This window comes from Gallinula chloropus (assembly GCF_964237585.1).
Source record: "Gallinula chloropus genome assembly, chromosome: 30".
Classification (NCBI taxonomy): domain Eukaryota; kingdom Metazoa; phylum Chordata; class Aves; order Gruiformes; family Rallidae; genus Gallinula; species Gallinula chloropus.
This window is the reverse complement of record NC_140115.1, coordinates 2526677-2598020: the sequence shown is the minus strand read 5'-3', so window position 1 is coordinate 2598020 and position 71344 is coordinate 2526677. Positions and strand designations below refer to the sequence as shown.

Below are 71344 nucleotides of genomic sequence, written 5' to 3'. Positions count from 1 at the left end.
ACAGCAGTGCAGGCAGGGACATCATGGGGTGAGAGCATGGTTGGGAAGGGGATAATGTGCCTTCAGGGACACAGGCACAGGTGAGGGGAACTGTAAGATGGACTGTGGTACAGATGGCCAAGGGTGCTGAACAGGCTGAAAGGGCCAGATAGAAACAAGGTCTTTGTCCCTTTGGCTGTGGCTGATGTCCCTGACACAGAGGCCTCAGAGGAGAAACATTGTCCTCGTAGCCGTGGAGCATGGTTACCTCCTTGCACCCATGCCAGGGGAGGACACCATGTATTAAACCCCTGTCCTTCCATGGGGTCACACTCCCCACATCCAAAGGAAGAGCCGTTAGGCACAGGTGGGGGTCAGGATCTCCCTGCCCAGGGGCTGGGGCTCAGCACTTGGCATTGCTGCTTCATCAGACAAACCCAGTGTGTCCTCAGCATCAGAGCTGCCTGTGCTTTGCCTGGGTTTGTCCTCATGGCCTCCAGTTGTCTGCTCTAACGAGCCCACAGGGAGGCTTTGTCAGGAATGGCTCCCAGTGGGGCCTGTTAGTGCTTCAAGGTACTTTCGGCATTCCTCCTGACTTGAACTTCTTAGAGAAGTTTCTTCATTCTCCTCTTGGTATCTTGAGGTCTGTGGACTCTGAAGAAAAGACACCATGGGGCTCATTAACATCCAGAAATCCCTTAAAACCATGGCACTTCAACACATTTTAATTAAAAAAATAAGACTTATATGACTAATTGGAGAGGTTTTATTTGAGTGATGAAAATTTCAAAGGAGTTTCACAATGGAGGTTTTTTTCATAGAAAAAATACTTTCCGTCATATCTCAGTTCATGGAAGAAAGTTCAGCAGCATGCTGCAATGGGGGCTGGTCCAGAGGTCTCCTGAGGAGATCTGGACAAGCAGGAAAAGCCGTCTCTGAAGGTCCAACCCTGTCTGGAGAACCTTGCTCTCCCCCAAGCCCAGCAGTTCCCTCACTGGCCTCCTGGGACTCCCAACACTTTTCCTGGCAGCATCTCTGCTCACAGGCACAGACAGATTTCTCTGACAACAAACAGCAGTTCAACATGACACAGTTTAATACCCATGAAATCTCTCTCCTCAGCTGCCTGCTACGGCCAAGCAGCGTGTGAAGGGGGTCAGCTTTCAGAGGAGATTCTCTCCCAGAACAGTTTGAATCAGATACATAGAAAGGTCACTGATCAACACACCGACCTTCTGACAGAACAGTTCATTAGACTTCTGAGAGATGGGATGTTTCCAGCTCTCTGAAGCTCAAAGCAGATACCAGAGAGCTGAACGGCATCTGAACGACTCAAGAGCAAGAGGAGGTGAAAACCTGTGAGCAAAGTGAAGTGCAGACATCCAGCCAATCTGCTGAAAAGATACCCTTCATCATGGCCATATCATCAGGATAGGTGGAAACACATGAATGATGAGAGATGAAAGAGACAGACTGGTGGTAATGCAGGTACAGGGTAAGGTGAGTGTATCTTCCGCTGCCAGCGGTACCAATCCTGGGTATTTCTGTTCTGACATGGAGGGAAATTATTGTCATTTCCAAATAAGTAGTTGAGAGATTCATCTGATGAAAATGTGCTTGCAAATATATTTATAAATATATGGGGAAAAAAATAAGAAGGAACAGCATGTCATTACACAGTGTCTGTGTCCCACAAGACCAGGTGATACTTCATTATGAATGGGATGAATTTGGCCCAATAATATCATATCTTACATGAACCAGGAAGAAAAAAAACCCCACAAAATTAAAAACCCTAATAAATATAGACTAAGTATAACAGGAGATACATGGCCAGAATTATGAAGAAGAAGATGAGTAGTATGTTATTGCTGCTTAGAATGATCCAGTCATCAGTTTCCACATGGCATCCTTGAGCTCCTGGTTCCTCATGCTGTAGATGAGGGGGTTCACTGCTGGTGGAAACACTGAGTAAAGAAATGCCACTACCAGGTCCAGAAATAGGGAGGAGATGGAGGGGGACTTCAGGTCAGAAAACATGCCAGTGCTGAGGAACAAGGAGACCACAGCCAGGTGAGGGAGGCAGGTGGAAAAGGCTTTGTGCTGTCCCTGCTCTGAGGGGATCCTCAGCACAGCCCTGAAGATCTGCACATAGGACACCACAATGAACACAAAACACCCAAAAGCTAAACAGACATTGAACACAATGACTCCAGTTTCCCTTAGGTAGGCATTTGAGCAGGAGAGCTTGAGGATCTGGGGGATTTCACAGAAGAACTGGTCAACAGCATTGCCCTTGCAGAGGGGCAGTGAAAATGTGTTGGCTGTGTGCAGCACAGCATTGAGAAACCCACTGCCATAGGCAGCTGCTGCCATGTGGACACAAGCTCTGCTGCCCAGGAGGTTCCCATAGTGCAGGGGATGGCAGATGGCAACGTAGCGGTCATAGGCCATGACAGTGAGAAGACAGAACTCTGTGGCAATCAAAAACACAAAGAAAAAAATTGAGCCACACATCCTGTGTAGGAAATGGCCAGGGATTTGGGAACAGTGGTGGAGATGCTGCCAATGTCAGTAAGAGAGAGGTTGAGGAGGAAGAAGTACATGGGGGTGTGGAGGTGGTGGTCACAGGCTATGGTGATGATGATGAGGCCATTGCCCAGGAGAGCAGCCAGGTAGATGCCCAGGAAGAGGCAGAAGTACAGGAGCCTCAGCTCCCGTGTGTCTGCAAAGGGCAGGAGGAGGAACTGGCTGATGGAGCTGCTGTTGGACATCTGGTGCTGTGAACTGTGAAGAACTATCAGAGGAGGAAAAGGCACAGTGAGAAGTTAGGGAACTCTTCTTTGAGGAAAACCTCTTCCAATTCACATTGACTCTGTATTCAGGAAGAACATTGACTCTCTGGATTCAGGAAGATATTGGGCAGGTCCCTTTCGGGAGGTCTGCTTTGTGCTGGCTTGAGCGTGCCACTGCTGGGAGGAGGGTTGGCTGTGGCTCTCAAGAACTCAGTCCTGCCTGGCAGCGGTCAGTAAACAGTAGGATGGTGTGATCTCAGACTAAATCCCCTGTGGATAGGAAGGAGCTTTTCAGAACTGTCACTCCAGTTTCACCCAAGGACAGAGGAGAGCTTTGGAGATTTGGTTTTCTTCTGATTGTAACTAAGAAGTGTTTCTTGTGTCAGAACTGCAGTGCCAGTGAAACCTTCCCCTGAGTGCAGAGTGGGGAGAGCTGCTCTGTCCATCAGCCCTGGTCTCAACTGCCCTGTCTGTGCTGGATGCTCTGTGATCACACCCTGGTGTTCCTATAGAATATCGGTGTCTGCACTGTGGGGGATATCAGGGAGGTACCAAATCCCCACTGCCAGGGCATTTCTTGGAGCATCTCCTTCTTTCTCCCTCCCTGACAACATCTCGGCTGCCTGGAGCTGTCCCTACAGCTGCTTCTCTTGGCCCATGTCACCTCCTGCTCTGTACCCACAGACCTCATCCAACCTGTCCTACAGCTCAGCATCAGGGCACTGCCCCAGGCAACCTCTGTGTGTTCTGGGATCTGGAAATCCTCTGATGTGGACTTTCTAGAGAGGAGAAATAAGTTCTAATATACCACATCCAGCACAGCCCACTGGAGAGGTAAAGTCAAAGCAAAGCCTGTCCCAGGCAGGAAAATTCTTCCTTGATGTTATTTTTGGAATTCCCTTTGGAATTTCTCAAGGATCAGCTGGAGCTGGGAGCAAAGTTGACCTATGTAGCACTTTATTGCAGTAGAAGGACGTTAGGGTGCTCTTCCCTTGGTCACTCCTTCAACCCAGAGGTCCTTGTCTGTCCCTGTGGAAAGCTCACCAGTCAGCAGCAGAGTCCCTTCCCCAGCACACAACCCCCGGGGTGAAGGGACCCTGCTCATAAGGACAGCCCTGGGCACCCCTGGGTGCACACGCTGCTTCACACCTCTGCAGCCATGCCCAGGAGAAGACAGCTGTCCTGCCCTGTCCCTCTGATGGGGCAGAAGGGCATCCCTTCCAGGCAGCACTTTCTGGTCCAACAGAGAACCTGTCCTCCTGACAGACCCCACACACTGTCCCTTGTTCCAGCTTTAGGAGATCCCTCCAGGAACAGAACCTGCATTGCCCTGCACCCACAGACATACCAGGCAGAGTGCTGTGGAGATTTCTCCTCCAGTGAGCTCTCAGCATCCATCAGCTCTCTCAGCCTCACAGGTCTCCCCTTGGTGCCTACAGGCAGTGTCCCCAGCCCTGTGTGCTTGGCAGAGGAGCTGCTCCTGGACAGAGCTGTCTCTTGTCAGGGCTGCTGGGTTCCAGTGAGCTCCCTCCATCCCAGGAGCCCAGCCCAGCTCACAGCAGAGGAGCAGGCAAATACGTCACATACTCCATTCCCCAGTGTCCTGTGAGGTGTCCCTGGAGATCCAAGGAAACTAATTGGAAAGACACTAAGTCTTTACTGACTTTCTCTCCCCTGGGTGGGTAGAAATCCTTGTGTCCAGCAGAATCATTTCTCCTGATCAAACCAGAGCTGGGCAGTACAATCACCTTTCCTTGTTCTCGTGTAAGACACGATCCCCAGGTAGCAACTCTTTCCCCCTCTTGGAGTCACTGCAGACCCCTCATCCTCGCTTTGCAGCCCTGGGGCTGGAAGGGGATGCAGCTCTGACCTATGGCTGCCACAAACCCACCTGTGCTGGGATTCCTCTTGTCACAGTTCTGGTGGCACAAATAGCCTCCTTCTGGTCCCAGCTCCCATGGGAATTACTGAGGGTGGAGGCAAGTTGTCATTAACTCTTCTCCATGAGAGTGAGCCTCATCAGATGGAAACAGGGTGTCACCCCGATTTGCTGTACCCATAACTGAAGACCAGGAATGACTCTTTGGGAGCCCATGCCAGAGGCTTCTGCTCCTCATGCACACCTGGGAGTTTGAGAGACAGATGAATATTTTAGTTTTCCTTTTCATAAATCTCTCAGTTAGGGGTCTTGTGTGGAGAGGCTGAGAGACCCAGGGTTCTTTAGCCTGGGGAAGGGGAGGCTGAGGGAAGCCCTCTTGTGCTACAGAGAAAGAACCTAAGAAAGGAAGTCAAGGTGAAACTGCAGCTTTGAAGGTCAGAGTGGACGTGAGGATAAAGAAATGTCATTCTGAGGGCAGTGCTGTGGTGTAAAATGTCACTTTGAGGAAGTGTGGATGAGCTGGTGGGTTTGTGTTTGTGGGAACAGCTGGCAAGGATGGAGACACAGCAGTGCAGGCAGGGACATCATGGGGTGAGAGCATGGTTGGGAAGGGGATAATGTGCCTTCAGGGACACAGGCACAGGTGAGGGGAACTGTAAGATGGACTGTGGTACAGATGGCCAAGGGTGCTGAACAGGCTGAAAGGGCCAGATAGAAACAAGGTCTTTGTCCCTTTGGCTGTGGCTGATGTCCCTGACACAGAGGCCTCAGAGGAGAAACATTGTCCTCGTAGCCATGGAGCATGGTTACCTCCTTGCACCCATGCCAGGGGAGGACACCATGTATTAAACCCCTGTCCTTCCATGGGGTCACACTCCCCACATCCAAAGGAAGAGCCGTTAGGCACAGGTGGGGGTCAGGATCTCCCTGCCCAGGGGCTGGGGCTCAGCACTTGGCATTTCTGCTTCATCAGACCAAGCCAGGGTGTCCCCAGCATCAGAGCTGCCTGTGCTTTGCCTGTGTTTGTCCTTATGGCCTCCAGTTGAGAGGTGTAAGATGTTCATGAGGAGGCTTTGTCAGGAATGGCTCCCAGTAGGGCCCATGAATACTTCAAGGTGCTTTGGGCATTAGGTCTGACTTTGACATTTTGAGAGGTTTCTTCAGTGTCCTCTTAGTATCTGAGGTCTTTGGACTCAGAAGAAAAGACACCATGGGGCTCATGAAAATACAGAAAGCCTTAAAAAACATATCTCTTCAAGTGCTTTTCATAAAAAATCCAGACTTTACAAATAATCGGATTATAGTGAGGTATTTAATTATGAACAGTTCAAAGGAATATTACAATGGAGGATACTTTCCCTTCACGGGTATTTTCTGTCATGGCTCATTTGATAGAGGAGGTGACAGCAGCATTCTGTGATGGGTATCAGTCTCCTAAGGAGATCTGGACTGGCAGGAAAAGCAGACTCTTGAGACCCAACCCTGCATGGAAAACCTTGCTCTTCCCCAAGCCCAGCAGTTCCCGCTCTGGCCTCCTGGGACTCCCAACACGTTTCCTCACAACATCTGTGCTCACAGGCAGGGACAGATTTCTCTGACAACAAACAGCAGTTCAACATGATCCAGTTGAAATCTCTCTCCTCAGCTGCCTGCTACAGCCAAGCAGCATGTGAAGGGGGTCAGCTTTAAGAGGAGATTCTCTACCAGGACAGTTTTATTCAGATACATAGAAAGGTCACTTAGCAACACCCTGATCATCTGATAGAACAATTCATTGGACTTCTGAAAGACGAGATGTTTTCCAACTCTCTGGAGCTCAAAGTATAAACCAGAGAGCTGAGCAGCATCTGAATGACCAAAGAGCATGCGGAGGTAGAAACCTGTTAAAAACTGCTGAAATTCATCTGATCTGCAGAAAAGATGTCCTTAGGAATGGCTCTATGATCAGGAGATGTGGAAACACCTGAATGCTGGAAATGAATGAGACAGACTGGCATTAATGCAGGTGGAGGAGAAGGTGAATATTTCTTCTGCTTCGATGTCTGAGTCAAACAACATCACGAGATCCTACATTAGGAATGGGATGAACATGGGCGATGTTATTAAAGCGTAGACAAACTGAGAGTAAAAAAACCCCAACAACTAATAAACCCACTAGATACAGATTGATCCTAACATGAGTAACCAAGGCCAGCAATGTGCAGAAGACGAGCTGCTTAGAAACATCCAGTCCTCAGTTTCCACATGGCATCCTTGAGCTCCTGGTTCCTCATGCTGTAGATGAGGGGGTTCACTGCTGGTGGAAACACTGAGTAAAGACATGCCAATACCAGGTCCAGAAATCGGGAGGAGATGGAGGGGGGCTTCAGGTTGCCAAAGACGGATGTGCTGAGAAACAGGGAGACCACGGCCAGGTGAGGGAGGCAGGTGGAAAAGGCTTTGTGACGTCCCTGCTGAGAGGGGATCCTCAGCACAGCCCTGAAGATCTGCACATAGGACAACACAATGAACACAAAACATCCAAAACTGAGACAGACACTGACCACAATGAGTCCAGTTTCCCTGAGGTAGGCATCTGAGCAGGAGAGCTTGAGGATCTGGGGGATTTCACAGAAGAACTGGTCAACAGCATTGCCATGGCAGAGGGGCAGTGAAAATGTGTTGGCTGTGTGCAGCACAGCATTGAGAAACCCACTGGCCCAGGCAGCTGCTGCCATGTGGACACAAGCTCTGCTGCCCAGGAGGGTTCCATAGTGCAGGGGGTGGCAGATGGCAACGTAGCGGTCATAGGCCATGACAGTGAGAATATAGTACTCTGTGAAGATCAAAAATAGGAAGAAAAAGATTTGAGCCACACATCCTGTGTAGGAAATGGCCCTGGTGTCCCACAAGGAGTTGGCCATGGATTTGGGAACAGTGGTAGAGATGCAGCCAAGATCAGTAACAGAGAGGTTGAGGAGGAAGAAGTACATGGGGGTGTGGAGGTGGTGGTCACAGGCTATGGTGATGATGATGAGGCCATTGCCCAGGAGAGCAGCCAGGTAGATGCCCAGGAAGAGGCAGAAGTGCAGGAGCTGCAGCTCCCATGTGTCTGCAAAGGCCAGGAGGAGGAACTGGCTGATAGAGCTGCTGCTGTTGGACATCTGCTGTTAAGTGTGGAGACCTGTCCAAGGAGGAAAAGGCACAGTGAGAAGTTAGCAACTCTTCCTTGAGAAAAAACTCTTCCAATTCTTTAAAGAACACCCTTCGATTTTTTTTCTGGATTCAAGAAGAATTTTGGAAGGTCCCTTTTGGGAGGTCTGCTTTGTGCTGGCTTAAGCGTGCCACTGCTGGGAGGAGGGTTACTGTGAGGTCAGGAGAACTCAGTCCTGCCTTGCAGCAGTGAGTAAACAGAAGGATGGCCACATGTCAGACTAAATCCCCTTTGGATAGGAAGGAACTGAGGGGTGTTTATCCTGTCAGGACTCCCTGACATTGCTGCTGCAGTGCCAGTGAAACCTTCCCCTGAGTGCAGAGTGGGGAGAGCTGCTCTGTCCATCAGCCCTACTCTCAGCTGCTCTGTCCTGGATGCTCTGTTCTCACACCCTGTTGAACAAACTGGACCCCACAGAGAGCTGAGGAATCCAGTCTCACAGGGCAGAGCTCCAAAGCCCTCCTGCAGTCTCATCCTACCCAAGGAGGATCTCAGCTCCCCACTCCCTGCCAGGGACACACAGGGCTCAGTGCAGCTGCCCACACACAGGTGATGAGTGGCATTGCCACGGCCTCTGTGCTGAGATGTCTCCTGCATGGGGCTCCTCTCTGGGGCACAAGAGTCCCTGGGAGAGCGGTGCCATTGTGGGAGGCAGCTGCAGCCCAGCAGGAGCTGCCTGGAAAACCTCAGTGCTAAAGATGATGGTCCTGAAGTTAAGGGTCAGCTCAGTGCCAACCCCACAAATGGATATGCCCAGAGCCCCAAGAAAATGTTGGACAAAGGCAGCAAGGGCAGGAAAGGAAACAGTGAGAAATGCTCCAGACGAGGCTGGATGGACAAGGAGAGACAGACAGGAACTCAGGGGTTTCTTCCCACTAGGGGTTGGGCTGCCAAGGAGAAGACTCAGCCTGAAACCCTGGAGTTCTGAGTGCAAAGTCTGTGCTGGGTGGCAGAAACCAGGGGTCACTGAGGGAAAGTGTCAGCACTGTGGAGAATGTGGAGGAGGTAGCAAATCCCCACTGTCAGGGCATTTCTGGGAGCAGCTCCTTCTCCCTCCCTGACAATGTCTCTGCTGCCTGGAGCTGTCCCTGCACCTGCTTCTCTTTGCCCATGTCACCTCCCGCTCTGTGCTCACAGACCTCATCCAACCTGCCCTGTGCTCAGCTCTGCTCTGCAGACCCCTCCTGGCATCAGGGCACTGCCCCAGGCAACCTCTGTGTGTGCAGGGCTCAGGAGATGATCTGACAAGTCCTAATGACAAATGAGTTTGCACTGCCTGCTGCAAAGTTATCAGGAAAAGCTCAGCTCCCACTTCCCATCCAGCAAATAGGAGCCAAAAATTCAAAGCAAAGTCTCTTTACCTGGAATGGAAAATGCATCCTTGGTGTTCTTGTAAAGTCCTTTGGAAGTTCCCAAGGATCAGCTGGATCTGGGAGCAAACCCTGCCTTCACAGCACACTTTGACAGCAGAAGGACCCTAAACTGTCCTTCCAAGGGTCTCACTTGCCACCCAAAGCTTCTTTCTGCAGCGATGCTGATGGAAGCCCAGCAGGCAGGCTGAGTGCTGACCCTGGCAGCAGCAGAGTCCCTGCCCCAGCACACAGACCCCGGGGTGCAGGGACCCTGCTCACAAGGACAGCCCTGATCACCCCTGGGTGCACACGCTACTTCACACCTCTGCAGCCATGCCCAGGAGAAGACAGCTGTCCTGTCCTGTCCCTCTGATGGGGCAGAAGGGCATCCCTTCCAGGCCGCACTTTCTGCTCCTAGAGAGAGCCTGTCCTCCTGACAGAGCCCACACACTGCCCCATGTCCCAGCTTTAGGAGATCCCTCCAGGAACAGAACCTGCATTGCCCTGCACCCACAGACATACCAGGCAGAGTGCTGTGGAGATTTCTCCTCCAGTGAGCTCTCAGCATCCATCAGCTCTCTCAGACTCCCAGGTCTCTCCTCAGTGCCTCCAGGCAGTGTCCCCAGCCCTGTGTGCTTGGCAGAGGAGCTGCTACTGGGCAGAGCTGTCTCTCTGCAGTGCTGCCGGGTTGCCATTAGCTTCCCTTGTTCCAGGAGCTTGTCCCAGTTAAGCAGTAGAAGACCAGTTCTTCTAGACTCCCTCCTGGTGCCTCAGGCCTCATGGGGATCATTCTGTGATCTCATCTCTGATGTTCCCTCCCTCAGCTGGGGAGAAATCCTTCTGTCCAGCAGAGTCTTTTCTCCTGATCAAACCAGAGCTGGGCAGGAGAATTAACTTTCCTTGTCTCCCCATGAGACAGGACCCCCAGGCCTGGGACAGGGAGGGGACTCCTTGCCCCTGTGAAAGGAAGGGGTTTAGGTGAGCATTTGGGCATTTCTCAGGGTTTCCCAGGAACAAAATCAGGAAAAACAAATCTACAAAGCTCTGCTTTGCAGTTGGGGGAATTGGAAACCACAATCTAGACAAGATTCTAGATATGAAAAAAGATAGACCTGCTGCTGCAAGGACAAACTGACACCTGGGAGGTCACATCAGAGCCCCATAATACCAGTGAAGAGATCCTGAAGTTCTCACTGCCTTGTTCTCCTTGCAGAGGGCTCCATGCAAAGGGGCAGAGAATGGCTAATGGCAGCTTCATTCCCCACTTCCTCCTCCTGCCCTTGGCAGACTCAGGGGAGCTGCAGCCGGTTTCTCAGTGCTGTACTGCTCACGGCCAGTATATGTTCCCTTCCCCTCTGCAAGGGCAATGCTGGTGACCAGTTCTTCTGTGAAATCCCCCAGATCCTCAGCCTCACCTGCTTAGATGCCTACCCCAGGGTGATTGTTTTTTTTGTATTTAGTACTTGTTTAAACTGGTGATGTTTTATGGAACAATGTGGGAGGTTTCAGGCCAGGAACCTCTTTAGACCCTTTCTCTTTTTGTTTGGGAGCTATTGCTGGACATTTTGCAGTTTCTAAGTTTGACCCTGGTAGAGTCGGAATTAGATGTCAGTCAAGTTTAGGACCATTCCTGTGGCTAGGAATGCCCTGATCCCAAGGGTAACCTGGTCAGCTGGTGGGCTACCCTGGGAGGTTTCAGGCCAGTAACATCTTTCAGCGCTTACACAGTTTGGAACTCTTGTGAGAGGTTTATCATTTTTGAAGCTGGATGCTGATATAACCTGAAAGTGACGTCAGGCACTGTCAGGACTGTTCCTGTGGAAAGGAAAAGCCTGAGCTTCAAGGTTACTTGTGCTGCTACTGTGCTACCTGCAGAAGTTTCAGGCCAGGAACATCTTTCAGATCTCACACCTTTTTTTGGGAGCTATTGCTGGACATTTAGCAGCGTTGAAGTAGAACGCAGGTAGAGTCAGAAAGTGATGTCAGGCACTGTTAAGACGGTTCCCTTAAATGAGTGCTCTGAGCCCCGTAGATATTGGGCCTGGGAGTGTGCTACTTTGGGAGGTATGAGGTCAGGAACATTGTTCAGCCTTTGTAGCTTTAGTTTGGGAGCTGTTGCTGGGCGTTTATCACTTTTGACAGTGGGTGCTGGTAAAGCTGGAAAATGACATCAGAGGCTGTTAAGACCGTTCCCTTTCAAAGACAGTCCTGGGCTCGAAGGTTACTGGAACTTCTAGTGGGCTACCTGGGGAGGTTTCAGGCCAGTAAGATCCTTCATCCCTCACAAATTTTGATTGGGTGCTATTGCTGAGTATTTAACATTTTGAAACTTGATGCTGATAGAGACAGAAAATGATGTCAGGCAGTGTTAGGACTGTTGCCTTGGCTAGGAATGCCCTGAGCCTCAAGGTTTGCTGCACTGCAAGTCTACTACCTGGGGAGGTTTCAGGCCAGAAACATCTTTCATCCCTCACACCTTTTTTCTGGGGGCTCGTACTTGACGTTTGGCATTTTTCAAGTTGGACACGGGTAGAGCCCAAAAATGACACCAGGCTCTCTGCAGACTATTCCCTCAGCTTTGGAAGTTCTGAGCCCCAAAGTTACTGGGGCTGATTCCCCTGCCAGAGGAAGTTTAGGGCTCCCCAGTTATTTCAGCTCTCAAACCTTTTGTTTGGGAGCTATTACTGGATGCTTAGCATTTTTGAATGTGGACACTGGTAGAGCCACAAAATTGTGGGAAAAGCAGACGATGATTCTGCAGCTGCGGAATTGCACAGTGGAGCAAGCGACCAAGATCTGATAGCCTTGGTCGGATGAAAGTTGTGGGAGGCCTGATAGCCTTGGTCGGACGAAGGATGCGAAGGCTGTGAAGGCTGTGGGAGACCCGAAGAACGGGACGTCTCAAAACATCATGAAGCGAGGAGCATTCCATTGTGGTGACGGTGTAACTACAGCTGCGGTGTGAAGATAACCTTTAACCCTGACGACATCAGTAACCCGTAAAAAGCCTTCTGACGGTTTTATATTATCCAATCAATTTAAAGCTCGCTAAGCTTGACGCACTTAGAAAATATATAAGCTGCTGTGTGTGTGCAATAAACCGAACACTTTGCTTACATTAAGCGGTGTCCCGTCTCTCAGTTGCGGCAAATGGTGACCCCGACGTGATTCGATCCAAAACGGACCGGACAATGTGATTCGATCCTAAGCGGACCGGAGGACGTGATTCGATCTGAAGTGGACCGGACGACTCGGCACTCCAAGGAACTGGAGAACTGCCTATCTGGCAGCCGGTCGCAACTCCCGCAGAACTACAGAGTACGCTGCTGAAAGGAAGCAGGAGCCGGCAAACAATCCCTCGGGGAAGAGAGGTGAGCTGCGGGTAATCCAGATGGGAGGGCAAGTTTCGACTCCCGTAGAAAGAGACGTGTATGAACTTATGAAAGCTTTATTAGCTAAACATGATAAGACTATTTCGGGTCATGATCTTAAATGCACCTTGAAGTGGGTCCAGGTTAAAATCCCCACTGTCACTGCATCAAATATTTTTACAACGGATATATGGGACTCCGTGGGTGTTAAACTTTGGGACGGAGCCACAAAGGGTGACCCCCAGGCACAAAAACTGCTCCCTTGGTGGAGAATTATATTTGAAACTTTAAAAGAGCAAGAGCGCTCTAATAGAGCGAATCAATCGCCTGGAAAAGACTCTGACGGGGACGATTCCCCTGTCGCTCCTTCAGCCCCACCAGAACTGCCTCCCTCCTCTGAAACCAACCGTTCATTAGTGCCAAAGCCATCCTCAAATAAAGGGGGATTAGTAAATTACCCTCCTGAAGACGACCCCTTTGATCCTGGTCCTTCGGACCCAGAGGATGAGCCTGATTTGTTCCCCCCTGACCCGCACAACGTATGGACCAAAATCAAACGGCAAGCGTTACGGGAAGGGGATTTGGAAATGGCACAAAAAATCGTAGCACCGGTTGTATATCAAGGGCGCGGGGCTCAGTGGGAACCTCTGTCTTTTTCTGTGATTAAGGAATTGCGTCGTACGGCTACGGAGCACGGTTTATCTTCTCCCTACTTTGTTACTATGCTATCGTCAGTTTTTGATACTTATACTATGACACCCCATGATCTCAAAGCTCTCGCACAATTACTGTGTACACCCACGCAATACACCTTGTGGGAATCTCAATGGAGACAGGGGTTACAGACCCTCCTGATTAGCTATGTAGGACATAATGATCCTAATATGGCTGCATTAACTTTGGAGCATTTAACGGGGACGGGGCAGTACGCTGACCCCGTAACCCAAGCCAGAGAGGTCCCAAGGGAAGCTCTGAGAGCTGTACGTGAAGAAGCAAAAAAGGCACTTTTAAAGACCCCCAATACTCAAAAACCACAAAAAGCCTTTACTGCTATAATACAGGAACCTCGCGAGTCTTATATGCAATTTATAGATAGACTGAGCATGGCGTTAGAGAAACAGATTGACAACATGGAAGTGAGAGAAATATTACTTTTAAAACTGGCTGTAGAGAATGCTAATGCGGACTGTAAACGAGTCTTACAGGCTTTACCAAACAGGAATCCTACTCTAATCGAAATGATTGAGGCATGCAATCGCATAGGGACGATGGATCATAAATTTGAGACTATGGCCGCTGCCTTTGCCGCTATGAGACCCTTCCTATTGAGAAATTGTGCGCTCTAAATGACCTAGTAGAGGAACAATTACAAAAGGGACATGGGGTACCCTCGGTCAGTCCCTGGAATTCTCCTGGTTTTGTTATCAAAAAATCAAATGGCAAGTGGCGCCTACTTCATGATCTTAGAAAAATTAATGATGCTATGGAAGATATGGGACCCCTCCAATCGGGGCTCCCCTCACCAACCATGTTACCTCGAGATTGGCATCTTACAGTGATTGATTTAAAAGATTGTTTCTTTAACATACCTTTGCACCCTCAGGATGCACCCAAATTTGCCTTTTCAATTCCAAGCGTCAATGTACAAGAGCCTTTACGCCGATTCCATTGGGCAGTGCTGCCGCAAGGAATGAAAAACAGTCCAACAATTTGCCAATGGTACGTAGCAAAAATTTTAAGCCCAATAAGGAAGTCCATGTCTACTATTTTAATATACCATTATATGGACGACATCCTTGTAGCCGCACTTCATGAAGAAGACATGCAGAAGGCCCTAGCCCTTGTCATTAAAGCTGTAAATGCAGCTGGATTCTGTATTGCCTCTGAAAAGGTTCAATCAATATCCCCATGGAAATATTTGGGCTGGCTAATACGATCAAAAACTATAGCACCTCAGCCACTTACCCTAAACACAAAAATTACCAATCTGAATGATGTGCAAAAACTCCTGGGAACCATAAACTGGGTTCGTCCACTATTGGGAATCACAAACTCTGATCTTGATCCTCTTTTTAAACTCCTGAAAGGAGACACTAACATTTGTGCTCCGAGAACATTAGACAAAACATCTCAGATGGCTATTGCGAAGGTGACTGAGGCTGTTGAGTCTAGACAGGCACACTGTTGTGACTTAAACCTTCCTTTTTGTTTAGCAATTTTAAATCCTGCACGACAGCCATACGCCCTCATTTTCCAATGGGATATTACACAAAAAGACCCATTGATAATCATTGAATGGATATTTTTATCACACCAACCCTCAAAAACTATACTTACGCAACATGAGATGTTTGCCTCTCTGATTCTTAAAGCGCGTCAACAACTACTAGCCTTGGCAGGAATTGACTTTGTACACATATACCTACCAGTGGTCAAGGCTTACCTTTCGTGGCTATACCACCGGTCAGACGTCTTTGCCATGGCCCTCGCAGACTACTCTGGACAAATCTCTTCTCACCTACCAGCTCATAAACTCTTACACCTTGACTTTCAACTCTCACAGAAACCAAAGTGAAGTGAGACACCTCTGGAAGCTTTCACAGTATTTACGGATGGGTCCGGAAAAACTCATAAGTCTGTCATTATCTGGTGGGACCAACAAACCCAAAACTGGAACTCAGACATTTCTCTAGTACCAGGCTCGCCTCAAATTGTAGAACTTGCAGCAGTTGTACGTGTTTTTCGTAAATGGTCAGAACCACTTAACATAATTACTGATTCTGCCTATGTTGCAGGAATAGTTCAACGCGCAGAAGCTGCTGTTTTGAAAGATGTTTCTAACTCTCTCTTATTTAATCTGTTACAGGAACTTATTGCCTTGTTGGACTCTAGATTAACTCCTTACTTTATTATGCATGTCCGCTCACATACCACCTTACCAGGCTATATTGCAGAAGGAAATAGACAAGCTGACCTATTAACCCTTACTGCACAAATTCTCCCAGATCTCTTTGCTCAAGCAAGGCTTAGCCATTCTTTTTTCCACCAGAATGCCGGACCATTAAAACGCTCCTTCAACCTCACTACACAACAGGCAACAGAAATTATTGCTACATGTCCTGATTGCCAACGAGTGTCTTTCCCATCAGTTGCGGGTGGAATTAACCCCCGAGGACTGCAAGCCTTACAGTTATGGCAAACTGATGTCACACACTATCCAGAATTTGGAAAACAAAAATATATACATGTCTCAATAGACACCTTTTCGGGAGCCTTATATGCATCCTGTCATACGGGAGAGAAGGCTCGCGATGCTAAACACCACTTTTTACAAGCCTTTGCCACTTTAGGCATACCCCAAAAAATAAAAACAGACAATGGACCTGCATATATTTCTGCTACTATACAAAACTTTTTCAATACCTGGGGCATTACACATATTACAGGAATACCTCATTCCCCTACCGGTCAATCTCTCATTGAGCGCTCTCACCAATCTTTAAAAAATATTTTGCAAAAACAAAAGGGGGGAATGAAGCAGGCAACCCCAGGAGAAAGATTACAGAAAGCATTATATGTTTTTAATTTTTTAAATTGTTCCTTGATGGATCAAAATCCTCCTATTGTTCGACACTTCAATATGAGCCAAGAATTTACAGAATCAAAAAAGGCACCAGTTTTAATAAGAGACCTAGAAACAGGAAAAATTTTAGGCCCTTATCCGCTTGTCACTTGGGGAAGGGGTTATGCTTGTGTTTCCACAGAACGAGGCCCGCGGTGGATCCCGGCGAGGAACGTTAAACCCTTTAGAGAACCACTGACGACGACCCCAGCCAAAGAACCGGACGCGGACGTTTCTCTGCCTACTTGAAAACTACTAGCATGATACTCCTTTTGCTTTTGTTTGGAGCCGCAGTGAAAGCTAATCCTTTTCCCCCATTTTTCCCTAAGGTTAACATATGGGTTACACTGGCCAACCTAACAGGTCAAGATACTCTTTGTCTGGCCACTGCCTCCCCAGAAAATCCCTTTTCTACCTGTCTGGTAGGATTGCCACTTGATAATTGGACAAGATTGTGCGATCCGGCCCAACAGCCCATGATGACTAATCCCACAGACAACTGGGATGGGTGGACACCATATAGGCCACGACTTAGCTTAGAACCCCAAGAGATTGAACTATTAGGATCAGTAAAATGGATTTTTGTGTTAAGTTCAATTATACAGGAAAGAATCAATCTCGGGTATGGGACGTGTCCCCCGTGCATCCCATATTTCGTAATGAAACAGCTTGGTGTAATTATACATCGCGCATTATATCATGATCTGCAAATGCGCCTGTAGCGTTGCCACCTGGCATATTCTTTATCTGTGGGGATCGGGCGTGGGCAAGCATACCCTCACACATTAAAGGAGGTCCTTGTAGTTTAGGACGCCTTTCACTCCTTACCCCCAATACATCTAGCATTTTACAAATGCGTAAGACTCACTCTCGGAAAAAACGAGCAACTCATGCATTTTCTTCTGAGTGTGATGACAAAATAGATTTTTGGAACTTTGGACAACGCTTTACGGCCTCATTCCTTGCCCCTGGTGTCGCGTCTGCAAAAGCACTCGGCACCTTGGACAAATTGGGATGCTGGCTAGCAAAGCAGACCAATGCTACTAGTAAAGCGCTTTCTGGTCTTTTGCTTGATGTAGATAGTGTACGACATGCAACTTTGCAAAATCGTGCTGCTATAGATTTTTTGCTTTTAGCTCAAGGACATGGCTGTGAGGATTTTGAAGGCATGTGTTGTATGAATCTTTCAGACCACTCGGAATCAATCCACGCCAGCATACAACAACTTAAGAACGGAGTTATGAAACTCCGAGAAGACGATATATGGGACTGGCTAGACCAGCTATTTTCTAGCTGGGGCTTTACAGGGTGGATAAGAAGCTTAATCAAAACAATGCTATATGTAGTACTTGTTATTTTGTTGGTTTTAATACTTTTGCCGTGCTTTTTGCAGTGTGTACAGACAATGATATCTAATGCTACTCACAAGGTTCTTATTGTTCAACAGATCGGGGGAGATGTGGGAAAAGCAGACGATGATTCTGCAGCTGCGGAATTGCACAGTGGAGCAAGCGACCAAGATCTGATAGCCTTGGTCGGATGAAAGTTGTGGGAAGCCTGATAGCCTTGGTCGGACTAAGAATGTGAAGGCTGTGAAGGCTGTGGGAGACCCGAAGAACGGGACGTCTCAAAACATCATGAAGCGAGGAGCATTCCATTGTGGTGACGGTGTAACTGCAGCTGCGGTGTGAAGATAACCTTTAACCCTGAAGACATCAGTAACCCGTAAAAAGCCTTCTGACGGTTTTATATTATCCAATCAATTTAAAGCTCGCTAAGCTTGATGCATTTAGAAAATATATAAGCTGCTGTGTGTGTGCAATAAACCGAACACTTTGCTTACATTAAGCGGTGTCCCGTCTCTCAGTTGCGGCACAAAATGATATCTGGTGTTACAGGACCATTCCCTTGGCTAGGAATGCCCTTCCCCACAAGGTTCCCAGGGCTGTGTGTGGGCTACCTGGGGAGGTTTCAGCCCAGGAACATCATTCAGCCTTCACAGATTTATTTAGGAACTATTGATGTATGATTAGAATTTTCACAGGAGGTCACTAGTAGAGCCACAAAATGACGTCAGGAACTCTTAGCTCCATTCCCTTGGCTAGAAAAGCCCTGACCCACAAGGTTAATGGGGCTGCTAGTGGGCTACCTGGAGAGTTTTCTGGCCAGGAAGCTTTTTCAGCCCTTGCATGTTTTGTTTGCAACCTACAATGAAGGTGGGAGATTCTCCATGACCCTCCTTTTGTTATTAATGTATTTATAGAATACATTAATATTATATGGGACAGAGAGAATCTCCCACCTTGATTGGATCCGGGAGGAACAACTGTGATGGATGATGAAGAAAAGGCTTATGTATTGAATACCTTTTTTACCTCAGTCTTTAGTGGTAAGAACAGTTGTCTCTCCATTCCCAGACCTCGGAGTGGAAAGATGGGGACAGGAAGTAGACTGAGGCCCCGCTTAGGTCTGCAAAGGTCAATGGATTGGATGGGACACACCCGAAAGCACTGAGGGAGCTGGCAGAAGTGCTCCCCAAGCCACTTTCCCTTATTTACCAGCAGTCCTGGCTGACCAGGGTGGTTCTGCCTGACTGGAAACTGGCACATGTGACACCCATCTACAAGGAGGGACTGAAGGAGGACCCGGGGAACTACAGGCCTGTCAGCCTGACCTCAGTGCTGGGGAAGGGGATGGAACTAATCATCTTGAGTGACATCATGCAGCACATGCAGGACACTCAGGTGATCAGGCCCTGTCAGTGTGGGTTTAGAATGTGCTTGAGGAAGCTGATCTCCTTCTATGACAAGATGACCTGCTTAGTGGCTGTGGATGTGATCTACCTGGACTTCAGTAAATCCTTCATAACTGCCTCCCACAGCATCCTGCTGGAGTAATTAGCATCTAATGGATTCGATGGGTATACTCTGTGCTGGGTTCGAAACTGGCTGAAGGCTGGGCCCAAAGGGTTGTGGTGAACAGAGTTGAGATGAGAGGAAATGGTTTCAAGTTGCTCCAGGGGAGATTTATTTCTCATATCAGGAAGAATTTCTTTACTGGAAGGGTTAGTCAAGTATTGGAACAGGCTGCCCAGGGAAGGGGTGCAGTCACCATCCCTGTTGGTATTTCAAAAGGCGTGGGCCTTGTTCCTTCTGGTTTGTCTAAGCTGTAATAACATGGGCCACAGTCATCCCATTCCTCATGCAGTATCTCCAGGCCTTGTGTGACCCTGACACTACGGAATGACGAGCTGTGCTCTCTTTGCATCATGTCTGTCTGAAAACAGCCAAAAGTTTTCCTTTTTTATTTTATTTTATTTTTATAAACACTTTACAAGCATCTTCATCAGCTGAATCACTTGACTCCTTGAATCACTTCACAACTTGGGAATTTCCAGGAAGTGTCAGACTCACCTTCCCCTGAACCTGCATCACCCCCAGTCTGTCTCTTCATCTCCCTCATCACCGAGGTGTTTCCACCTCTCCTGGTGATACGGCCATGCCCAAGGACACCTTCTCCAGACTACCCTGATGTGTGCACTTCACTTTGCTCAAAGGTTTCCACCTCCACTCGCTCTTTGGTCATTCAGATGCTGATAAAGTTTGAGCTTCAGAGAGTTGGAAAACATCTCATCTTCCGGAAGTCTAATGAACTGTTCTGTCAGAGGTTCAGGGTGTTGATAAGTGACCGTTCTATGTATCTGATTGAAACTGTTCTGGGAGAGAATGTCCTCTGAGAGCTGACCCCCTTCACACGCTGCTTGGCCGTAGCAGGCAGCTGAGGAGAGAGATTTCATGTGTATTAAACTGGATCATGTTGAACTGCTGTTTGTTGTCAGAGAAATCTGTCTGTGCCTGTGAGTCCCAGGAGGCCAGTGGGGGAACTGCTGGTCTTGGGGATAAGCAAGGTTCTCCAGACAGGGTTGGATCTCAAGGGACTGTTTTCCCATCCTATCCAGAACCCTCTACGAGATCTCTGGACAGACATCCCTTGTAGAATGCTGCTAAAACATCTTCCATGGACTGAAAAATGACAGAGACTTTTTTTTTCTATGAAAAAATCCTCCATTGTGAAATTACTGTGATTGTTTCATCACCCAATTAAAACCTCTCCAATTACTTATACAAGTCTTAACTTTTGAAAGAAAATTACATGAAGAGCCATGCTTGTAAGGGCTTTCTGGATGTTAATGAGCCCCATGGTGTCTCTGGTGAGTCAACAGAACTCCGATACCAAGAGGACAGTGAAGAAACTTCTCAAGAAGTTCAAGTCAGGAGTAATGCTCAAAGTACCTTGAAGCACTAACAGGCCCCACTGGGAGTTATTACTGACAAAGCCTCCCCATGGGCTCGTTAGAGCAGACAACTGGAGGCCATGAGGACAAACCCAGGCAAAGCACAGGCAGCTCTGATGCTGAGGACACCCTGGCTTGGTCTGATGAATCAGAAATGCCAAGTGCTGACTCCCAGCCCCTGGGCAGGGAGATCCTGTGTCTCAGGACTCTTCCTTGGGATGTGGGGAGTGTGACACCAAGGGAAGGATGGGGGTATGACACATGGTGGCCTCCCCTGGTATGAATGCAAGGAGTCAGCCATGCTCCATGGCCATGAGGACAATGTGTCTTTCCTGAGGCCTCTGTGGCAGGGACATCAGCCTTTGACAAGGAGGCAAAGACCTATCGGGCTCTTGTAACCTGAATGGCACCCTTGGCCATCTGCACCACAGCCCGTGCCACACTGCCTCACACCTCTGCATGTTTCCTTTATGCTGCAGGGACACAACACGCTTTCCAATCTCATTCCCACCCCACGATGTCCCTGCCTGCACTGCTGTCTCTCCGTCCTCACCAGCTGTTCCCACAAACACAAAGCCACCAGCTCATCCACACTTCCTCCCCGTGACTTCTTGATCACAGCACTATTCTCAAAATTATGTGTTTGCCTGCCTTCTGCACCTGGTAATGACATTTCTTTACCCAGAGTTTCCACCAGCTGTCAACCCCTTTCAGCCTCAGCATGAGGAACCAGGAGCTCAACGATGCTGTGTGGAAACTGAGGACTGGATATTTCTAAGCAGCAATAAACTGCTCATCCTCTTCTGCACAGAGCTGGCCATGTAACTCACATGAGGACCCGTGTGTATTTAGTAGCTTTGTGAGTTGTTGGGTTTTTCCTCCTAGTTTGTCTAGGCTGTAATAACATGGTTCACTTCCATCCTTTCCTAATGCAGCATCTCTTGGTCATGTGTGACCCAGACACTTTGCAATGACCTGCTATAGAAACATCAAGGGACCCTCGATACCGACTAAGGTTGTCATAGACCTTAATTCCCAAACTGTTTCCACTTTGGTCTGGACACAACAACAACAAAAAGAAGGGGTGTATATAACCTACAGAACATGATCTGCTCCAAATATTTGGTCATTTTCAATAAGCATGGTGGCCACCAATCCAGTAATGACCTTTTAAAGCCAAATGTTCCATTCCCTTTGAGTCTTAAATCAGAACTACATGGAGATTCAAAATAAATGCTGTTTTTTAAACCCAAAGGATGCTTAATTCGATTATTTGATTTTATTCCAATAATCCAAAGATTGCATCTCTGTGCTCCTACCCAATTGCTATAGTTACACTGAATGGTAACTTCCTGGGTGGTTATGCCAACCAGGTTCTGCCACAAGCCAAAGGGTTGGATTCCCTCAATATCTCAACTCCCATAGGATTCCTATTAGACCCAAAGCTATCAAATCATTTCTTATGACCAATTTCATTGACCCATGCCCAATTTAGCCATGGAGGGATGAGTTTTGCTCACCAGTGGTATTGCTCAACATGCACCATAACATGTCACCTTTGACAGGAAAGGAGTGATTATAAGTTGTACAATTAATGGGTTGACACCCAGGGAAATTTCCACACCTGAAGGTCCAATCACACACACTACGACCCACAAAACCTCCATTGTTGTCATTCCGATTCAGACAATATTCCCCCTTTTCTGGAACTGGGGTTTTCCATCGATTTGTTTCCTCATTCCAACAGAATGAATCTTTACCAATGGTTATGTCACTTAGATCACTCAGGAGACATTTTGGGGATATTGTTTCAACGTCCATGGCCAGTCTTTAAATCCTGAAGGGCTCCCACATCCCCAACAATTTGTCATCTTAATAGTGTTGGGCACCTGCTGGCCTAAAGTTATAAATCCATTTTGCCACCCCAGGCTGAAGAGGGGGGCTCAAATTTTCCCCAGATATTAAAGGTGTTGAGAATGGTCGACCAAAACAATGTTTGTGATAATCTGCTAAACGTCCTATAAATATTAACAAAGCAGTTATTAACTAAACTATACAGACAATTAACAGCTTCATCTATTCCTTCAAGCAGGTGTCAGAGATTCCATCTGGAAAAGAAAAGAGAGAAAACCCAGACTCAGTTTGTATTAAGGAACTGGTCGTAGATTGTTATTAAAAGGATGGAATAATCCACCTTGTATTGACTTTGTGTTCCTTCCCATGGGCATCTTTTGCTTTCCAAGCGTATTTGTTGAGGGGCTCAGCCAGTACGAGGGGAACGGTCCCAATGGTCGGCATTTCTACCAAGACTGGCAGACCAGGAGAGAAAATGGCTTTTCTGGGGTGCTGGGAGTGTGGGGCTTGGGGATTAAATTTGGGGTTTGGGACAAAAGGCATTGAGTCGGGACATCCAATTATTCCCCAGCAATCATTGACTTGGGGAACTGCATCCCAGAGTCGTTCTGCCCAGTGTGGCTTGTGAGCTTTTAAAAACCCTTTCAAAAGCCCATTAGTTCCCCCACTATCCCATTAGCTTGGGGGTAACACGGGGGGTGAAATCCCCACCTGCCTCCTCCTTCCTTGGCCCACTCCTGCCCCTTGGCAGCAGTGAAATGACTGCCCTGGTCTGAATGAACAGACTGGGGGTTGGCAGAAAGCAAAACCAATTGGTCAGGGCCCGCCCTGGATGTTCTCCTGCTGCTCCTGGAAATGCCTGGGCTGGGACTAGGCCAGGAATGATTTCCACTCCCACTAATACTCTTGTTTCCCCTCCACCTTCCCAAGGGCTCCAATAGAGTCGATTTGCCAGGCCTCCCAAAGGGTCTTTTTCTCTCTCAGCTGGAGGGGGGTCTCTTCCATGGGGTGCCGCTCTAACCGCAGGCAGCATTGTTCACAGGCCCAGAGCCAGGTGGGGCAAGCTTCCCAGTGACAGGCCACCCCCTGGCAAGTGCCTCCCTGTGGGAATCCTTGGATCCTGCCTGGCCACCTTTCACATGCAGCCATTCCAGGAGCCTGTCCCAATGTCCTCTGAGCTGGTCCTCTTTCTGCAGAGGGGCAATGCTGGCCAGTTCCTCTGAGCTGAGGGAGCTGGGCCTCGTTACCTTGGAGAAGAGGAGACTGAGGGGTGGCCTTATTCGGGTCAATGTGTAAAAGCTGGAGCAGAGGAAGTTCCATGTGAATGTCAGGAGAAACTCTTTCACTGTGAGGGTGCCAGAGCCCTGGGACAGACTGCCCAGAGAGGTTGTGGAGTCTCCTCCTCTGGAGACATTCACACCCACCTGGATGTGTTCCTGTGTGGTTTAGTCCAGGTGATCCTGCTCTGGCACGGGGGTTGGACTAGATGACCTTTTGAGGTCCCTTCCAACTCCTAAAGTTCTGTGATTCCTTGACCTTGGATCTCCCTGCACGTCTCTGGAGCACCTCTGGCCCCTCAGGTTTCACTGGGTGTTGGTGTTTGAACACCTCCTTCTTGGCCTCCACCCCCCATTAATTCCCATGAGAGCTGGGACCAGCAGCTCCCAGGAAGCAGGTGCCTCTTTTGTGCCCACTGGAACTGTGGCAAGAGGAATCCCAGGTTCCATTGGCTTGAGGCAGCCCTGTGCCAGAGCTGCATCCCCTCCCCAAGGGGAAAGAGTCCCCTTCCCGTCATCTTCTGGGGGTCCTGTCTCATGTGGAGACAAGAAAAAGTGATTCTTCTGCCCAGCTGGTGTTTGATCAGGAGAAAGGACTCTGCTGGACAGAAGGATTTCTCCCCAGACTAGAGAGCAAATGGCAGGGAGGACTTCAGTGTCTTTCCAAGTTGGTTCCCTGGAGCTTCAGGAATACCTCAGAGGAGCCGAGGAGTACGTGACACCTTCACCTGCTCCTCTGCTGTAGCTGGGCTGGACTCCTGGGACAGTGGGAGCTGATGAAACATTACAGCAATGATGAGGGACAGCTCTGCCCAGGAGCAGCTCCTCTGCCAAGCACACAGGGCTGGGGACACTGCCTGTAGGCATCAAGGGGAGACCTGAGAGGTTGAGAGAGCTGACAGAAGCTGAGAGCTCACTGGAGGAGAAATATCCTCTACACTCTACCTGTGAGTATCTCTGTGGTATGTCTGTGGGTGCAGGGCAATGCAGGTTCTGTTCCTGGAGATATCTTCTAAAGCTGGGACATGGGAGAGTGTGTGGGGTGTGTCAGGAAGATAGATTATCTATAGGACAAGAAGGTGCTGCATGGAAGGCATCCCTATATGCCCTATTAGGGGGACAGGGCAGGACAGCTCTCTTCTCCTGGGCATGGTTGAGGGGTGCCCAGGGCTGTCCTTGTGAGCAGGGTCCTTGAGAACCTGGGGGTCTTTGTGCTGGGGCAGGGACTCTGCTGCTGCCAGAGTCAGCACTCAGCCTGCCTGCTGGGCTTTCCACAGGGATATAGACAGCACTTCTGTGTTGAAGCAGTGACCCAGAGAAGGGCAACAGAAGGTCCCTCTTCTCTAAGAAAGTGCTGCCTGGGTCAGCTTTGCTCCCAGCCAGAGCTGATCCTTGAGAAATGCCAAAGAGAATGTTTCTCCAAAGGCAGAGTCTTTGCTTTGACCTTTCCTCTCCTGTGGGCTGTGCTGAGTGTGGGAGATGAGAACTTGTTTCTTCCCTTGAGAATATGCAGTGAAAACTTGATTCTCCTGAAGATGTTGGAGCCTGGGCTGAGCCCTGCACACACAGAGGTTCCCTGGGGCAGTGCCCTGATGCCAGGAGGGGTCTGCAGAGCAGAGCTGAGCACAGGGCAGGTTGGATGAGGTCTGTGAGCACAGAGCAGGAGGTGACATGGGCAGAGAGAAGCATGTGCAGGGACAGCTCCAGGCAGCAGAGACATTGCCAGGGAGGGAGGAGGAGCTGCTCCCAGTAATGGCCTGGCAGTGCGGATTTGGGACCTCCCTGACATCCACTGCAGTACAGACAGTTTCTACACAGCAATCCCCTGGTTTCTCCCTCCCAGCAGAGACTCTACAACAAGAGATCCAGTGTTTCATGATGAGTCTTCTCTTTGGTAACCTAACCCCCTTGAGGATTAACTCCTGAGTGCCTGTCTGTCTGTCCCTGTCCTTCCAGCTTGGGCTTGAGCATTTGTCACTGTTTCCCCTCCTGTCCTTGCTGCCTTTCTCTCACCATTACCTGGGGCTTTGAGCACGTCCATTGGTGGGGTTGGCACTGAGCTGACCCTCACTTCAGGACCCCATCTTTAGGACTGAGGTTTTCCAGGCAGCTCCTGCTGGGCTGCAGGCTGCCTCCCACAATGGCACCGCTCTCCCAGGGACTCTTGTGCCCCAGAGAGGAGCCCCATGCAGGAGACATCTCGGCACAGAGGCTGTGGCAATGCCACTCATCACCTGTGTGTGGGCAGCTGCACTGAGCCCTGTGTGTCCCTGGCTGGGAGTGGGGAGCTGAGATCCTCTTTGGGTAGGATGAGACTGCAGAAGGGTTTTGGAGCTCTGCCCTGTGAGACTGGATTCCTCAGCTCTCTGTGGGGTCCAGTTTCTTCTGCAGGGAACAGCAGGGTGTGATCACAGAGCGTCCAGCACAGGGCAGCTGAGAGCAGGGCTGATGGACAGAGCAGCCCTCCCCACTCTGCACTCAGGGGAAGGTTTCACTGGCACTGCAGCAGCAATGTCAGGGAGTTCTGACAGGAGAAACACTCAGCTCCATCCTATCCACAGGGGATTTAGTCTGAGATCAGGCCATCCTTCTGTATCCTTACTGCTGCAAGGCAGGACTGAGTTCTGAAGAGCCCACAGCCATCCCTCCTCCCAGCAGTGGCACGCTCAAGCCAGCACAAAGCAGACCTCCCAAAAGGGACCTTACAAATCTCTTCCTTAATATAGAGTCAATGTGAATTGGAAACTGTTTCCCTCAGAGAAGAGTTCCCTAACTTCTCACTACCTTTTCCTCCTTGGACAGGTCTCCACATTTGACGGCAGCAGATGTCCAACAGCAGCAGCTCCATCAGCCAGTTCCTCCTCCTGCCCTTTGCAGACACACGGGAGCTGCAGCTCCTGCACTTCTGCCTCTTCCTGGGCATCTACCTGGCTGCTCTCCTGGGCAATGGCCTCATCATCATCACCATAGCCTGTGACCACCACCTCCACACCCCCATGTACTTCTTCCTCCTCAATCTCTCTATTCTAGACCTTGGCTACATCTCTACCACCATTCCCAAATCCATGGCCAATTCCTTGTGGGACACCAGGGCCATTTCCTACACAGGATGTGTGGCTCAACTCTTTTTCTTTTCATTTTTGATCTCCACAGAGTACTGTCTTCTCACTGTCATGGCCTATGACCGCTACGTTGCCATCTGCCACCCCCTGCACTACGGGACCCTCCTGGGCAGCAGAGCTTGTGTCCACATGGCAGCAGCTGCCTGGGGCAGTGGGTTTCTCCATGCTGTGCTACACACAGGCAGTACGTTTTCACTTCCCCTCTGCAGGGGCAATGCCCTTGACCAGTTCTTCTGTGAAATCCCCCAGATCCTCAAGCTCTCCTGCTCAGATGCCTACCTCAGGGAGATTGCTGTCATTGTGGTCAGTGCCTGTTTAGCTTTTGGGTGTTTTGTGTTCATCGTGGTGTCCTATGTGCAGATCTTCAGGGCTGTGCTGAGGATCCCCTCGCAGCAGGGATGGCACAAAGCCTTTTCCACCTGCCTCCCTCACCTGGCTGTGGTCTCCCTGTTCGTCAGCACTTCCTTCTTTGCCTACCTGAAGCCCCCCTCCATCTCCTCCCTATTTCTGGACCTGATAGCAGCATTTCTGTACTCGGTGGTTCCACCAGCAGTGAATCCCCTCATCTACAGCATGAGGAACCAGGAGCTCAAGGATGCTGTGTGGAAACTAATGACTGGATGTTTCTAATCAACAACAAACTGCTCATCTTCTTCTGCATATCACTGACCGTGTAACTCATATTAGGACCTGTCTCTATTTAGTATGGGTTTTAGTTTCTGTTTCTTTGTTTCCCTCTAGTTTATTTAAACTGGAATATGATGGTCCACATTCATCCCATTGCTGATACAGTATGACCCACACGCTGGGTAACGATGGGCTGTGCTCTCTTTGCATCACGTCTGCCTGAAAAGTTGCACAAATTTTTCTCTCTTAAAATTTCTCCTGACATTTATTAAATATTTATAAGAACATTTTCATTGCCTGAATCACTTGACTACTTGTCTGAAATGGAAAAGGTTTCCCACCATGACAGAACAGGAATTTCATTGAAGTGTGACAAACATAAAGTCACAGAGTCTTCCACAAAGTCCAACCACAGCCTAACCCTGCCTAGTCCACCTCCAGACCATGTCATCAAGCACAACATCTGCACACCTTTGTAATACTTCCAGGGATGGTTACTCCACCACGGTTCCAATAGCTGAATACCCTTTCCATAAAGAAATTCTTCCTGATGTCTAACCTAAATCTCCCCTAGTATAATTTCAAGCCATTCCCTGTCATCCTATCGCTTGTTATCTGAGATAAGAGGCCAACCTGCACCTCTCTATATCCTTCTTGCAGGTACTTGTAGAGAGTGATAAGGTCTCCCTCAGCATCCTGAAGACTAAAACGCCCCAGTTCCCTCAGCTGATCCTCACCGGTCTTGTGCTGCAAACCTTTCACTGTCTACTCTGCCATTCTCTGGACACAATCCAGTATCTCAACGTCCTTCTTTTAGCAAGGGGCTCAAAACTGGACACAGTACTCAAGGTGTGGCCTCACCACAGCTGAGTATAATGGAACAATCTCTTCCTTACTCCTGGCAGTCACACTATTCCTGATCCAGGCCTGGATATCGCTGGCCTTCTTGGCCACCTGGGCACAGCGCTGGCTCATGTTCAGCTAACACCCCCATATCCTATACTTCTAGGGAGCTCTCCAGCCACTCTGCTCCAGGACTGTAACCCTGCCTGTTGTTATTGTGACCAAAGCTCATGACCAAGCCCCATAAAGCCTTTGCCAATTGATCCAGCCTGTCCAGGTCACTCTGCAGAGCCTTCCTGCCTTCCGCAATTAGTGTCATGTACCAACTTATTGAGGCTGCACTCAATCCCCTCGTCCAGATCCTTAATAAAGATGTTCAAGAGGATGGGCCCCAGCACTGAGCCCTGAACACCACATGTGATGTGCTGCCAGCTGGATTTACCTCCATTCACCACAGCTGTTTGGGCCCAGCCTTCAGCCAGTTTCTAACCCAGCAAAGAGTATACAGCAGTCTCTGTTGGTCTGTTTTCCTTCCTTTCCCTCTGACAGTGCTGACTGCTATCAAGCAGTGTTTGGTAAATAGTGGCCAGGGCCCAGCACAGTGCAGTAAGCTGTGCATCTCTGGGAAACTTACGGCAATTTCTTTTCAGATATGCAGCCACTTTATCAGGGTCCTGTAACTGTTCAGGGGTGAAACTCCAAACCATCGGGCATGAGACAGTGCTAGTTAGTTGCCCATACTCTGCTACATACCCTGCCACTCATGATTATCTGGCCTCGGAGAAAGCTCTTGAGTGGTATTCATAAACCTTTGCTTCATATTTAGCAAAAACTGAACCATCTGCACCAAACCTACCAAAAGCAAAATGCTAGCTTGAATATCCCAGGGATATTGAAGATTTTCAAAAACTGTTCCCAGAGCTGTTGTATTTAGCCCAAAGGGAAAGAAAGCAGCATAGATATTTCTTTCTGTACCCCCACCATACCAGCTGCTGTTATTAACCCCTCCCTGTCCAAAGACTAGACAGGGCAGCATAATCTCATACAAATACTAGCACAAGTTCACAGTCATCAATATTACTGTGTCATAGACTGTTATCATAAAATACACTAAAATGAAGTACGGGAACAAAAACAGGACACGCAGCCCCGAGATGGTATAAACTCCTGCCAGGATTGTATACAGCATGCAGTGGTTTTGCTGCTACAGCTGTGACCACAGCCTTGTGAATAAGTATCATAGCATCGTGACCAGAGACTGCTTAAACAATAGTGCTTATCACAACTTTGTCTTAATTACAATCGGGTCAGGATCAAATCTACTGTTATCCCAACATTCCGGGCCCCACGTTGGGTGCCAAAAACACTGTTGTGGTTTTACCCTGGCTGAGAGCTGAGATCCACGCAGCTGCCTGCTCCTTAAAGGAAAAGAGCAGGGGAAGGGGGAAGAAGGGGGTGAGAGGCAAGGGAAGGGAAAAGGAAGGGGCAAATAACCCCAAAACCAAGAAACTAAAAGGCCTGTGGGTTGGGATAAGGATAGTTTACTAAGATAGCAGAAAGATAAAATATAACAATGCTGACAGGACTTTAGAGCAAAAATCTATGAAGCTGTTGATACACAATGCAGTTTCTCACCAAACCACACAACTCAGGCCATGCCACCCAGAGCCGTCCCAGAACCCGACCGTCCCCCAAGAACCACGCGTCCCGGAGCCGCCCCAGGCCTTCCTCCCATCAGCCCCCGATATCCTGGGCAGGATGGAATTGCCATGGAATACTCTCTTTGGCCAGTTTGTGTCACCTGTCCTGGCTTCGCCCCTCCTTTCTCATGAAGAGCTGAGATAGTCCTTGACTGTCTGACAGCAACTAACAACATCAGGGTGTTACCAGCACTGCTTTCATTTTAACTCTCAAACACAGCATTCCATCCGCTGTTACAAATGAATTTAACTCCATCCTGACCAAAACCAGGATACATGGTGTTAAGGATTTCCATTGCAGAAGGTGACCAGCCAAATAGAGTATCCCACCAGTTATATTTTCCATCTTGTTCTACTTTCTTTAAAATCCTTCTTATCCCTTTTTCATCATGGTGGACAGTTAGAAGAGTCTCCTGTCCTTTCTCAACGTATACTTCTAGTATACGTTGGAAATCTTCATGTTTTAACAGGTTTTTTATATTCTTTATATTCAATCCTATGGGAGTAGGGAGTACCGTTTTTGATAAAGTGAGATCAGATTTTAAGAATTGGTGAGTGATGATTGGGGCTGAATACCTAAAATCGCACCCCATGATAGTGGTAAAGTTACAGATACAATGGTTCGAGTATTGTGCCGTTTCCTTCACTGTTTCATCTATGGTTATTGTGTCACACTTTGTCCTTAAGCATACACACCCTTTTCCTATATATATAATTATTGTTTTCAGATTCGCCTTTGGTCGGGCCTCAAATTGACATATCTTTTGATCAGTATCTAAACAAACATCCTGAGCCATCATGGTGTTGCTTTCACAAATAAAACCTTGCTGTTCTTTCACAATACAAGATTCAAGGTCAACAGTTTGCCACTTGTTGCCAATCCTCCTAGCCCATGTCCTGTGTTCAAAAGGATACAACAAAATGTCATGATGATTAATCCCAAGGGCCACAATGGGCTGTATGGTTATTATTACTGAATCATGTATAGTTAACACAAAGGCTGTAACTGTTTGCGTGTTTGGGTTATATGTAAAATTGACCATCCTCCACCATGATTGGAGTTTTCTTTACATTTCCGTAGCACTGTCCCAAACTACCTTTCGAATCTCTGTGGGAAATATACCTTCCTCCCCTTCTCTTACTATGGATGCTGCTACTGATTGTATCCATAGCTGGGCTTGGATGCAACTAATAGCTAAGGCAGCATTGTCCTGTAGTCCACCTAGTGTTTCAGTGATGCTCTCTTTGCCTGCCCTAGTACATCAGTTGCCCAGACTCCAGGGTACACTTGATCATCAACTCTTGTGTCAATTTCTCTGTCTACAGAAGTGTCCATTAAGGATAAACCCATGACTTGAACGTATTGGTGATCATTTACTTCCAGAGTAATTTCCCCTTGTTTAAATTTAATTATTGCTTCCAATTGTTCTAACAAGTCCCTACCAAGGAGGGGCTTTGGAGAATTTGGCATATATAAAAATCTGTGGATCCCTATTTGTTTACCTAATTTATATTTTAAAGGTTTACAAAAGTAGGCCTTCTCAGCTTGGCCAGTTGCACCCTTCACTGACACATAAATATTCTCCAAAGGCATTAAGGCTTGATTCAAAACCGAGTAAGTTGCTCCTGTATCTACGAGAAATTCAACTTCCTTTTGTTCTTCCCCGAGCTCTATTTTTATCAGGGGATCGCTCAGGTCGGTTAGTCATTTTTCTGCTCCAGCCTCATCCACTGTTCCAACCTCATCCACTGCTCCAGCCTTGTCCACTGTTCCAACCTTGTCCACTGCTCCGTCCTCATCCACTGCACCGGCCTCATCCACTGAACCAGCCTCATTACCTGCTCTAGCCTTGTTCCTTGCTCTGGCCTTTTGCACTGCTCTAGCCTTGTTCCTTGCTCTCGCCTTGTCCACTGCTCTGGCTTGGTCTGCTTCCCTGGCCTTGTCCACTGCTCTGGCCTTGTCTGCTGCTCTGGCCTTGTCCTCTGCTCTGGCCTTGTTTACTGCTCTGGCCTTGTCCACCTCACTGGCCTTGTCCACTACTCCGGCCTCGTCCTCTGCTCCAGGTTCGTCCATTGCTCCAGACTCTTCTGCTGCTGCGACCTCGTCCAGTGCTCCGGCCTCATCCACTGCTTTGGACTCGTTCACTGCTCTGGACTTGTTCACTACTCTGGCCTTGTGCACTGCTATGGCCTCGTGCACTGCTCTGGCCTTGTCCACTGCTCTGGTTTGGTCCATGTCTGTGGCCTGGTCCACTGCTCTGGCCTCATCCACTGCTCCAGCATCGTCCTGAGCTCTGGCCTCATCCACTGTTCCAGCTTTGTCCTCTGCTCCGGCCTTCTCCACTGCTCCAGCCTTGTCCACTGCTCCTGATTTGTCTACTGCTCTGACCTTGTCCACTGCTCCAGTCTCTTCGTGTGCTCCATCCCTTCCCCTGCTCCAGTCTACTCCCATGTTCCATCCTACTCCCATGTTCCTGTGCGGTTTAACTTTGTTTTGATTTCACTTGTTTACCCCTTAATTTTGGAGGCTGGAACTCCAACCTGGGGTTGTTTTTGTTGTTCTGTTTTTGGTCTTTTTTAAATTTAAAAAGATATTTATTTATTTATTTATTTTATTACAATAAATATTTAAATTCTATAGAAAAAGCTGTGCTGGCGTGAAGCTCTTTGTTTGGGACTGGAGTGGCGTTGACCCATCAGTGGGCTCTGTAGCTCAGAGCTGGCTCCGGGCTGGACAGGTCTTGGAGCACAGACTCTTCCCTAAGGGATTCTCACCAGGCCTGAAGACACAATGGGGATGTCGTCTGGTGGCTGGAGGAGCGAGGGCAATCCCCTCCCTGCCATGGGAGGAGCTCTCTCTTTGGGGGAACTCATTAGATTTGTTGGGAAGAGAAAGCCAAACCTGTCTGTGCGGCATGGTGAGTGTGGGCTGGTCGGGACTGGGACTGAGGTTAAGGGGATCCAGGTGTTTCCGTGTGGAATTGCAGGGTGCTGCTGGAGAAGAGAGGCTCTAGGTCCCATGGTCAAGGTAGCAGGGAGGGATCGGCTCTCGGGGGGATGTGGCCTCTGGGACCAATGAGCCCTCATGGTGCTGCTCCTCAGCTCTGGTGGGGTTCATCTTTCGGGGCTTTGTTTCCATACCCACGGGCTACGTCTGTAACAGATCCGAGGTCCTACAAGAACTGTTACTCAGGGTTCTGTCCTGGCAAGAGGTGTGTCCTCTGCCCCATGACTGCCGAACGCTGTGCTGTATGAGATGGGGGACTGTCCCCTCCTGCTGTGGGGTGGTCACGGGAGGATGCTACTTGTGTCCTTGGGCTCCTACAAGGTGCTGAGACCACCCTGGGGGAGAAGTGGCCTTGTGACTGGGTGAGGAGGTGGGCACAGGACCCCTTGTCTCGTTAGTTCTAGTGCTGGCAGTGTAACTTGACAGTAAAAGATCCCCAGCGCTGGTTGTTCTGTAGCACCATTCAAAGGAATTGATCTTCCTCTTATTTGACACTGATGAGTTTTGCCTCGGTCGGCAATCCTGTTTTATCTGGGAACATGAAATGTAAAGTCAACACAGGGAATGCCAGGATTTTCTCTCTTCCTGTGGGGTTTGAAATTATTTGGGAGCAGATGCTAGAATTTGGGGAAATCCATTTTTGTTGTGGAAAATGGCTAGCTGTGCTGTGCCTGGAGGAGGATCTAGTTTTGCCAGAAATCTCTAGTGTAGCCATGTGTAGCCTTACATTTAAGACACAATAAATGCCCTGCTTCAGCTCTGGGAGGCTCGTGTGTGGTATTCAAACCCTTTGCCAGAGGTTGATCTTCCTATTCTCATGGTTGTCATTAAAAGTTGGTTTCTATTTTATCACCCAGAACCCGAGAGCTGGTGGCAACTGGGAGTTGACTTCTTGTTTTCCTGTTCCCACTTTTCTGTGCAGGTATCAAACATGTAGCCGTGTGCAGCCCACAATGGTCCCAGAAAAATCAGATCAGGTCAGAGTCTCTTCTGCTCAGGGGTCTTCTTCCTTTGGGCTCTGTGTCCCTTTCCCTCAGCTCACTGTATCTGGGTGCAAGTGCAGCTGCAGACGGTCATGTTGCGCCATGCGTACAGCAGCTGCTGTGCAGTATTTCTCACAGGGAGATCCCAAAGCGTCGAGGAAGGTCTGGTTGCTGCCCCGTTTTCCAATGAAGGAAACCCATAACGAGAAACAAGAGGAACCTGGCACCTGGAGAGGGATGACTGCAGGCTGAATATGAGCCAGCAGTGTGCCCAGGTGGCCAGAAAGGCCAATGGCATCCTGGCTTGTATCAAAAATAGTGTGGCCAGTAAGTCTAGGGAGGTGATTGTGCCCCTGTACTCAGCATTGGTGAGGTCGCACGTTGAGTGCTGGGTCCAGTTCTGGGCTCCTCACCATAAGAAGGACATTGAGGTCCTGGAGCGAATGCAGAGAAGGGCAACCAGGCTGGGGAAGGGGCTGGAGGGCAAATCCTCTGAGGAGGGGCTGAGGGAGCTGGGGGTGTTCAGCCTGGAGAAGAGGAGGCTGAGGGGAGACCTTATCCCCACCTATACTGACCTGACAGGAGGGTGCAGAGAGGTGAGCAATTGTTTTTGCAGCCAGGGGACAGGAGATGGGACAAGGGGAAATGGCCTCAAGCTGCACTAGGGCAGGGTCAAATCAGATGTTAGGGGAAAGTTGTTCCCTGAAAAATTTGTCAAGGCCTGGAACAGGCTGCCCAGGGAGGGGGCTAAGTCACCTTCCCTAGGTGTGTTTAAAAAAAGGATAGATGAGGTGCTCAGGGATCTGGTTTAGCTTAGGATGGGAATGGTTGGACTTGATGATCTTAAAGGTCTTTTCCAACCTTGTGATTCTGTGAAAGTTTAGGGAGCTCCCAGCTCTTCCTCCTCACCCAGTCTTGGGGCAGTGAAAGAATGGCGCTGGGAGCTGAGACGACGCTGTCATGCGTTCGTGTGACTGAGGCTCTGGTCAGAATCAGCCTCGAAAAAGCATTTCTTGTCTGGAGTGGGATAAATTCTGAGAATTGGGCAGGATCCACAGCTCACCTCTCTCTCTCTTTCTCTGTCCCCTTCCCCAGAGGTACTACACACCAAGACAAAACACTAATAAGAATGGAATACCAAGGCAACAAGCCACCGTGACGGTAAGCGTGGGTTCCTGGTTATTCCCCTTTATAGGACAATAGGGCTGTTTGTGATCAGAAAGCTTTGTGCTCCTGGCGGTGCTGACTCAGCGATTTCTGTGTTTGTCCTGGTTGGGTTTTCCTGGGCTTCGAAACGCCAGCTCAAGCCAATCTCTCTGCCTCTCTTGCCTCCGTTTCGTTTGGGGTGCAGCTTTACCCGGGCACACGCTTGGACTGTAATTACAAAGCACCTTTGGAGTTTGCCTGTTGGATGTGTGTGTGCAAACCCACTCCCAGTTCTACACATGAGCAAGATTCTCTGCACCGTCCCCCAGCAAACAAATCCCTGCTTGCTTGATGCCCCTTTGTCTAACAGAATCAGAATGGACCTGAAGCCTCAAAAGAGGGATTACCAAATCCGCCACTTGCTCTGCCCAAAAAGCCACCTGCCCCTGAAGGAAAGAAATCAACATCCTGGAGAAAAACCAGAGCCCTTTGCTCTGCTCACCGAGGTACCGTAGCTGACACTGGGTTACCCAAAGCAGAGGCTGTGGAAAAGCTGCAAGGAACTCCGGCTTGGGAATCTCTTCTCGCTGTCCCAATGCTCTCTTTGCTGTTTGGGGGGTTGGGATGTGTTTAATTAGTCTGCCCTGTTCAGGTGAATCTGACTTTGTCCCCATTCCATAAGCTGCAAAAATCAGCTCTGGGATGATGATTGATTCTGGCTTGGAGCACAGAGCCCAGTGTGTGACGGAGCAGGGGCTGGTGCCAGTGTTTCTCAGGAAGTTCCCAGGGAAAAGTGGGGCCTCAAGCCTTGATTGCAGAGACACAACGCTGTGCAGAGCTGGGTGTGCCGAGAGCTGGGGGGAACCTCCGAGCCTGCGGGAGTGGGAAGCGCATCCCAAGTTGGGTGCAGTTAGCTCAGGGCTGGTGTGGGTAACGCCTGCTGCTCGTCCTCTGAGGGAACGGCACATCCTCTGCCTTCCTCTGCCTTCATTAAGAAATTCCTGAGCAAAAGAACAGCAGCGACTGCCAACACGCAGACGGCATCTCCCGAGACGAGCCCATGACCTTTCCTCAGGTGAGAGAAGGTTTCCAACAGCTCCAGAGCTTTTTGCCCCGGGTTTCTCCACGCGGATAAAAGAGCCGTGGGAGTTCAGGCTGGGGCAGGGGCTGAGGTTTTGTACCTCTCCTTGCGCGCTTGCTTGCTGGGGTTGGCACTTCAGGGTGGCCTCAGCAGGGCAGAGCTGCGCTCCCTGTCCTTTACGGACTGGGTGTTTGTGCCTCCTTTCTGCCCTGACTTCCTACATTAACAGCTTTCTCTCTCCTTCTCTTTCCAGAGTCACATGCCTCACTTCCGCAGGAAGATGGTGTGGGACATAATCCACCAGCAGCTGCTGTGAGATGGGCACTATTGTGATCACCTTGGGGTGATTCTCGTTTTAGTTTCTCTTCTGGAATGTTCTTTGAATAAGCAGCAAGCACACGACTCCACCCCTTTAGGTTTGAGTTTAGGTTAAGGAGTAGTGGTTAACTTGGTTTTGATTTTACTTGTTTTACCCCTCCCACCCCCCCACACCCCCCCCACACCCCCTTAATTTTGGAGGCAGCAGCTCTCTTTGAAATTAGCGAACGGGCCCTGAAATGCCAACCAGAACCATTGTGGTGACATCAGGGTTAAGAACAGAAGCCGTGACCTTCCATCACGTGTGCCCAGAGCCCGCAGCGCACACTGCGGCGGGAAATTATGTGAGCTGCTCTTCCCAAGAACAACGTGCTGCAAAAGAGTGTTTGCTTCCCTTTCTGGAATATTCAGCATTTACTTGATTCCTTAAACTGGATTTGTGATAACCATTGGAGGAAAAAACAACCAACCAAACAAAAAACCCCACAAAAAACCCAAAAGCCACCAAACAAAATTGTTATTTCCAACCACCCCAAACCCGGAGCATTGGCCGTCTGTGGAGGTGTGACGAAATCCATCGGGAAGTCCCTGCAACCTGGGGTTGGTTTTACTGTTCTGTTTTTGTCTGTCTGTTAAATGTGAAAAGAGAAATATTTATTTATTTTATTACAAGAACTATTTGAATTATATATAAAAAGAACCGTGCTGGCGGGAAGCTCTTTGTTGGGGACCGGAGCGGCATTGGCCCAATAAACAATATTTCAACAATCATGTTGGAGTGGGTTTTGGTTTTTTTTTCTTTCTTTCCTTATATTCTCACAGCTGCTCTAGCTCCTCTAAAATCAAAATTGAGTCCTACAGTAAAACCAAAATAACATAGAAGTGAAGCTGTTTTATTAGGGTGACTGTGACACTTCCCCTTTGAATGTATTGATAACTATACTCAATGCTTTCACATACTCAAATTTTGTCTTCATTGAATGTCAAATGGTCACATGATGGTGGATCTTTTCACTTGTGCCAAATGCAAATTTTTATTTCCTTTAAAGGGAGTTTTCTTCCCATTGAGCATAGTGTAAACCATCCTGAATTCATTTGTGGTATGTTTTGCCAATTTGCAACTTTAATCTAATTATATTTTTTTTAGTTTTACCTGCTATTGATATTTGATTTGTATTTATTTTCTTATCTAAGCTTGTTCACCTGCTTTTACTTGCCAAGTTACAGGTTTGTCTCTGAGTACTATTAGTTACCTGTGCTGGGTTTGGCGATGTTTTTTCTTTCATTCATGTTTAAACCTTCACAGACTGCAGAGCAAAGAGAAGAACAGATTTGTTAATCATGTTTCCAAGTTAACTTTTAAAGTCTCTGGATTTCCAAGCATTCTCCAGCTAGTGGGTGTTGCCTTCTTCACTCTGGTGTAGTGGATCCAAGCCCAGAGACAATCTTGATTGCAGTAGAGGTGGTTAACAATAGCTGGTAGGGTCCGTTCTACTTTCCATGTAGAGGTTTTTCATTCCAGGTATTTATATAGACCTCATATTCAGGTTGAAATCTGTGTATCAGATTCTGCAGTGTCAGGGGTTGATTCTGCACCACTACACTCTGTGGAGTCTGGCTAGAGCTAGTCCAAGAGAAAGCAAATAATTACAGACATCTTGTTTTTCTGTCATATGCACATTGGGATTGGGAGTTTCACATGGCTTTCCACACATTATCTCATCAGGACTCACTGACACTTCACTCCAGGGTTTTACGCATAACAATGCCAGTGGAAGTGCCTGAGGCCCTTTCAATTTGGCTTCCTGACAGATTTGCTAATTTGATTCATCTTTTCCACTGTCCCACTAGGCTGTGGTCTTCAGGAGGCATGCAAAACCCAGGACATTCCTTGGATTTTGCACTTGTTCTGCACCACTGTGGCCACAAAAATGTGGTCCTCTGTCAGATGATATCCCAAAAGGCATTCCAGTTCTAGGAATAATCTCCTGTAGGAGGCAATTAACTGTTTCCTTAGCTCGATTTGTGTGACAGGGAAAGGTTTCCAGCCATCCATAAAAAGTATTCACCCCAACCAAAACATCCTTACAGCCGTTACATTTATGTAACGAAAGAATTAATTTGCCAATAGTCTCCCAGTTCCTCTCTGGTTTTTAACTCACCCATTGGAATTTTCTTTTGTACTACTGGATTGTTTCTTTAAACACACCTCACCCTTTGCTGTTGCTGATTTGTCCCTTTCTAACATTCACACTGACACTATGTGGCCTTTGAAAAACTTCACTAGGGCTTTTGCACCCCAGTGACACTCCTGATGTCTTGTTCATAATATTTCTCTCATCATTAAGGGAGGCAGTATTACCTGACTCTTGAGAGTTGTCCCCCATCCTTCTGAATTTTTATTTTTTTGCTATTTGTATGTTTTCAGTTTGATGTGTTTTACAGGGCAGGATTGCTACTTGGACCTGTTCTTGAACCACCAACAAGAACTGTAAAATTTCCTTTTGATGCTTAATATTTGCCCCCTGGGAGGACAACAGTCCTTGTTCTTTCCACAGGGTTCCATGGACATAAACTGCTCCAAAGGCATATTTTGAGTCTGTCCATGTATTTACTTTATTTCCTTTACTCAGTTCCAGCACTATTGTCAATGCAGTCGGTTTGCTGTCTGTGCAGCAGCTCTATTGGGTAATGTGTTTGCTTCTATCACCGTGTTCTCAGTGGTTGCCGCATATCCGACGTGTCAAGTTCCTTTCTGAACAAAGTTGTGCCATCATTAAACAACTCCCATCCAGCATCTTCATCAGGAATGCCCTTCAAATCCTCTCACCTGGAGTATGTATGTTCAATGGTCACAATACAGTCATGTTTAGGTTGTTCTTCCTCCCGTGCAGCACCCAAGAAAACTGCAGGATTCACAAGGTTAGTTGTTTTCAAGGTTACATCATTTTGTTCTGTAAGAATTGCCTGGTATTTCAACATCCTGCTAGGGGATAATCAATGTGTCCCCTTTTGTTCCAACACTGTGACCACTATGTTGGACATAGACTGTGATGGTTCTTGCCACTGCTTGTAGGCAAGAGGCTCATCGTTTGCTTACTGAGTCCACTTGCTTGGAAAAGTATCCCACTGGTGTTTTCCAGCTTCCCATTCTCTGGGTCAGAACTCCCAAAGCAAGATGTTGCCATTTGTGGACAAACAATTGGAAGTCTTCAGTTAAGTTTGGTAATCCCAAGGTTGGTGCTGTCATCAAGGTTAGTTTAAGTTTCCAAAAAGCCTTTTGTTAGTGTCTATTACACATAAAAGGGGGAGACTCCTGGGCTTCATAGAGTGGTTTGGCTGTTAGGCCATAATGCCTGATCCAGAGCCGACACCATCCTGCCATTCCCATAGTGGGGTTCTTGGGGTGGATATGGGAGCAATTGGGAAGGGAAAGGGGAGGTTTAGGGCAGTAATATGGTGCTATACTTTCTGGCTATACCAGCGCCCACCTTCCAACCTGTTAAATGTCCAGCAGTACATCCCAAGCAAAAGGTGCGAAGGATGAAAGATGTTCCTGGCCTGAAGCCTTCCCAGGGAGTGGACAGGAAGCTGCAGATTCCTACAAGGGGAACAACCCAAGTATTCCTTGACATAATTTTCTGTCTCTACCAGGATCCACCTTCAAACTTTTTAAATGAAAAGGTGTTCCTGGCATGAAAGCTCCGCAGGTAGCACACCAGCAGTCCCATAACCTTAGCTATTGACAGACTGAACTTCTGACATACAGTGGTTTTGCCCCAGCTGAAAGTCGGGCAGCACGCAGCCACTTCTTCTTTAAGAAGGATTGGGGAGGGAGGAATTGAGGGGGGGAAAGGGAGAGAGAAGAAAAACCAATGAATCCATAACCTCAAGGATTGGGAGAAGGACAGTTTGCTGCAACAGCAGAGAGAGAGAAACAACAACAGGGCTTTGTAATAAAATATACAAATCTGGTGATACACAGTGTGATTTCTCACCCAACTGCACAGCTCAGAACATACAGCTCAGAGCCATCCCAAAAATGGACCGCCCCCAAAACCCTGCATCCTGGAGCTGCCTCCTCCTTCCCCCTCCAATTTCCCATTTATGCTGAGCATGACACAATTGAATGGAATCCCCTTTTTGGCCAGTTTGGATCACCTGTCCTGGCTGTGTCCAGTCCCTTCTCGTAAGCAGGGAAATATGAACAACTGAAAAGTCATTGATTGCTTGGCAACAACCAGAAACATCAGAGTGCTATAAGCACAGCTCCCATCCCAACTCCCAAATGCTGCATTCCACTGGCTGCTGGAAAGAAAGTTAACTCTATCCTGGTCGAAACCAGGACATAACAGAGCAGTTCATTAGACTTCTGAAGGTCAAAGCAGAGATCAGACAGCCAAGTGGCATCTGAATGACCAAAGAGCAAGCTGAGGTGGAAAACTGTGAGCAAAGTGAAGTTCATACATCCACCTAGTCTGCTGAAAAGATGTCCTTAGACATGGACATCTTAGGGGAGGTGGAAACACCTGAATGATGAGGGAAATGAAAGAGACAGACTAGCAGCAATGCAGGTACAGGGGAAGGTGAGTATTTCTTCGACTACCATCAGTACCAATCCTGGAAAATCCAAAGTAGTCAAGTGATTCAGCTTAAGAAAAATGTTTTCAAATATAAGTAATAAATAAATAAATAAATGTGCCCCTTGCAGGCAGACATGATGCAAAGCAAGCACAGCTCATCATTAGGCAGTATCTGGGTCACACAAGATCAGAAGATATTTAATTTGGAATGGGATAAATGTGGACCATGTTATTATGGTTTAGACAAAACAGAATAAAAAAGAAACCAACAACAAAACCCCTACTAAATCAGTTTTGTCCTAACGTGAGTTCCATGGCCAGTCATATGCAGAAGAATATGAGCAGTTTATTCCTGCTTAGAAACATCCAGTCATTAGTTTCCACACAGCATCCTTGAGCTCCTGGTTCCTCATGCTGTAGATGAGGGGGTTCACTGCTGGTGGAACCACTGAGTATAGAAATGTCACTACCAGATCCAGAAATAGGAAGGAGATGGAGTGAGGCTTCAGGTTGGCAAACAGAGCAGTGCTGACAAACAAGGAGACCACGGTCAGGTGAGGGAGGCAGGTGGAAAAGGCTTTGTGCTGTCCCTGCTGCGAGGGGATCCTCAGCACAGCCCTGAAGATCTGCACATAAGACACCACAATGAACACAAAACACCCGAAAACTAAGCTGGCACTGACCACAATGAGTCCAGTTTCCCTGAGGTAGGCATCTGAACAGGAGATCTTGAGGATCTGGGGGATTTCACAGAAGAACTGGTCAACAGCATTGCCATGGCAGAGGGGGAGGGAAAACGTATTGGCTGTGTGCAGCACAGAATTGAGAAACCCACTGCCCCAGGCAGCTGCTGCCATGAGGACACAAGTTCTGCTGCCCAGGAGGGTCCCGTAGTGCAGGGGGTGGCAGATGGCAACGTAGCGGTCATAGGCCATGACAGTGAGAAGAAAGTGCTCTGTGACGATCAAAAATAAAAAGAAAAACTCTTGAGCCACACATCCTGTGTAGGAAATGGCCCTGGTGTCCCACAAGGAATTGGCCGTGGATTTGGGAACTGTCGTGGAGATGCAGCCAAGGTCAAGAACAGAGAGGTTGAGGAGGAAGAAGTACATGGGGGTGTGGAGGTGGTGGTCATGGACTATGGTGATGATGGTGAGGCCGTTGCCCAGGAGAGCAGCCAGGTAGATGCCCAGGAAGAGGCAGAAGTGCAGGAGCTGCAGCTCCCGTGTGTCTGCTAAGGGCAGGAGGAGGAACTGGCTGATGAAGCTGCTGCTGTTGGACACCTGCTACCATCAAGTGTGGAGACCTGTCCAAGAAGGAAAAGGCACAGTGAGAAATTAGGGAAATCTTCTTGGAGGAAAAACTCTTGCAATTTCTCTTAATGACATTCGGCATTGTTAGGATTGTTCCCTTGGGAAGGAACACGCTGAGCCCCAAAGTTACTGGTGCTTCTCATCTAATTCCTGAGGAGGTTTCATGCCAGGAACATCTTTCAGCCCCTGCACCTTTATTTTCAGTAGAATTGGTGGATGTTTAGCATATTTGAAGGCTGTTTCTGGTAAAGCCTGAAAATGAAGTCAGGAACTGTTAGGACCAATCCCTTGGAAGTAAAAGCCCTGAGTCCCAAAATTAGTGGTCCTGTTTGTACTCTACATAGGGAGGTTACAGGCCAGGAATATCTTTCAGCCCTCACATCTTTTGTTTGGGGGACATTGCTGGATGTTTAGCATGTTCACAGGTGGATGCTGGTAGAGCCAAAAAATGATCTCAGACACTTTTAGGACTCTTCTCTTGTCTAGGACAGACCTGAGCCCCAAGGTTACTGGGTCTTCTTGTGTGCTCCCTCATGAGGTTACAGGCCAGGAACTTCTTTCATCCCTCACACCTTTTGTTTTGGAGCTAGTAGTAGTGCACTTTGTCTGTTTTGAAGGTGGAGGACTGTTGAGCCGTGTAATGACGTCAGGCACTCTTAGGATCATTACCTTAGCTGGGAATGTCCTGAGCCATAAGGTCACTCATGCTGCTAGTGGGTTACCTAGGGAGGTTTCAGGCCAGGAACCTCTTTAGGGCCTCGCCCCTTTTGTTTGGGAGCTATTGCTGGACATTTAGCAATGTTGAAGGTGGATGCTGGTAGAGCCAGAGAAAGATGTCAGTCAATATTAGGACCACTCCCGAGGTTAGGAATGCCCTGAGACAGAAGGTAACCTGCTCTGCTAGTGGGCTATCCTGGGAGGTTTCAGGCCAATAACATCTTACAGCCTTTACAGTTTTTTTGGAACAATCACTGGATGTTTATCACTTTGGAAGGTGGACGCAGATATAACCTGAAAATGATGTCAGGCAATGTTAGGACTGTTCCCTTGGAAGGGTAAAACCTGATCCCCAAGGTTACTGGTGCAGCTGCTGGGCTACAGGGGAGGTTTAGGTCAGGAATATCTTACATCCCCCCATGTTTTGTTTAGGAAATATTGCTGTACATTTTGGAGATTTGAAGTTGGACTCTGGCAGAGCACAAAAATGAGGTCAGGCACAGTTAGGACCATTCCCTTTGCTAAGAATGCTCTTGGCCCCAAGGTTGCCAGGGCTGCGTGTGGACTACCTGGGGGGGTTTCAGGCCAGAAATATTATTCATCCCACATAGATTTATTTGGGAGTAATTGCTGTACGATTAGAATTTCAAAAGGAGGACACTGGAAGAGCCAGAAAATGATGTAAGGAAAACCTCTTCCAATTAATAGGGAATTCTCTCTGTATTCAGGAGGACTTTCGGCAGGTCCCTTTTGAAAATTCTGTTTTGTGTTGGATCAAACAAGGTACCAGCTGGAGGAGAGTTAGCTCTAGGAATTTCAGAACTCAGTCCTGCCTTGCAGCAGTAAGGAAATAGAAGGATGTTGTTATCTCTGACTAAATCCCCTATGGATAGGAATGAAATTTTCAGCACTGTCACTCCAGTTTCACCCAAGGGCAGAGCAGAGCTTTGGAGCTTGGGTTTTCTCCTGCCTGTACCTGAGGAGTGTTTCTGCTGTCAGAGCTCCCTGACATTGCTGCTGCAGTGCCAGTGAAACCTTCCCCTGAGGGCAGAGTGGGGAGAGCTGCTCTGTCCATCAGCCCTGCTCTCAGTTGCCCTGTGGGGGGGCTCTGTGATCACACCCTGCTGTTCCCCACAGAAGAAACTGGACCCCACAGAGAGCTGAGGAATCCAGTCTCACAGGGCAGAGCTCCAAAGCCCTCCTGCGGTCTCATCCTACCCAAGGAGCATCTCAGCTCCCCACTCACAGGGCTCATTGCAGCTGCCCATGCCCAGGCGATGAGCGGCACTGCCACGGGGGGAGAAAGGCAGCAAGGACAGGAGTGGAAACAGGGAGAAATGCTCCAGCCCAGGCTGGAAGGACAGGGACAGACAGACAGGCACTCAGGGGTTTCTCCTCGCCATGGGTTGGGCTGCCAGTGAGAAGGCTCAGCCTGAAACCCTGGAACTCTGGGCTCAGAGTCTGTGCTGGGTGGCAGAAACCAGGGGATCACTGTGGGAAAGTGTCTGCACTGTGGGGGATGTCAGGGAGGTACCAAATCCCCACTGCCAGGGCATTTCTGGGAGCAGCCCCTTCTCGCTCCCTGCCAACGTCTCTGCTGCCTGGAACTGTCCCTGAAGCTGCTTCTCTTTTCCCATGTCACCTCCAGCTTTGTGCTCACAGACCTCATCCAACCTGCCCTGTGCTCAGCTCTGCTCTGCAGACCCCTCCTGGCATTAGGGCACTGCCCCAGGGAACCTCTGTGTGTGCAGGGTTCCTGAAATACCCTGACAAGTCCTAATGACCAATGAGTTTGCACTGCCTGCTGCAAAGTTATCAGGAATAGCTCAGCTCCCACTTCCCACACAGTCCATAATAGCAGAAAATTCAAAGCAAAGTCTCTTTACCTGGAGTGGAAAATGCATCCTTGGTGTTCTTAAAAAGTCCCTGGGAAGTTCCCAGGGATCAGCTAGAGGTGGGAGCAAACCTGGCCCATGCAGCACACTTTGACAGCAGAAGGACCCTACACTGTCCTTCCATGGGTCACACTTGCCACCCACAGCTTCTGGCTGTGGTGCTGATGGAAGCCCAGCAGTCAGGCTGAGTGCTGACACTGGCAGCAGCAGAGTCCCTGCCCCAGGACACAGTCCCTGGGATGCAGACACCCTGCTCACAAAGACCTGGAGTTGTCCCTAAGCTGCTGCTCTTTGCCCATGTCACCTCCAGCTTTGTGCTCACAGACCTCATCCAACCTGCCCTACGCTCAGCTCTGTTCTCCAGACCCTTCCTGGCATCAGGGCACTGTCCCAGGGAACCTCTGTGTGTGCAGGGCTCAGCCCAGGCTCCAACATCTTCATGAGAAACAAGATTTCACTGCATATTCTTGAGGGGAGAAATAAGTTCTCATCTACCACACTCAGCACAGCCCACAGGAGAGGAAAAGTCAAAGCAAAGACTCTGTCTGGCAGGAAAAATATTCTCTTTGGAATTTCTCAAGGATCAGCGTGAGCTGGGAGCAATGATGACCCACACAGCATTCTCCTGTGCCAGAAGGACCATACACTGTCCTTCCATGGGTCACTCCTTCAACTCACAGCTGCTGTCTCTATCCCTGCAGGGATCCTGCTCACAAGAACAGCCCTGGGTGCACACGCTGCTTCACACCTCTGCAGCCATGCCCAGGAGAAGACAGCTGTCCTGCCCTGGCCCTCTGATAGGGCACAAGGGCATCCCTTCCAGGCAGCACTTTCTGGTCCTATAGAGAACCTGTCCCCCTGACAGACCCCACACACTGTCCTATGTCTCAGCTTTAGGAGATCCCTCCAGGAACAGAACCTGCATTGCCCTGCACCCACAGACATACCAGGCAGAGTGCTGTGGAGATTTCTCCTCCAGAGAGCTCTCAGCATCTATCAACTCTCTCAGCCTCACAGGTCTCCTCTCGGTGCCTACAGGCAGTGTCCCCAGTGCTGTGAGCTTGGCAGAGGAGCTGCTCCTGGGCAGAGCTGTCTCTCTGCAGCGCCGCAATGTTTCATGAGCTCCTACTGTCCCAGGAGTCCAGCCCAGCTCAGCAGAGGAGCAGGTGAAGACGTCACATACTCCATCCCTTCTGGGCTCCTTCAAGGTGTTCCTTGAGCTCTGGGACTTCTGTCAGGAAGTTCTCACTGACATTCCCTCTCTTGACTGGGGAGAAATCCTTGTGTCCAGCAGAGTCCTTTCTCCTGATCAAACCAGAGCTGGGCAGAAGAATCACGTTTCCTTGTCTCCCCATGAAAGGACACCCAGGCAAGGAGAGGAAGGGGACTCTTTCTCCTTGGGGAGGGTAAGGAGTATGGGAAGTGACTCGAGGCACTTCAGCCCTGCTTTTCAGCCCTGGGGCTTTAAAGGGACACAGCTCTGTCCCATGGCTGCCTCCAACCCACCGAAGCTGGGATTCCTCTTGCCTCAGTTCCAGTGGGCACTAAAGAGGCACCTGCTTTCTTGGAGCTTCTGGTCCCACCTCCCATGGGAATTAATGGGGGAGGAGGCAAAGAAGGAGGTGTTCAAACACCAACACCCGGTAAAACCTGAGGGGCCAGAGGTGCTCCAAGAGATGAGCAGGGAGATCCAAGGTCAAGGAATCACATAAAGTTAGGAGTTGGAAGGGACCTCAAAAGGTCATCTAGTCCTACCCCCCTGCCAGAGCAGGATCATCTGGACTAAACCACACAGGAACACATCCAGGTGGGTGTGAATGTCTCCAGAGAAGGAGACTCCACAACCTCTCTGGGCAGTCTGTCCCAGGGCTCTGGCACCCTCACAGTGAAAGAGTTTCTCCTGACGTTCACATGGAACTTCCTCTGCTCCAGATTGCACCTGTTGTCCTTCGTCCTATCACTGCCCATCACTGAGAAGAGCCTGGCTCCATCCTCCCTACTCTCACCCTTTACATAATTATAAACATGAACATGGTCACCCCTCAGTCTCCTCTTCTCCAAGCTAACGAGGCCCAGCTCCCTCAGCTCAGAGGAACTGGCCAGCATTGCCCCTCTGCAGAAAGAGGACCAGCTCAGAGGACATTGGGACAGGCTCCTGGAATGGCTGCATGTGAAACGTGGCCAGGCAGGATCCAAGGATTCCCACAGGGAGGCACATGCCAGGGGGTGGCCTGTCACTGGGAAGCTTGCCCCACCTGGCTCTGGGCCTGTGAACAATGCTGCCTGCGGTTAGAGCGGCACCCCATGGAAGAGACCCCCCTCCATCTGAGAGAGAAAAAGACCCTGTGGGAGGCCTGGCAAATCGACTCTATTGGAGCCCTTGGGAAGGCGGAGGGGAAACAAGAGTATTAGTGGGAGTGGAAATCATTCCTGGCCTAGTCCCAGCCCAGGCATTTCCAGGAGCAGCAGGAGAACACCCAGGGCGGGCCCTGACCAATTGGTTTCACTTTCTGCCAACCCCCAGTCTGTTCATTCAGACCAGGGCAGTCATTTCACTGCTGCCAAGGGGCAGGAGTGGGCCAAGGAAGGAGGAGGCAGGTGGATATTTCACACCCCATATTACCCCCAAGCTAATGGGATAGTGGGGAGAACTAATGGGCTTTTGAAAGGGTTTTTAAAAGCTCACAAGCCACACTGGGCAGAACGACTCTGGGATGCAGTTCCCCAAGTCAATGATTGCTGGGGAAGAAATGAATGTCCTGACTCAATGCCTTTTGTCCCAAACCCCTAGCTTTAAACTCAAACCCCCACACTCCCAGCACCCCAGAAAAGCCAGTTTTCTCTGCTGTTCTGACAGTCTTGGTAGAAATGCCGACCATTGGGACCGTTCCCCTCGTACTGGCTGAGCCCCTCAACAAATACGCTTGGAAAGCAAAAGATGCCCATGGGAAGGAACACAAAGTCAATACAAAGTGGATTATTCCATCCTTCTAATAACAATCTAATTCCGGTTCCTTAAAACAAACCAAGTCCATTTTTCTTTCTTCTTTCCTTTCCAGATGGAATCTCTGACACCTGCTTGAAGGAATAGATGAAGCTGTTAATTGTCTGTATAGTTTAGTTAATAACTGCTTTGTTAATATTTATAGGACGTTTAGCAGACTATCACAAACATTGTTTTGGTCGACCATTCTCAACACCTTTAATATCTGGGGAAACTTTTGTGCCCCCCTCTTCAGCCTGGGGTGGCAAAATGGATTTATAACTTTAGGCCAGCAGGTGCCCAATGCTTTTAACCTGACAAATTCTATTGGAATGAGGAAACAAAACCATGGAAAAACACAGTTCCAGAGAAGGGGGAATATTGTCTTAATCAGAAGGACGACAATGGAGGTTTTGTGGGTTGTAGTATGTGTGATTGGACCTTCAGGTCTGGAAATCCTTGTATCTTCCCTGGGTGTCGACCATTAACTGTTCAACTTATAATCACTCTTCCTGTCGAAGGTGGCATGTTACAGTGTATGTTGAGCAACACCACTGATGAGCAAGACTCATCCCTCCATGGCTAAATTGGTCATGGGTCAATGAAACTGGTGATAAAACCCAATTTGATAGCTTTTGGCCTAATACCAATCTTATGGGAGTTGAGATATGGAGGGAATCCAACCCTTTGGTTTGTGGCATAACCTGGTTGGCATAACCAACCAGGAAGTTACCATTCAGTGTAACTATAGGAATCAGGTAGGAGCACAGAGATGCAATCTTTGGATTAATGGAATAAAATCAAATAATTGAATTAAGCATCCTTTGGGCTGATAAAAAACACCATCTATTTTGGAACTCCCTGTAGATCCAAATTAAGGTACAAAGGGAATGGACCATTTGGCTTTAAAAGGTCATTACTGGAATTGTGGCCACCATGCTTATTGAAAATGACCAAATAATTGGAGGAGAGCATGTTACACAGCTTATATACACCCCTTCTTTTTGTTGTTGTTGTTGTTGTTGTTGCCAGACCAAAGTGGAAACAGTTTGGGAATTAAGGTCTATGACGACCTCAGTCGATATCGAGGGTCCATTGGTGTTTCCATAGCAGGTCATTGTGAAGTGTCGGGGTCACAAAGACCAAGAGATACTGCATTAGGAATGGATGGAAGTGAACTGTGTTACTATTAGACAAACTAGGAGGAAAAAAAACAACAACTAGAAAAGCTACTAAATACGCGCTGGTCCTAACGTGAGTTACATGGGCAGCTCTGTGCAGAAGAGGATGAGCAGTTTATTGCTGCTTAGAAATACCCAGTCCTCAGTTTCCACACGGCATCCTTGAGCTCCTGGTTCCTCATGCTGTAGATGAAGGGGTTGACAGCTGGTGGAAACACTGGGTAAAGAAATGTCATTACCAGGTCCAGAAGATAGGCAAACACATCATTTTGAGGATAGTGTTGTGATGCAAGAAGTCACTGGGTGGATGTGTGGATGAGCTGGTGGATTTGTGCTTGTGGGAACAGCTGTTGAGGACGGAGAGACAGCAGTACAGGCAGGGACATTGTGGGGTGGGAATGAGGTGGAAAAGCATGTTGTGTTCCTTCAGCCTACAAGGAAACATACCCAGGCGTGAGGCAGTGTGGCACGGGCTGTGGTGCAGATGGCCAAGGGTGCCAGACAGGCTGAAAGGGCTTGATATGTCTTTGCCCCCTTGGCTGTTGCTGCTGGCCCTGCCACAGGGGCCTCAGGGAAGACACATTGTCCTCATGGCCATGGAGTATGGCTGACTCCTTGCACCCACCCAAGGGGAGATCACCATGTGTCATACCCCTGTCCTTCCCTTGGCATCACACTCCCCACATCCCAAAGAAGAGCCCTGAGACACAGGTGAGGGTCAGGATCTCCCTGCCCAGGGGCTGGGGGTCAGCACTTGGCATTTCTGCTTCATCAGACCAAGCCAGGGTGTCCTCAGCATCAGAGCTGCCTGTGCTTTGCCTGGGTTTGTCCTCATGGCCTCCAGTTGTCTGCTCAAACGAGCCCCTGGGGAGGCTTTGTCAGTAATAACTCCCAGTGGGGCCTGTTAGTGCTTCAAGGTACTTTGGGCATTACTCCTGACTTGAACTTCTGGAGAGGTTTCTTCACTGTCCTCCTGGTATCTGAGGTCTCTGCACTCTACTAGAGACACCATGGGGCTCATTAACATCCAGAAAGCCCTTACAAGCATGTCTATTAATGTAATTTTCTTTCAAAAATTAAGACTTGTATAAGTACTTGGAGAGGTTTCAGTTGGGTGATGAAAAAATGAAGGTAATTTCACAATGGAGGACTTTTTCATATAAAAAATAATGTTTCTGTCATTTTTCAGTCCATGGAAGATGTTATAGCAGCATTTTACAATGGATGCTGGCCCAGAGTTCTCCTAAAGAGTTCTGGACAGGCAGGAAAGGCAGTCTCTTGAGATCCAACCCTGTCTGGTGAACCTTGATCTCCCCCAAGCCCAGCAGTTCCCTCACTGGCCTCCTGGGACTCCCAACACTTTTCCTCACATCATCTGTGCTCACAGGCATAGACAGATTTCTCTGACAACAAACAGCAGTTACACATGATCCAGTTTAATAACCATGAAATCTCTCTCCTCAGCTGCCTGCTACGGCCAAGCAGCGTGTGAAGGGGGTCAGCTTTCAGAGGAGATTCTCTCCCAGAACAGTTTGAATCAGATACATAGAAAGGTCACTTATCAACACCCTGAACTTCTGACAGAACAGTTCATTAGAATTCTGAAAGATGAGATGTTTTCCAACTCTGTGAAGCTGAAAGCATAAACCAGACAGCTGAGTGGCATCTGATGGACCAAAGAGCAACAAGGGGTGGAATCCTGTGAGCAAAGCGAAGTGCGTACGTCCAGCTAGTCTGTTGCAAAGATGTCCTTAGGCATAGTCGTATCATCAGGAGAGGTGGAAACACCTCAGTGATGAGGGAGATGAAGAGACAGACTGGCAGTTATGCAGGTACAGGGGAAAGTGAGTATTTATTCTGCTGCTATCGGTACCAGTCCTGGAAATTCCCAAGTAGTGTCTGCAAAGGCCAGGAAGAAGAACTGTCTGATGGAGCTGCTGTTGGACATTTGCTGACTCTAGCTATGGAAAAGTGTTGCAGAAGTAATAGAGAGAAGTTAGGAGAAGTTTATAACATGGAAACTAAACTGGTGGATTTTTCTCTCAAACTACCAAGTGTGCGTGAGGAGCAGAAGCCTCTCCCATGGGCTCCCAAAGAGCTGGTCTTCAGTTCTGGGTGTGGGAAAATGGGGCTGACACACACTTTCCATCAGATGAATTTCACTCATGGGGAAGGGGATCCTGGCAACTTGCCTCCAGCCCCAGTAATTCCCATGGGAGCTGGGACAGCAGCTCCCAACCAGAAGGTGCCTATTTTGTGCCCACCATAACTGGACAAGAGGAATCCCAGCACTGGTGGATTTGTGGAAGCCATAGGCCAGTGCTGCACCCCCTTCCAGCCCCAGGGCTGCAAAGCAAGGATGAGGTTTCTCGAGTCACGTATCATACCCCCTACACTCCACGGGGGAAAGAGTGCCCTCCCCATCCCTGCCTGGGGGTCCTGCCTCCTCAAGGAAAGGTGATTCTCCTGCCCAGCTCTGGTTTGATCAGGAGAAACAACTCTTATGGACAGAAGGATTTCTCCCCAACCAAGGGAGGAAACATCAGTGAGAACTTCAGTGTCTTTCCAAGTTGGTTGTCTGGAGCTCCAGGGACACCTTGAAGGAGCCTAGAGAGGATAGAGTACGTGATGCCTTCACCTGCTACTCTGCTGTGAACGTCAAAAGAAGCCTTGCCAGCAGGTCAAAGGAAGTGATCCTCCGCCTCTACTCTGCCCTGTCAGGCCCCACCTGGAGTGTTGTGTCCAGTTCTGGGCTCCCTGGGATAAAAAAGACAGGGATCTCCTGGAGAGAGTCTAGCAGATGGCTATGAGAATGATTAAAGGACTGGAGCATCTCCCCTATGAGGAAAGGCTGAAAGAACGGGGGCTGTTCAGCCTTGAGAAAAGAAGGTGAAGAGGGGATCTTATTAATGGCTATAAATATTTCAAGTGTGTGACACAGAGGGAAATAGCAGCCTCTTTTCTGTGGTCTGAGGAGTCAGAACAAGGGCAATGGCTACAAATTGGAGCACAGGACATTCTGCACCAATATGCAGAAGAACTTCTTCCCAGTGAGGGTGAGGGAGCCCTGGGACAGGCTGCCCAGGAGGTGTGGAGTCTCCATCTCTGGAGAGATTCCAGCCCCATCTGGACACCAACCTGTGTGACATCTGCTAAGGAACCTGCTTTGGGAGGGGGGTTGGACCCGATGGTCTCCCAAGGTCCCTTCCAACCCCTATGATTCTGTGATTCTGTGAAAACCAGCATTGATGGGCAACTGCCCCAATTCCTGAGCTCTGGTTTGATCTTTGAAACGCCCCATGTGCTGGAGAGCTGCAGGGAGGGACAGCGACTGCAGAGCAACGCTGAGACCCGCCTGACAGACGAGGTGATGGTGGCCACAGAGCAGCCCAGGGAAGCTGGTTCTCTTGGCTGTCAAATTGACACCCTGAGATGATGAAATCCCAACAAAGGGGCACAGGCTCATGTCGATCGTATTCACCTCTCCGCCCAAATCACGTCACTCGCCACTCCTGGGAGGGAACACCTAAGGTTGGGGTAGAAAGGACAGCCAGGAAGTTACTCCTGGGGTAGCTGCTCCCCAATTCCATGGCTGGCAAAATTCTGCTGTTTCAAGGAAATCCACAAGATGGCCTCGTCCTCCTGAGCCTTGTCTCTCAGGGGACCTTTGGGCTGGGGACCAGCACTGAAAGCGGCCCTGTGATCACAGAGGGCTTGCCCCAGGGGAAGGTGTTGTATTGATAAACTATAGTTTTCCACTTCACAGGGACAGAAATGGGGGGAAAGCAAGGCTTTTCAGGAAGCAGTGTGAGTTCTGCTTGGCTTAAGCTCTGCCTAAGTCCTATCAGCAGGGTGGGTTTGTTCCTACATGCTGTATTGTTAACACAGGGAAGTTTCGCTTCATCCATATAAGTCTTTCTCTGCTCTCCCTTAGGCTGCAGCTTAAAGAACTGGAGTAAATCTGGAGGGACGCCCCTGACTGGGAGTAAAATAAACTGCTATTGTAATGAATGGTGTCCCCAACATCCCTTGGTCAGTGGTGAAAACAGCCTGAGAATGGGACCTTGAAATATCCTACTCTATTTCAGGTGATGTTGTTTTGTCAAAGAAATGAGAAATGGGATGAGATACCTGTGGAGGTTACCCCTTGCTGGAGGCCGAATGCCCATCCAAATTGTTTTATCACTCCCCTTTTCAGTTGGACAGGGGAGAAAATAGATATTGAGAGGTTCAGGACTTGACATAAGGACAAGGAGAAATCATTCCACAATCAGTGTGAGAGGAAAACGGACAAAACACAGAATAAAGGAAAGAAAACTCACTAATTTATTACACTACACACAGAGTGACACCAGAGCCGGGCAATGAGAAGTACAACGAGATCTTAAAGCCCCTCTCCCCACCCTCCCTTCTCAGCAGACTTCACTTTAGTTGGGATTTTACTCCCTTCTTACCCCCCATTGTGGCACAGGGAGGGGCAGGGACTGGGGGAAATGGGTGTTTGGGTTAGTTCCACATGAGATATTCTCCTCCTTAGCGGAGGGGGACATTCCTCTACCCCTTGCCCTGCTGCACCATGGGGTCCCACCCACAGCAGACAGTCCTTCATGAACTTCTCCAACATGAATCCTTTCTCATGGGGTCACCAGCCTCCCCCGAGCAAACTTGCTCCATCTGGATCTCTCCCTTGCTCATCTCTGTGTCTCTCTCTCTCTCCATGGGCTGCAGGTGCTGGCAGGGCCTTGCTCCAACACGGGTCACAGCATCTCCTGTCTGTCTCCCCCTGCTCCAGCGTGGGGCCTCTCCAGGGGCTGCAGGGGGGGTCTGGGCCTTGTCCATGGGCTGTGGGGGGACACCCGCTCCACCATGGGTTTCTCCAGGGGCTCAGGGGCATCTTTCTCTCCGGCACCTGGGGCGCCTCCTGACCCTTTCCCTGGCCTTGGTGCCTGCACAGCTCCTCACATCTTCTCACTCCCTTCTCTGGGGGCACAAAGCAGCTGCTGGTGGGTTTTTGTCTCCTCACTGTGACTCCCAGATGCGCAGTGACGATCGCTGATGGGCTCGGCCTCGGTCAGCAGCGACTCCGGCCTTGAGTCAGCCAAGGTTTACTCTCTGGGGCCTGCAGAGAGCTTCTGGATGCTTCTTGCAGCAGCCATCTCTGCAGCCCCCCCCTTCTCCTCCAAAACCCAGCAACGCAAAACTGCGACACACACTGATTACACCAAATATAAAAACCAAACCATACATTTCCTGTGGGCAGATTTTTCTCTTTCGCAGATACACCGCGACTCAGTCGCTCACCACTCCCACCAGAGTCAACTCACTTCACTCACACAAACAGTTTGTCAAATCTAAACCAATTTTCAGTACTCAGTTCTTTGTAACAATGTCCAAAGTGAATACCAATCAATCAGTGCCACCAGAGCAGTGATTCCCCGTTGGGGAATGGAACCCTGGTCTCCCCTGTGACAGGCAGGAGTTCTCCTGCTGACCCACAGTGCAGGACGCTGTGACAGAAGGACGCAGCAGGACTCCACACTCACTTCGTGCTTCTCTGCACATCTCAGTCAAACACATCCACACAAGTTCTTTATAAGACAAATCCAAACCAAAACAATACCAGATACAGTTATGGAGATTCCAGTCATTAGCAGCAGTTACATGTGACTAACCAAGTGTACACATCAGGCACCAGTGACCTGGGATACGGCACTCGCCTGGGACGTCTCCCGACGACTTACAGTATCCCCAAACGACCGGTCTCCAAAACCCAAATACCAAAATACCCAAGGATACCAAATACAGCCAGGCAGACACCAGAACCAGGAGCTTAAAGAACTTTCAAAGAAGGCAGTAATCATCGGAGGATGCTCCTTTTCTGCTCCATCAGTGAGCTGAGCAGGGCAAGGAGTCCCTCCGGGAAATCCAGGGTGTGCCTGGGGAGTCCTGTTCCTTATGGGATCCTGCACCCCAGCAGAGAGGGTCCCATCTGGGTGCCAAACTGATGCCTCAGAAAGCCGGAATCAAAACTCACCAGCCTTGGTGACTGTTAAGCAGGGATCCTTTACTGCAGCTCTGGGCACACAGGGGATCGCTCGTCCCAATGTGTGTGCCCATTAAAGCCAAATTTCTCCTCTTTATACAGATTAACTCTACATATTCATTATAGAGTCTAAGAAAGGGCAGGGTTATGCAGATTATTTTCAGGAAGTCATTTACATTCACTCCTCCCAGGTAGAGCATGCTCAGGGACACTCATGGGGTCTTCTGCTCTTTATGGTTTTCTCCATAGTTTCTATAACTCATTCCTGCACAAACTCATTAGTAGCCCTTTTTAGCTCAAAGTAAGAAAGACTGATGACCTACTAGTTCCAACCGGCCTGGCTTGCCTTGATGCATACATGGTGATGGTTATTTCCTTACTTCATCACTTCACTGTTTACCTAAGAGATAAAGCTTGCATACCAGAGCTGGAAGCTCTGAAGGCTGAGCTGAAGCAAGAGCAGCTCCGCAACCAAGAGCAGCGCCGCCGCTTCGCTGCCGAAACCCAGGAGCTGAAGGCGGCTTTGGCCAGGGAGCGGCAGGTGCTGGCGGAACGGCTCGAGTCCCAGTGGGAGCAGCAACAGGTTCTGTCGGAGCACCAGCTGCAGGAGCTGAACCAGCGGCAGCGGGTGGCAGAGACCCGCCAGCTGCAGTGCTGGAAGGAGGCTGAGTTCCGCCAGACACAGGCGCTGCTGCAGCAGGAGTGCAGCACTGCCACTCGCCGGGCTCGCCACCTGCAGCAGGCCCTGGCTGAGGAGATGGTGAGGCCCATCAGGGGCAGGGGGGAGGCCCTCAGCAAGCTGCGGGACATCGTCACCAAGCTCCAGTGGGAGAGGGATGGCAACCAGCCCACCCGTATCCGCATCCTTCAGAACCGGCTGCGGCTGGAGAGGGATCTCTTCATGTTCTTCCTGCAGCGCTTCGAGGGTGAGCTGCCCACCTCCCCCAGCACGGCCCAGTGCAAAGACCCTTCTGGGCAGCAGGGAGATGTGGAGGAGCAGAACTCCTGCTCCACTGGCAGAAAGGAGCCCCAGGCCCTGGCAGCACCACAGAAGAGTGTGTTAGAAAGCCAGAACGCCGGGCACCTCACAACAGGCAACACTGTGGCAGATGCTCAGCTCCAGGTATCGGAGGGGGAAGAGCTGGTGCTGCCTGGCAGCATACGCAGCCAGCTCCTGGAGAAGAAGACCCGCCTGCAGCAACTTCTCCAAGACCTGGAGAAGGGAGGGAGTGCCATTGAGGTGAAGACCACCCAGCTGAGAATGGAAGGCTCTCCAGAAGTGTGCAAGGAGGCAGAGAAGCTGCAGCAGAAAAGGGCTCAGCTCACTGCCCTTGCCATGAAGCTGGCTGAAAAGTCCAGGGACCTGGAGCAGACCATGGATGACCTGGGCAATACTCCAGTGCCACAGCACATCCACAGCTCCACTGAGGAACTCTGCACGGCACCGGTTCATCAGCAGCAGGGTGGAGAAATGGGAGAGCCTGGGCAACTCACACTAGTGTCAGGGGAGCCAGACTCTGCCACCCAAGGAAACATCTGTGTTCCAACCCAGCTGGAAGAGGCAAAGTCCAAACTGGAAGCCAAGAGAGAAGTGGCAGAAAGGAGCCCACAGCTGGAGAAGGAGCCAAAGGGGACAATGTTCATGCTCCCAAGGAAAGGCAGGCGTTTGTGGAGGCCTCAGGCAACACAGAAAAATCCTGCAGGGCTTTCAAGCCTGCTTGGTTGCCTTGAATGACCAGTTGGGGAAGCCAAATGGATGCCAGAATCTGTACCAGGAACAGGAACGGCTGGAAAGATCCAGCTGTATCAATTCCAGGCAGCACCAGGCTCCCCGCGACCAGGAGTCCATCCTCCTGGAGGCCATGAGAAAACAACCAGCCAAGCTTCGAGCCTTTGTAGCTCGATACAGCTACGACCCTTTCCATGGCCCCAACCAGCGGCCTGAGCTGGAGCTTCCTCTCGTTGCTGGACAGTATGTTTATATCTATGGAGATGTGGATGAAGACGGGTGGGATGTGGGCGAGCTGACAGATGGCACCAGAGGATTCGTCCCTTCCAACCTTGCTGAAGAAGTCTCCAGTGAGGCACCACCCGATGACAGCGGAGACTCTTCGGATGACAGTGACTGCTCCTTTCTTGCCAAACCTTCTCCATAAAGCTTTCCTTGATGATCTCTCTGTGTAATCTCAGTCTTGCCCCTTTGTGTATGTGAATGGAAAAAGATCTTTATCATCACACACATGCCACTGCTTCAGAAAAAGGGTTTCTAGGATGATGAGTCAGAAAAAGAAATGGGAGGGGAAAAGGAACAGTGGGGCAAAGAGGAGGAGAAGGTAGAGAACACAGAGGAAGGACTATGCTGACAGGAGGAGAAAGTAACAGAAGAGTGGAGGAGAGGAAGAGAGGGAGAAAGACAGAGAGAGAAGGCAAGGAAAGGGAAAGGGCCAAGGGCAGGAAAGGGGAGTAAGAAACAGGCAGAGCGAGGGAGCAGCACCGGGGGCAGTGGGAGGAGAAGGGGGAAGAGAGGTGAGATGGACATGGGCCAGGGAGCAGGCCAGAGTGACAGAGGGGAAGGGGTGAGGGAGGGAGAAGGAAAGGAACAGGGAGCAGGACACGGAGCAGCGCAAGAGCCAGAGGAGGTTACTATGCAGCTCTTTTTATTAAATAACTCTAAGGTTGTATAAAATCCCTTAATTTATTTTTTGTTGGTTTCCTTATCTCAAGTCTCCCTTTTTCTTTTTCAAAAGACCCTTGGTGTTCAGAAGTCCATTGCTCTCCTGGGGGTCTTTTCACTCCATAACAATGAATCCCAGTAGGTCGCTTTTGTACCTCACTGGCTGTGGAAGTTGTTAGCAACACCTGGTATGGTCCATCCCACCTTTCCCTCAAAAATTTTAATAACCCCCCAATTTCCAGGATCAAAAGCATGTAATGGGGCAGTCTGAACCTTCAGCTCTGGTCCCTCATACACGTTTATTAATTGGTTTCCACTGTTTTCCCAGCGATACTGTGTAATTCCGCAAGGCAGAATCTCCTAATCAATGTAGGGTCTCTCCTTTATCTTTGGAGTCCTGAAGGTCTCTGGAGATCTGAAAGGCCCTAAAACAGACATGGAAGGTCCCAAAGTGCATGTGGACGTGCCTGAGGTGGACTTGGAATGTCCAGAAGGGAAAATAAAAGGCTCCAAATTTCAGCTGCCAAAGTTGAATCTCAAGGGGCCAAAGTTGTCCATGCCAGACGTCGATTGGAACCTGAAGGGACACAAAGCGAAGGGAGAGGTGGACGTTGCCCTGACGAAGGTAGAAGGTGACTTGAAAGAACCTGATGTTAACATCAAGGGGCTGAAAATAGACATTGAGGTCCCAGACGTCAACCTGGAGTGTCCAGAAGTCAAACTGAAAAACCCCAAAGTGAAGATGCCTCATTTCAATGCGTCCGGCCTGAAGCTTCCTGTGGTCTTCCAGACAGTATCCCAAAAGGGCTTAAATTTCCCTTAGCCCCAGGTTTCACTCGTACCCTGAGTAGTGCAATAGGCCATGCCTGATTCCAATACAGGTTTGCTTATTGATCTCTTTCTGCTTCTGTGAGAAATGCCAAAGGTCCTAAAGAACGGACTTGTGGAAGACGTAGTAGTGAAGCAGTAATTTATTAAACCTTCTTGCCAGAGCAAAGACCTAGCAAAGTGGGCACACCTGTGGGCAGAGTCTGCAGCATTTTTATACCCTATTCCCATCCAAAATCCCTCCCTTGTTTACTAAGGGTTAGGTATTTCCAAGGTTTACAGATGCCTTATTCACAGTAGTACATAATATAATATGCATTGCATGTCTGTCAGGTTCCTGCTTCCCATTAATATTTATGGGGATCACTAAGTTCTCTTACATACCCCTTAACTGTTGCATATTTGTTTTGTCTGGACCCATTGAAGCCAAATGCTCAAATGCTGCCTTTCATAGAATCATAGAATCATAGAAAGGCATGGGTTGGAAGGGACCCCAAGGATCATAGAGCTCCAACCTCCCTGCCACAGGCAGGGACACCAACCTCCAGCCTGCATCTACACAAGGTTGCCCAGGGCCCCATCCAAACTGGCCTTGAACACCTCCAAGGATGGGGCATCCATCAATTCTCTGGGCAGCTCGTTCCAGCACCTCACAACTCTCTCTGTAAAAAAATTCTCCTTAATATCAAATCTAAACCTTCCTTCCTTTAGTTTTAATCCATTGCCCCTTGTCCTGCCATTATCTACCCTTTTAACAAGCTGATTCCCCTCTTGTTCCTCTGCTCTCTTCAGGTACTGGAAGGCTGCAATGAGGTCCCGCCACAGCCTTCTCTTCTCCAGGCTGAACAAGCCCAGCTCCCTCAGCCTCTCTTCATAGGGGAGGTGCTCCAGCCCTCTAATCACCTTTGAGGCTCCTCTGAACCCTCTCCAACAGTTCTATATCTTTCTTATATTGTCGGCCCCAGACCTGGACACAGGACTCCAGATGGGGCCTCACAAGGGCAGAGTAGAGAGGGACAATCACCTCCCTGTCCCTGCTGCCACCCCTCTGCTGATGGAGCCCAGGATACCATTGGCCTTGCGAGCTACAAGAGCCACTGCTGGCTCGTGTTAAGTTTCTCATCCACCACAATCCCCAAGTCCTTCTCAGTAGGGCTGCTCTCCAGGAGCTCTTCTCCCAGTCTGTATCCATGTCTGGGATTCTCCTGGCCCAAGTGCAACACCTGACACTTGGCAGTGTTGAAACTCATTAGGTTCCCCCACACCCACCTTTCCAGCCTGTCAAGATCCCTCTGGATGGCTCCTTTCCTTCTGGTGTGTCACCCACACCACTCAGCTTGGTGTCATCCGCAATCTTGCTGAGGGTGCACTCAATTCCATCATCGATGTCATTGATAAAGATGCTAAAGAGCACCGGTCCCAAGACAGACCCCTGGGGGACCCCACTTGTCACCGGCCTCCACCTGGACACAGACCCATTGACCACCACCCTTTGGCTACGGTCTGTTAACCAGTTTCTTATCCACTGGATGCTCCACCCATCAAATCCACATCTCCCCAATTTAGAGATAAGGATGTGGTGGGGGACTGTGTCACAGGCCTTGCACAAGTCCAGGTGGATGACATCAGTTGCCTTCGCTTTATCCCCCGATGCTGTCACTCCATTACAGAAGGTCACCAGATTGGTGAGGCACAACCTTCCCTTGGTGAAGCCGTGCTGGCTGTCTTGGATCAAGTGTTCATCCCTCATGTGCTCCAACATGTCATCCAGGAGGATCTGTTCCATGATTTTCCTTATAGTTTTACTTTCTTTTCTATTACTGTTTTGGTCTTTCATAGGTTGTGTTGTTTATTTTACTTTTTCAAAGAGGAAATTGTTTTCCAGCTCTAGGGTGTCCTGGTTTCAGCAGGGATAGAGTCAATTTGCTTTGTAGTAGTTATGTGGTGCTGTGTTTGTAACTTAGGGTGAGAGCAATGTTGATAACATTGTTGTTGCCAAGCCCTCAAGGGCTTTTCAGCTTTACATGCTCTAGTGAGAAGGCAAGTGGCACCCAGGAAGCTGTAGGGGACACAGTTTGGACAGGTGACCCAAACTAACCAAAGGAGCCTGGAACAGGCTGCCCAGGGAGGGGGCTGGGTCTCCTTCCCTGCGTGTGTTTAAAAAAAGGGTTGATGAGGTACTTAGGGATGTGGTTCAGCTTAGGATGGGAATGGTTGGACTTGATGATCTTAAAGGTCTTTTCCAACCTTGTGATTCTGTGATTCTCTGATTCTTTTTAATGTTTTCATAAATGACCAGACAACTGGACTAGAGGGTGTCTTAAGTAAATTTGCATGTGACACCAAATTGTGAGGAGCTGTTGACTCTGTTGAGGGTGGAGAAGCCTTGCAGAGACCCAGACAGGTCAGAGAGCTGGGCAATCACCAACAGTATGAAGTTTAACAAGGGCAAGCACCAGCTCCTGCACCTGGGAAGGGGCAGCCCTTTCATACATACTGGGGGGTCAGACGCTGGAGTGATTTGGGGGTCTTGGTAGACAGGAAATTAAACACGAGCCAGCAGTGTGCCCAGGCAGCCAGGAGAGCCAAACGTATCCTGGGGTGCATCAAGCATGGCATTGCCAGCTGGTCCTGGGAGGGGATTGTCCCCCTCTACACTGTGCTGGTGCAGCCTCACCTTAAGTGCTGGGTGATGTTTTGGGTGCCACAGTACAAGTGGGACATAAAAATATTGGAAAGTGTCCAGAGGAGGACAATGAAGATGGTGAAGAGTCTGGAGGGGAAGTCTTACGAGGAGAGGCTGAAGTCCCTTGGTTTGTTCAGCCTGGACAAAAGGAGACTTTGGGGAGACCTCATTGCAGTCTGTGGCATCCTGAGGAGGGGGAGCAAAGGAGCAGGTGCTGATCTCTCTTTGGTGGCCAGTGATAGAACCCGAGGCAACAGCATGAAGCTGTGACAGGGGAGGTTTATGCTAGATATTAGGGAAAGGTTCTTTGCTGAAAGGGTGGTCAGGCCCTGGAACAGGCTCCCCAAGGAAGTGGTCACAGCACTGAGCTTGACCAAGATCAAGAAGCATCTGGATGATGCGCTCAGTCCCGTGCTCTGACTTGGCTGGCCCTGTGTGGAGCCAGGAGTTGGACTTGATGACCCTTATGGATCCCAAGGAGATTCTACGACCGTGTCTGAAATCACCACTTAGCAGTGGATCTGCACACCAGCACTTGTGGTTGCTCTCTAGATTTCCCTTCCCCTTGGACCATTCAGACACCTCCCAACCATCCAGCTGCTGCTGTGAGTTTCAGGGAGTTAAACCCTTGCCTTTCTGGCAGTTGTCTGACTCATTCTGTCTTTAGCCAACTCTTCAGTTGCAGTGATTTCACAGTCTCCTTCCTCACTAAAACATCTCTCACATGGTTAAGCTTTGTGGAAGGTGAACCTCACTGGTGGCAGATTGCACTTGGCATAGAGTGAGGAGTGTTTAATTTAATGTTGAATCTTGTCAGGTTTCTTTTGCTGGTTGGACAATAACTGCCTCTCTGCTGCCTGTGTGCAGCCAGTTCTCTAAGGAAAGCAGGGGAGCTGGTACAGAGGGGCTGTAATACCCCCACTGTGGAGTGCAGAGAGAGACCTGATGTAAGGACAAGGGATGCAAGTCCCAGTTGGCTGGTGAGAGTCATGGTGGGCTTGTGGAGATGTGCAGCAAGGTTGTCCCCACTGCCTCAAGGGACCCTTTTTTGGACCAGTCCAGACCTCCTTAGGAGGCACCCTGGATCAATCTCAGACAGAGGTTGTCACCTCTCCTGTACAGTAAAAATAATAACCTACACCCTGAAAAAGAAATCAATTTTACTCTGAGCTCCCTTTGAAACTGCTTCAATGATCTGTACATCTCTTGAAGACCTGAATATAATTACATGAAGAGACATAGCTCATTAGGGCTTGCTTGTTTGTTTAATGAGCCCTGGGGTGCATTTGGTGCTGAGTCCTTGAAGCTCAGGTACTGAGAGGAGGTTACACAAAAAACTCCATGTCAAAAGCCAAAGTACCTGAAGTATTAATGAGTCCCGCTGAGAGCCATTGCTGGCTGAGCCTCCCCAGGGACTCGTTAGAACAGGTAATTGGAGGCCATGTTGGCTGGTAGGCAAAGGCAATGTACAAGCAGCTGAGATGCTGAGCAAGCCCTGGGTTGGTTTGATGAAGCAGAAAGGCCAAGCCCTGACCCCCAGCCCAGGGAAGACAGGTCCTGGCCCTCAGGCATTGCTCAGAGCTCTTCCTGGGCCAGCACAACGTGGGATGTGTAATGATGATGGAAAGGACAACGGGATGAGAGTACCCAGACTTACCAGGGGTATGTCAGGAGACACTGCGCCCCACCCCAGTTCATTAGGACAACATTTCTCATTGTAGGTTCCAAAGCCAAGCTCCATGGTAAAGAAAGAAAGACCAGGGAGACCCTCCATCCCCTATCAGATTCAGGAGGAGACGTATCATCGAAAAATGAGGACAAGGCTGAGGTGCTTAATGAAATCTTTGTCTCTGTCTTGAGTTGTACAGAGGAGCAGTTGTACTGGGAGAATCCAATTCCCTGAGCCAGGAGACAGGGACAGGGAGCAGAATGACCCCACACCAATCCAGGAGATGATCCTCCTGCTGCACAACAGAGATGTGCACAGATCTGTGGGGCTGAATGGGATGCACCCAAGGGTGCTGAAAGACCTAGCGAGGGGTGTTCACCAAGCCACTTTCCATCAGTCCTGGCTGCCTGGAGAGGTACCAGAAGACTGGAAATCAGTCAACATAACCCCCTATATAAGAAGGGACAGAAGGATGATCAGAGAAATTACAGGCCTGATAGTTTGACTTCAGTCCCAGAGAAGCTGATGGAGCAGATCATCCTGAGTAGCATTAACCAGTTCATGAAGAACCCTCAGGTGATCAGGCCCAGTCAGCTTGGGTTCATAAGGGCAGGTCCTGTTTGACCAATTGGATCTCCCTGCATGACAGGGTGACCTGCTTCTTGGACAAGGGAAGGGCTCTGGATGTTGTCTACCTTGACTTTAGCAAAGCCTTGGACACAGTTTCCCACCACCTTCTCCTTGAGTAGCTCACTGCTTGTGGCTTGGAAACTGTGGTGGTTCAGCCCCAAAAAATGGCTGAGCACCACATGCTGCTCACTCACTCCTGGAGGAGAAGCAGACAGAGCCTCTGTGGGTTGGGATAAGGACAGTTTACTGACAAAAGCACCATAAAAGGGGAACAAGATCAGTCCCAATTGCACTCACACCCAGTGACAGCACAGAGGGTACCTTACAAACCCAACAATAGCAGAGTGCTGCACCATGCCGTGACCACCCCTCCCCAACCAGCACCTTTGACAAGGAAATTATGTCAGTGTGCTGGTTTTGGCTGTGATGGAGTTAATTTCTTTTCTAATAGCAGATGGAATGCCATGTTTTGGAGTTGGGATGAGAGCAGTGCTGATAACACCCTGATATTTCTGGTTGTTGCCAAGCAATCAAGTAATTTTCAGTTGTTCCTATTTCTCTACTAAGGAGAAGGAAGGGGACACAGCCAGGACAGGTGACCCGGGCTGGCCAAAGGCGGTATTCCATGTCAATTACATCATGCTCAGCATAAAAGGGGGGCTGGTTGGAGGAGGAGGAGGCAGCTCCAGGACGTGCAGTTTTGGGGACGATCCCGTTTTCAGGACAGCTCTGGGCTGCACGGCCTGAGTTGTGTGGTTCAGTGAGAAACTCCATTGTGTATCACCAGTTTCATATATTTTGCTACAAAGTCCTGTTATCATTGTTGTATCTCTCTGCTAATCTAGTAAACTATCCTTATCCCAACCTGCAGGGTTTTGTTTCCTTGTCTTTTTTTTTTTTGTCTTTTCTTTCCCACTCCACCCCACCTTATTTTCCCGCTCACACACTCCCTTTTAAAGAACAAGCGACTGTGTGGTGCTCAGCTCTCAGCTGGGGCAAAACCACATCTACTAAAATTCAAAAGAAATCTATTCTTAAGAACATGAAAATTCTGATATAAAAGTTATATTAATTGTCTCTTAAGCTGCATCTCCATCAATCTATTCAGCATGATTACATTTCATTGAATCGACAGGGCCAGCAATACAATGAAGAAAATGATCAGTTTGTTGCTGCTTAGAAACATCCAGTCCTCAGTTTCCACATGGCATCCTTGAGCTCCTGTTTCCTCATGCTGTAGGTGAGGGGGTTCACTGCCGGTGGAACCACCACGTAAAGAAATACCTCTACCAGGTTAAGTGGTCTCTGGAGACTGGGCAGGGACCAATGGCTCCAAGTTGGAACAAAGGAAAGGTGACAGAGCCCTGGGACAGTCTTCTGAGTGGGTAGTAGAGTCTCCTTCTCTGGAGATATTCAAGACCCATCTGGATGCCATCCTGTCCGACCCGTCCGAGGACTCTGCTTTTGAAGGGGGGGCTTGGACTTGATGATCTCTGGAGGTCCTTTCCAACTCCAATTCTGTGAATCTTAATCTGTAAATAGGGAGGATATTTAGAGGGGTTCTTCAGGTAGGCAAACATGTCAGTGATGACAAACAAGGAGTCCACTCCCATGTAAAGAAGGAATGTGAAAAAGCCTCTGTGTCATCCCTGGTCCGCGTGGATCCTCAGCACAGCCCTGAAGATCTGCACATAGGACACCACAATGAACACAAAACACCCAAAAGCCAAACAAGCTCTGGCCACAATTTCCCTGAGCGAGGCCTGTGAGCAAGAGAGCTTGAGGATCTGGGGGATTTCACAGAAGAACTGGTCAGCAGCATTGCCATGGCAGAGGGGCAGTGAAAATATATTTGCTGTGACAATATATTTAATAAGGAATTAAAAATTATCTGTTGCTTTTTGCTGTCAGTGAAAGGAGAGAGAAAGTGTAAGGAACTTTGCAGACAACAAGGTTGGTGATGTAGGGGGAGAAGGTCCTCAAAGCCCCGCAGTAGGGATACCCTTGTAGCCCATGCAGAAGACCATGGTGAATGAGGCTGTTCCCCCTCAGCCCATGCTGGATGATGTGGAACAGTGATTCTACATGCAGCCTTGAGACATCACAGTGCTCAGACAGGTGCAGACACCTGAAGGAGGCTGTGAGCTCATAGGAAGCCTGTGCTGGAGCAGGTTTGCTGGCAGGGCTGAGAGGACCCAGGCTGGAGCAGTCTGTTGCTGAAGGATGGCACCCCATTAAAGTGACCCACCCTGGAGCAGTTGGTGATGATTTGAAGCCATGTGGGAAGGACTTACGTTGGAGGGGTTCATGCAGGACTGTCTCCTGTGGGTGGGACCCAATGCTGGAGCAAGGGGAGACTGTGAGGAGTCCTCCCATGAGGGGGAAGGAGCGGCCGAGACAATGTGTGATGAACTGACCCCAATCCCCATTCCCCATCCTCCTGTGCTGCTCAGTTAGAGGAAGGAGAGAATTAGAGAGTGAAGGGGACCCTGGGAAAAACAGGGAGGGATGGTTGTGGGTGTCTTAATTATTTTTTTCTTTCTCATTCCTCTGCTCTCATTGGTTGGGTAATGAATTAGATGGGTTTATGGAGAGTAACTCAGGAGAGTGACCTCTGCATGATCTCTCCCTGTCCTTATCTTGACCTTTTGTTACATCTTCTTTCCCTTATGCAGCAGAGGAAGGGGAGCGATAGAGCAGCTTTGGTGAGCACCTGGGTCAACTCCCTTCTACAAGAGGTTGAAATGTAGATGTACATGGGCATGTGGAGTCAATGGTCATAGGCTACAGTAATGATCATTAAATTCTTGCCCAGGAGAACAGCCAGATAGATGCCCAGGAAGAGCCAGAAGTGCAGGAGCTGCGGCTCCCGTGTGTCTGCAAAGGGCAGGAGGAGGAACTGGCTGATGGAGCTGCTGTTGGACATCTGCTGCCTCTGGGTATGGAAAAGCCTTGTAGAAGTAAAAGACAGGAGTGAGGAGAGATTTATAACATGGAAAACTACAATCTTGATTTATCTCACAAACTCCCAGGTGTGCATGAGGAGCAGAAGCCTCTGGCATGGGCTCCCAAAGAGTCATTCCTGGTCTTCAGTTTTGGGTACAGGTGAATGGAGGTGACACACTGTTTCCATCAGATCAAGTCCACTCTCATGGAGAAGGGGATCGTGGAAACTTGTCTCTACCCCAGTAATTCCCATGGGAGCTGGGAAAAGCAGCTCCATGGCAGAAGGAGCCTATTTGTGCCACCAGAACTGTGACAAGAGGAATCCCAGCACATGTGGGTTTGTGGCAGCCATAGGTCAGAGCTGCATCCCCTTCCAGCCCCAGGGCTGCAAAGCAAGGATGAGGGGTCTAGAGTGACTCCAAGAGGGGGAAAGAGTTGCTACATGGGGTTCGTGTCTTACACGAGAACCAGGAAAGGTGATTGTACTGCCCAGCTCTGGTTTGATCAGGAGAAAGGACTCTGCTGGACACAAGGGTTTCTCCCCACCCAGGGGAGAGAAAGTCAGTAAAGACTTAGTGTCTTTCCAAGTAGTTTCCTTGGAGCTCCAGGGACACCTCACAGGACACTCTGGGGAATGGAGTATGTGACGTATTCGCCTGCTCCTCTGCTGTGAGCTGGGCTGGGCTCCTGGGATGGAGGGAGCTCACTGCAACCCAGTAGCCCTGACAAGAGACAGCTCTGTCCAGGAGCAGCTCCTCTGCCAAGCACACAGGGCTGGGGACACTGCCTGTAGGCACCGAGGGGAGACCTGTGAGGCTGAGAGAGCTGATGGATGCTGAGAGCTCACTGGAGGAGAAATCTCCACAGCACTCTGCCTGGTATGTCTGTGGGTGCAGGGCAATGCAGGTTCTGTTCCTGGAGGGATCTCCTAAAGCTGGGACATGGGGCAGTGTGTGGGGTCTGTCAGGGGGACAGGTTCTCCACAGGACAATAAAATGCTGCCTGGAAGGGATGTCCTTCTGCCCCATCAGAGGGACAGGGCAGGACAGCTGTCAGCACTCAGCCTGGCTCATGGGCTTTCCACAGGCAATTTCCTGCGGGTTGAAGGAGTGACCCAGAGAAGGGCAGAGTAAGGTCCTTCTGCTGTTCGAAAGTGCTGCCTGGGTCAGCTTTGCTCCCAGCTCCAGCTGATTCTTAAGAAATTACAAAGAGATTTTTTTTTTTCCTGTAAAGCAGTCTTTGCTTTGACTTGTCCTCTCCTGTGGGCTGTGCTGACTGTGGATGATGAGAACTTATTCATCCCCTCAAGAATATGCAGTGAAAACGTGATTCTCATTAAGATGTTGGATCTTTTCCTGAGCCTTGCACAGAGGTTCCCTGGAGTAGTGCCCTGATGCCAGGAGGGGTCTGAAGAGCAGAGCTGAGCACAGAGCAGGTTGGGTGAGGTCTGTGAGCACAGAGCAGGAGGTGGCATGGGCAGAGAGAATCAGCTCCAAGGACTGCTCCAGGCAGCAGAGACATTGTCAGGGAGGGACAAGGAGCTGCTCCCAGCAATGCCATGGTAGTGGGGATTTGGTACCCCCATGACATCCCCTGCAGTACAGACACTTTCCCACAGCAACACCCTGGTTTCTGCCACCCAGCACAGACTTAGCATCAGGAGTCTTCTTGACAGCCCAACCCCCAGTGAGGAGAAACACCTGAGTGCCTGTCTGTCCCTGTGCATCCAGCCTCTGCTGGAGCATTTCTTGCTCTTTCCCCTCCTGTCCTTGCTGCCTTTGCTTCACTGTTACCTGAGGCTCTGGGCACATCAATTGGTGGGGCACCGAGCTCACCCTCACATCATGACCCCCATCTGTAGGACTGAGGAATTCCAGGGGCTCCTGCTTGGCTGCAGGCTGCCTCCTAAAATAGCACCACTCTCCTAGGGAGCCTTGTGCCCCAGAGAGGACCCCCATACAGAATGCCATGGCAATGCTGCTCATCACCACGCGTTTGGGAAGGTTCAATTAGCCCATCACACCACACTTATATTTACTTTCTGCTGCAAGGCAGGACTGAATTATCAAGAGCCCACAGCTGACCATCCTCCCAGCAGTGGAACTCTCAAGGCAGAACAAAAGAGTCCTCCCAAAAAGAGACCTGCCAAAAGTCCTCCTTCATACAGACAATCAGTCTGGGGGCATTCCCTAAGGGTTAGGAGAGGTTTTCCTCAAAGAAGAGTTCCCTAACTAATCACTGTTTTTCCTTCTCTGACAGGTCTCCACACTTGATGGCAGCAGATGTCCAACAGCAGCTCCATCAGCCAGTTCCTCCTCCTGCCCTTTGCAGACACACGGGAGCTGCAGCTCCTGCACTTCTGGCTCTTCCTGGGCATCTACCTGGCTGCTCTCCTGGGCAATGGCCTCATCATCATCACCATAGCCTGTGACCACCACCTCCACACCCCCATGTACTTCTTCCTCCTCAACCTCTCTCTTACTGACCTTGGCTGCATCTCCACCACTGTTCCCAAATCCATGGCCAATTCCTTGTGGGACACCAGGGCCATTTCCTACACAGGATGTGTGGCTCAACTCTTTTTCTTTTCATTTTTGATCTCCACTGAGTACTTTCTTCTCACTGTCATGGCCTATGACCGCTACGTTGCCATCTGCCACCCCCTGCACTACGGGACCCTCCTGGGCAGCAGAGCTTGTGTCCACATGGCAGCAGCTGCCTGGGCCAGTGGGTTTCTCAATGCTGTGCTGCACACAGCCAGTACATTTTCACTGCCCCTGTGCCATGGCAATGCCCTTGACCAGTTCTTCTGTGAAATCCCCCAGATCCTCAAGCTCTCCTGCTCAGACACCTATGTCAGGGAAATTGGACTCATTGTGGTCAGTGTCTACTTATTTTTCGGGTGTTTTGTGTTCATTGTGGTGTCCTATGTGCAGATCTTCAGGGCTGTGCTAAGGATCCCCTCGCAGCAGGGACGGCACAAAGCCTTTTCCACCTGCCTCCCTCACCTGGCCGTGGTCTCCCTGTTTCTCAGCACTTCCTTCTTTGCCTACCTGAAGCCCCGCTCCATCTCCTCCTTATTTCTGGACCTGTTAGTGGCATTCCTTTACTGTGTGTTTCCACCAGCAGTGAACCCCCTCATCTACAGCATGAGGAACCAGGAGCTCAAGGATGCTGTGTGGAAACTGATAACTGGATGTTTCTAAGCCGCAATAAACAGCACATCATCTTCTGCATATTGCTGGTCATGGAACTCACATTAGGACCAGTCTGTATTTAGTAGGGATTTTTAGGTGCTGTGGGGCTTTTTGCTTCTACTTGGTCTCCGATGTAATAACACCTTCATCCCATTCCTCATGCAGTGTCTCTGGTCTTGTTTGACTCAGACATGGTAGCAGAAGAAACACTTCCCTTCCCCTGTACCTGCATCACCACCAGTCTGCCTCTTTCATTTCCCTCGTCATTCAAGTGTTTCCACCTCTCCTGATGGCACAGCCATGCCTAAGGACATCTTTTCAGCAGACTGGCTGAATGCGTGCACTTCACTTTGATCACAGGATTCCACCTCCGCTTGCTCTTGGACATTCAGATGCTGCTCAGCTCTCTGGTTCTTCCTTTGAGTTTCAGAGAGTTGGAAACGTCCCATCTTTCACAAGTCTAATGACCTGTTCTGTCAGAGGTCAGTGTGTTGATAAGTGACCTTTCTATGTACCTGATTAAAACTGTTCTGGGAGAGAATCTCCTCTGGAAGCTGACCCCCTTCACACGCTGCTTGGCCGTAGCAGCAGCTGAGGAGAGAGATTTCATGGTTATTAAACTGGATCATGTTTAACTGCTGTTTCTTGTCAGAGAAATCTGTCTGTGCCTGTGAGCACAGATGATGCCAGGAAACGTGTTGGGAGTCCCAGGGGGCCAGTGAGGGACCTGCTGGGCTTGGGGAAGAGCAAGGTTCTCCATGCAGGGTTGGATCTGAAGAGGCTGCTTTTCCTGCCTGTATAGATCTGGACCTCTGCCCCAGCCCCCATTGCAGCATGCTGCTGAACTTTCTTCCATGATCTGAGATATGACAGAAACATTTTTTCCTACGGAAAAATCCTGCATTGTGAAACTCCTTTGAAATTTTCATCACTCAAATAAAACCTCTCCAATTAGTCATACAAGGCTTACTTTTTTTAAAGGAAATGACTTGAAGAGCCATGCTTGTAAGGGTTTACTGTCTTATTAATAAGCCCCATGGTGTGTTTTCTTTTGAGTTTAGAGACCTCAGATACCAAGAGGACAGTGAAGAAACCTCTCCAGAAGTCCAAGTCAGGAGTAATGCCCAAAGTACCTTGAAGCACTAACAGGCCCATCCCACACTGGCCATCAGCTCTGCCTGTTTCCCTGTAGGCTGCAGGCACCCAACACCCGTCCCCATCTTAACCTCACCCCATGATGTCCCTGCCTGTTCTGCTGTCTCTCCCTCCCCGCCAGCTGTTCCCACAAACACAAAGCCACCCGCTCACCCACACTTCACTCTGAGTGTCTTTTCACACCGCAGCACTATCTATCCTCAGTGACATTTCTTTATCCTCACATCCACTCTGACTTCCTTTCCTATGTTCTTTCCATGCAGTACAAAGCGGGCTTCCCTCAGCCTCACCTTCCCCAAGCTAAAGAAGACTGGGTCTCTCAGCCTCTCCGCTCAACCTATCTACTATCACAGAACTTCTAACCCCATCTTGAAAGAGTTTCTCTGACCACATGAGAGTTC

General features: G+C 49.3%; 3 protein-coding genes across 3 annotated transcripts; 1 reads left to right on the top strand and 2 right to left on the bottom strand.

The window, feature by feature from the left end:
• Positions 1 to 6869: 6869 nt before the first annotated feature.
• LOC311202493 (olfactory receptor 14C36-like) lies at positions 6870 to 7796 on the bottom strand (the record flags this gene model as incomplete). The annotated part of the gene is made up of 1 exon (XM_084277078.1): positions 6870 to 7796. The coding sequence occupies one exon, from the start codon at positions 7794 to 7796 to the stop codon at positions 6870 to 6872; it is 927 nt and encodes a 308-aa protein (XP_084133204.1).
• An 18645-nt stretch (positions 7797 to 26441) lies between these two features.
• On the top strand, positions 26442 to 27368 carry LOC311202534 (olfactory receptor 14C36-like; the record flags this gene model as incomplete). The annotated part of the gene is made up of 1 exon (XM_084277117.1): positions 26442 to 27368. The coding sequence occupies one exon, from the start codon at positions 26442 to 26444 to the stop codon at positions 27366 to 27368; it is 927 nt and encodes a 308-aa protein (XP_084133243.1).
• Positions 27369 to 41382: 14014 nt separating this feature from the next.
• LOC311202491 (olfactory receptor 14A16-like) lies at positions 41383 to 48872 on the bottom strand (the record flags this gene model as incomplete). Its single annotated transcript, XM_084277076.1, has 2 exons — positions 41383 to 42309; positions 48855 to 48872. The coding sequence occupies 2 exons, from the start codon at positions 48870 to 48872 to the stop codon at positions 41383 to 41385; spliced, it is 945 nt and encodes a 314-aa protein (XP_084133202.1).
• Between the last annotated feature and the right edge of the window lie 22472 nt (positions 48873 to 71344).